This window comes from Eumetopias jubatus, unplaced genomic scaffold (genome assembly GCF_037043125.1).
Source record: "Eumetopias jubatus isolate StellerSeaLion01/CBP00866 unplaced genomic scaffold, mEumJub1_p1.0 scaffold_8, whole genome shotgun sequence".
NCBI lineage: Eukaryota > Metazoa > Chordata > Mammalia > Carnivora > Otariidae > Eumetopias > Eumetopias jubatus.
The window spans coordinates 82927157-82997840 of NW_028274814.1; the positions used below are offsets into that span (position 1 = coordinate 82927157).

Sequence of the window (70684 nt, forward strand, 5' to 3'; positions counted from 1 at the left end):
GACAAATTACGCGAAGCAGTCAAGTTTGGGGGCTGGATGTAGCCTGAAGCAACTGGTTAAACTCTTAAAAGAGCTGGGGTCTCAGTAAAACAATCGTCTTTCTTCCTTTAAACAAAACAATCAGAGTAGATTTAAGCAATGGGACTAAACAGGAGAAGGTGGGGAAGGTGGTTAACTTAAAACAATGTAGACAAAGGAGGTAGGGAGGCCCTCGAGAGGACACACGGTGGCCGGACTACGCGTAGCCAAAACAGCAGCCCTGAGAACCCACAAGGCCCAAGGCTACGGGCAGGCGGAAAACGGAAGATATTAGATGGTGAAGGTATCCCAGGACACTAAAGGTGAGTTGTTTGTGGAGGCCCCAAGCCAGACGAGGACGCCTTTCCTACCTCGGTCGAGGCACGTTCTCCGCACAGTCGCTTTCTCCCCACATCCGCGCCCCAGCAACGCTCACTTCCGCCCTTGACGTTAGGGGGTGGGGGGGTGGGTGGGGCCCCCGGGTGGGTGGGGCCCCCACTTCCTGTGATGGGCCGCAGGAGCGTCTTCCGTGCGCTCTCCTTCCCTAGACCTCCCAGGTCTTCCAGGCCTCCCAGGCCGCGCCTTGGCCACTTCTCACTTTTCACACTCCCCCTCCTCGGGCCATTCTCGTCTCTCAGCCCAATCTCGTCGGGTTTCCAGAACGATAGTGGCCTTGCGTGGGTGAAACTGTGGGTGGAACTCGCACTGCCTTCCCTGCGGTTTGTGGCGGCCATCTTAGGAAAGAGAATGAGTGTTTAGATTTGGGCACTGGACGGGGGAATGGGTGGCTCGGGTGGGCTGCAGGCCAGAAGGAATCCTTCTTTGTGGAAGTTGTCTAGCTAGAAGTGTAGTTTGGATTTTGAGGGAACGGAAGAGGAAAATAGTAAAGGAGATAAGTCTGTAGAAGAGCCAAAAAAAAAAACACCGAGGGAAATCTAGTTTTCGTTTAGCAAGCATTGTAGAATCTTAAAATTCAAACGTCAATTATAGTATCTAAGGATGCTTGGTAGGAAGGATGCGCTAGTTGGATTAAATGGAGTCTTAAGAGTTGAGGTGAGAGCTCAATGCTCAATAAAAAGAGTTGGAGAGGTAAATAGGGCCAGAGAGTTGTAACTTGATAAATGGAAACCCAAATATAGATTGTGATTCTTGTTCTGGAAACTCACACACACACACACGTGTAAGCAGTTCTTGTCCCTGAGGTGCTTAGAAAATAGGCCTGAAGTGGATAAAGGTAAAATGGCAGTATAACACGCCAAAAATATGGTCATGACTGGAAATTTACGCTAGGAAGAAATCAGTGGAGCCCAATGTGACCTGGGAAGGAATTACGGAAAAAAGGGACTGTGGCCTTTGAAGGTTAGACAGAAAAAAAGGAAGGTGTTGGTACTACAGGTGGATCTGGTGATACTACTTTCAAAACGAAGGAGTAAAAATACGCTATGACAAAAATTTTTGTACTGTCCAGCTGTAGGGGGCAGTATGGGAGATTAGTCTGAGTGCTCAATTATTGGGACTTTTGGAGCATTTCAGTGGTTTATAGATCCTAAATGTGACTTAGGAGAACTTATCCTGATAGCAAGAATTGAATGTGACTTTAGTGAAAAGGATCATGGAGATGGGACATTTTATTTTTATGAGACTACTTAGTAAACATAGATTGTTACCTGATTTTTTTTTTAAGATTTTATTTATTTATTTGAGAGCGTGCACATGCAAGAGCGGGGGCAGGGTAAGGGGCAGAGGAAGAGGGAGAAGCAGACTCCCCGCTGAGCAGGGAGCCCGCCTTGCTGTGGGGCTCTGCGGGTTCCCGGATCGTGGGATCATGACCTGAGCCAAAGACAGACCCTTAACATGCTGAGGCACCCTTACCCAGTTTTTGTTTTGGCTTGTTTTTTTAAAGATTATCAGCCCTTGGGGTGAGGAGAGTGTGATTCATAGTCTTTGGTTCATATTAAGACCCTAAAAAGAAATGTGTTGTTAGATGCCCCACCCAAGCCATTCTTGTAGGCTAGCGGTTTTTAATCTTGTCTGTACATTAGAATCATCTGGGGAGCTTTTAAGACATACTATGCCAAGTTCCCTTTCCAGACCAATTAATCAGAAAGGGCTGGGCATAGTTATTTTTAAAAAGCTACCCAGATGATTCTAATATGCAGTCAGGGCTGAGAACCACTGACCTAGGCACTGTTTTGAATTTAGGAAATCTATTCTTTCACCTGAGTGGCCTGGATAATTCCTGTGAAGGAGGAGCAAGCTGTTAAAGTGCTTCTTGAAAGATAATAGCTAAGAATGAAAGCTTCATTGCAAGCTTAGCACAAAGCATTTTAGAGAAAGCTGCTGTTTTGGTAAATCGGTTTCAGATTGTTAGGAATATCTTAAAGTAACCTTTCTGAAATTCTAAACCTCTGAATTTATCACATCATTCATGCAGATCGGTGCGGCCAATGTGATTTGAAGTGAAATGTGATTTTTCAGGCTTTAAATTGCAGTAAGCTGGTGAAATTGTTGACACTGTTACTGTGACCCATAAGTACTTTTCAGATACCTGCAGACTGAGATTTCTGAGGAAGAGCTAGGGCTTGAGAGGATGGAGGGGGTGGGTACAAAACCAGAACCCAAGTCAGGCTTCACTGCATTCAGTAATGCCTTGTCAGGGTGACAGGATCCTCAGCTGAGAAAGCTGTTCCATTTAGCACGAGTGAATAAGCCCACTAACTTTTATTTTATTTTTTAAAGATTTTACTTATTTGAGAGAGAGAGCATGAGCAGAGGGATGAGCTGAGGGATGGGCAGAGGGAGAAGGACCAGCAGACTCCCCGCTGGGCAGGGAGTCTGACACAGGGCCCCATCCCAGGGTCCTGGGATCATGACATGAGCCAAAGGCAGATGCTTAACTGACTGAGCCACCCAGGCGCCCCACACCCACCAACTCTTAAATAAATAAACAAAAACCCCAAACTGTCTTTCAGTGGAGATTTTAAAATAAAAGTGCGCCACACATCTTTTCTTTCTATTCTTAGATGCTTTGTTCATTCATCTCCAACCCAGAAAGTTCCTGGTTTATCTAAGATCCCTGCTGAGCTTTCTTTCAGTCTGGCTTTTCACCCAGGTTGAATATATTTGAAAAGGGAAAAAACAATGAGAGACCAAGGCATTTATAAAGAGTCAATCTAGGAGCTAGCCAGGATTAATACCCTAAACTGAATCTGATCCTTGCTGGTTCTATCTGAAGATATGCTAGCATTTATTCCTAAATTATATATTATATTTTTGAATTAATAATTGTAAGTTAAAAACAGACTCTGGACTAATGAGTAAAAAGACCAGTGCCCGAGGGATTAAAAAAAGTCTTAAAAAAATGATTTCTTTGAGAGCGTGGGGAGGGGCAGAGGGAGAGAATCTTCAAGCAGAGTCCCTGCTGACCCATGAAATCATGACCTGAGCCAAAACCAAGAGTCTGGTACTTAATCAACTGAGCCCCCCGGTGTCCCCTGGGCCCCCGCCCCAGATCGTTGTTAGAAAATGAGTTTTCCCAGCTTTTAGGATCGAAGGAATTCCAGTAGTCCTTGAGATTCCTTAGGGATTTTCAGTGTTTTAGATAGCCAATAAAACTTAAGCTTAGCTCACCAGAAGACTAAAATATTAAATTTCTTTATTTCTGGCTTGAATGTTATCAACAAAGTTCTGATTCTCTCATCTAATTATAAATTCTGATCAGTAGTTAAGTGCGTAATTAAAAATAGGAACATTGGGGGCACCTGGGTGTCTCAGTTGTTAAGCGTCTGCCTTTGGCTCAGGTCATGATCCCAGGTTCCTGGGTTTGAGCCCCACATCGGGCTCCCTGCTCAGTGGGAAGCCTGCTTCTTCCTCTCCCACTCCCCCTGCTTGTGTTCCCTCTCTCGCTGTGACTCTCTCTGTCAAATAAATAAAATCGAAAAAAAAATTATTCAATAAGCACAGTTGTAAAATATTTCAAAATGAAAGATCTAGGGGATCATAATGGATGGCGTTACTGATGAGGATAGATTGGGAAGTATTGCTTTAGAGCTGGGGAACCAATGAGTTATATTTTGGTATGTTATCTATGATATGAGTAATGGGCCCTAGCAATTTTTTCCCCCATAGTTCATACTGTGAATGTAAAAGTGGAAATCTTAAACTTGATCATAGTGAAGAAACTTTATAGCTAGAATGTCTTATTACTATTACAGAAAAATATAATTAAATTGCCTTGATAGGACTTTTTGGTGAAGATGAGTGAATTTGTTACCAAGGTTTTTGAAAGGTTGATTTATTCAGTATAAATATTTAGGCCAGGGTACTGATTTTCTTTTTACCCCATGTCTGTATAGATTCTTCACATTCAGCAACTTTGATTTGTGTGTGTGTAGTGGGGCACAGGACTATTACATAGTCAAGATCATGCCTCTCCTAAAGCATCTTATAGTTTATTAATAGTAAATCAGAATGAAGGGATGTTAAATGGAGACATAAACCACCTGTTATGGGAGTATGGAAGGAATAGTTAAGACTTCAGGGAATCTAGGCAGGCTTTGAGGCAATAACTTTGAAACTTTGCTTTTTTTAAAAAACTAAGTATTTTCTGTAAGTTTTTTTTGAAGCTTTGACCAAATGTTATGTCAAAGGCCAAAAAAAAAGTGATATTTTAGTTACTGTTGTGCCTTCTTTTAAGGGGCTCAGAACTTTTTTTTTTTTAATATTATTCGAGAGCGAGAGAGAGGAGGGGGGGAGAGTCTTAAGCACTGAGCGTGGAGCCCAACTCTGGGCTTGATCTCACCACCCTGAGACCACGACCTGAGTCGAAACCAGGAGTTGGACGTTTAAGTGGCTGCACCACCCAGGTACCCCTCAAAACTTCTTAAAGTGAGCTATGAGTAGATCTGGCATCCATATTTTGAATGACTACTGCCTAATTATTGATGTTTTATCCCTTAAGACTAGGATGGCCCACTTGTCTTTTTGTTTATCTCAGGAAAATTAACATTCCCCCTTTCATGCTCAAGAGTATCCTGGTTTGAAGGAAAAGTTATGTAGTCACCCCAATTTTTTTAAAGATTTTATTTATTTATTTAATAGAGAGAGAGAGAGACAGCGAGAGAGGGAACACAAGCAGGGGGAGAGGGAGAAACAGGCTTCCTGCTGAGCAGGGAGCCCCATGCGGGGCTCGATCCCATGACCTGAGCTGAAGGCAGTCGCCTAACCAACTAAGCCACCCAGGTGCCCCTGTAGTCACCCCAATTAAGATTACATGGCTTTTTAGGGGAAGATTCCATATACTGAATATATGAGAGAGGAAGACATCTTTATCTTTTTGGGCCGTTTTTCCTAACCTTTTAATTTTCATATACTTTGGTATATTAATATACCAAAGTGTAATTAAAAAAATTCAAGGGTGCCTGGGTGGCTCAGTTGGTTAAGCGACTGTCTTCGGCTCGGGTCATGATCCTGGAGTCCCGGGATCAAGTCCCACTTGGGCCCCCCACTCAGCGGTGTGTCTCCTTCTCCCTCTGACCCTCTTCCTCTCGTGCTCTCATTCTCTCTCTCTCAAATAAGTAAATAAAATCTTTAAAAAAATATAAAAAATTCAAAATATGTGTAAGACCTTAGTCAAGAGATAAAAATCTTGTTTATATTACGTAAATCTAAGGAAGCAAGTCAGTAGCCCTCCTTTGTACAAAGTATACTAGAATGTGTTAGATACTAAAAGTATCTAGTTTTTCTCCCTTCTGTTTTCTGCTTTAATTGAAGGGGGAAAAAACAGGTCATTTGAAAAGGATCTAGAAAATACTTAGGTAGGGATAAGACTTCTTTTTTTTTTTAAGATTTTATTTATTTATTTGACAGAGAGATCGCGGGAGCAGGAACACAAGCAGGGGGAGTGGGAGAGGGAGAAGCAGGCTTCCTGCTGAGCAGGGAGCCCGATGCGGGGCTGAATCCCAGGATGCTGGGATCATGACCTGAGCCGAAGGCAGACGCTTAACGACTGAGCCACCCAGGCGCCCCGGGATAAGACTTCTAAGGGCAAAAAATATCCATTTGGTTATAACTTCTACTTTTAATTATAAGTCTAAATATACCTGAACCAATTGGTAAACTAGCAACAAACCAAGGTCATTATTTTAAAATTAGCTAGCTGAAAAATAAAATTACAGCTTAAGAGGAACAAATTTTGGCCTGTTATAAATTGGGTCTCGGTTCAGTTTAAGTACCAAGTATGTGAATATCTACTACATGCATAGCACCAGGCTAGTGGTATATGGTATAGCAAATATAAAGAAGCATGTGATTCTGACTAATCTTGGGAAGGTTTGTGGTATGATTGAGGCTGGATGCCTGGAAGATTTAAATGTGGTGAGGATTAAGAATTAAAAAAAAAACTTAAAACCCCCACAAAACTAGAAAGGGCTTTCAATGATTGAAGGGCTAAGGGATGACATTTTAAAATGAACAGAGTAAAAAGAATAAGGTGTATTTAAGATGGGAGTAAACGGACTTCTAAGAGTTAAGAAGGGAGATTTGGAGACATGCTCCAAACTCAGCTTGTCATAAAAGCTGTAGCTTTTGTTCTGTTCTGTTTTTTAAAGTAAGCTCCACACCCAACATGGGGTTTGAACTCACGACCCCGAGGTCAAGAGTCACATGGTCTACTGACTGTGCCAGCCAGGTGCCCCCCAAAACTGTATCTTTTAAGCATGGAAGATTTGTACAAAACTGATTGAAGAAGGTTGATCTGATGGTCATATAGTACAAGACTTGGAGTAGGAGAAAAATAATTGGAGGATAAAGAACCTCCAACAGAATAGCATAGCACACATGATAGCTGTATTTCTTCTACTAATAAGGGAAATAGGCAAATAAGCATTCTAGCCTTTTGGTTGACAAATGAGGATGTGAAAACAAGGAAGAATAAAAATATCCAATGAAGCTTGTCATAGGAAAAATATTCTTTATTTAAATAAATAAAAACATGTTAAGATGCCAACAATGATGGAGTTGTTACCTAACACAGTTAAGATTTCCCCAAAGTTTAAGAAAAGACAATAAATTTTCTTTCTGCTGGCTCTTTAATCCATAGCTTCTCCATCAGTTTTTCTGACCTATGGGTAGAAAAAGAACATTAAGGTAATGTCATTTTGAAAGTGTTTTTATGGAAGACCTAACCTTGATGTGCATTAGTTGCATTTCAAATAGAGTTCTAGATAGCTTTTTCTCCACAGTCTGACTTAAAGCCACTGGGACTTTCCCTGCTTTCTATTATGGGGGAAGAAGGACTTAGAATAGAAAATAGGTTTAATTTTTTATTTATTTATATTTTTTAAAGATTATTTATTTGACAGAGAGAGACACAGCAAGAGAAGGGACACAAGTAGAGAGAGTGGGAGAGAGAGAAGCAGTTTCTCCGCTGAGCGGGGAGCCTGATGCGGGGCTTGATCCCAGGACCCTAGGATCATGACCTGAGCCGAAGGCAGACGCTTAACTGACTGAGCCACCCAGGCACCCCAATAGGTTTATTTTTTTAAAGAATAAAAGTTTGTCTAAGAATCTTTGAAGATTTAGAATACATTAGTGGTATTAGTTAAAACTATGTTAAAAAACTATGTTTAAAAAAGTTACTCTACCTTTTCTCCAGGACTTATAGTTGTTAGGATGTTTGTCATCCATAGTCTCTTTTTTTATGTCTCTTGAGTCACTGTAGATGACGATCAAAAAGGGAAAGTTAGTTGAAGACCAGAACTAGAGATTTAGTCTAGATAACCAGTTCTAGGAGATTTAAATTACTTTATCAAAAATGGTTGATATTATTAAAGGTCAGAGTAGGAATTATTGATTTTGTGCAAGCTTCTGTATTATATAGTTCCTTTGTACTTCCTGTCTCCCTGGGTAACTCCATTGATAGCTTCTCTAACTCTTAGATGTTCCCTTCAAGTTTGTTAGGTTGAGGATCCTTGTTAGTTTATTTCACGTATAGTGTACTAATTATTTATTTTTTATTTTATTTTATTTTTTTTTAAAGATTTTATTTATTTGAGAGAGAGAGAGAATGAGAGACAGAGAGCACGAGAGGGAAGAGGGTCAGAGGGAGAAGCAGACCCCCAGCTGAGCAGGGAGCCCGACGCGGGACTCGATCCTGGGACTCCAGGATCATGACCTGAGCCGAAGGCAGTTGCTTAACCAACTGAGCCACCCAGGCGCCCTATTTTTTATTTTTTTTAAAAGGGAAGTTTTTTTTTTTTTTAAAGATTTTATTTATTTATTTGAGAGAGAGAGTGAGAGAGAGAGCACATGAGAGGGGGGAGGGTCAGAGGGAGAAGCAGACTCCCCGCTGGGCAGGGAGCGTGATGCGGGACTCGATCCAGGGACTCCAGGATCATGACCTGAGCTGAAGGCAGTCGCTCAACCAACTGAGCCACCCAGGTGCCCTAGTGTACTAATTATTTTCCCTTCCAAATTTTAGGAATTGGTTTTTTATTCCTTGAAAATCTTACATAGAATTGAGAACCTTGTGTAGTCAAGTCCTTAATGGATTAAAGTCCTAAGTGAGACTTAGGGAGGGAATGGAAGTACTCAGAGCCCATGAGTACAGATCTTTCAAAATTCATAATTGAAGTTTAGGCATTTGCCATGCCTCTGACCTAGTGGCCAGCTCACTTTAAAAGTCAAATTTAAAGGTATTTTGCTCTCTATTCCAATAACTTCTATAAGATGATTTACCTTACCTTTCACAGATCAGCATTTTTGGAGCAAATGTCTTAAGAACAAATGAAGGAGAATGATGAGTGTTATCTAGAAAGAAAGAGAGGATGGAGACATGATACAAGGACTAAGCATTTTTATATTGTTGCAGAGAAAGCCACTGGCGGCAGAGATTTGAATCTCCCTTCCATTGCTGTTGCTGGGAATTGGCTGCTTTGCCAGGGACTGCATTCTTACCAACTTGACTTAGGTATTGTCATATGACTAGTTTTTGCCATTGGAATGTGACTGGAAGTATTTTCTTCGGGGCCAAGATGCTTAAGGGGCACCTGTACCTCCATTCTCTTTTTGTGGCAGTGTGGAAGGTGACAGTCACAAGATGAAAAGAGCCTGTGTTCTCAAGCCATGATCCCCATTGAATACTTGCATTGGGCTTTTATACAAGGAAACATCTGTTGTATTAAACCATGATATCAATACAATTTGAACTTTTTCTGTTAAAGGAACTTGCATTACTCTATTATATTCTCTTTTATACTGTGCTACATTTTATTTTTTATTTTATTTTATTTTTTAAAGATTTATTTATTTGAGAGAGCGAGAATGAGAGAGAGAGGGGGAAGAGAGAGAAAGAGTACATGAGAGGGGGTTGGGTCAGAGGGAGAAGCAGGCTCCTCGCTGAGCAGGGAGCCCCATGCGGGACTCCATCCTGGGACTCAAGGACCATGACCCGAGCCGAAGGCAGTCGCTTAACCAACTGAGCCACCCACGTGCCCCTTATTTTATTTTTTAAAAACAAACATTTTTTTAAGATTTTTATTTTATTTATTTATTTATTTATTTATTTATTTATTTATTTATTTTTAAAGATTTTATTTGTTTATTCATGAGAGACAGAGAGAGAGGCAGAGGGAGAAGCAGGCTCCCAAGGAGCAGGGAGCCCGATGCGGGACCCGATCCCAGGACTCTGGGATCATGACCTGAGCTGAAGGCAGATGCTTAACCATCTGAGCCACCCAGGCACCCTTAAGATTTTTATTTATTTGACACAGAGAGAGAGAGAACACAAGCAGGGGGAGAAGGCAGAGGGAGAGGGAAGAGAAGCAGGCTCCCTACTGAGCAGGCAGCCTGATGTGGGGCTCGATCCCAGGATCCCAGGATCATGACCTGAGCCAAAGGCAGTCACTTAACCAACTGAGCCACCCAGGTGCCCTAACGTGCTACATTTTAGAGAAAGGATATCACTTGAGATAGGATAAACCCAAACCTTTCAGAATACAAGTTTCAATTTATACCAAATACTTTTGTTCTGTGGAAAGTGACCAGATATTGGTAAGATAAGATTCTTTAAACTGTTATAAGTGATTTTAGGTTTTAATTAGACTCCTTTTTGCTGGTTGCCTCTTCAGAGACAGATGAAATTCTCAGATTTGTTGGATTGTTTTGAAGGATTTTGTGGGAGGAGTATTAAGACTTAATTTATCCAGGACTACAGTACTTAATTAGCTACGAAGGACTTGGGGTCCCAGCCTTCATTTATGACTGTTCACTGATTCACCCTTGCTCACCTATGTTCCAGACATCAGGGTCAAGGATCTGATTGGCAGTATTAGAAAGTTTTTCATTTGGTTCCAAACTTGGAGAAATAACCTTTGGAAGATTAAATGGCTCTGAAATAAAGGAGACCAGAAGTTATAGAAGCAGAGTAGAAACTTCCTTTTGTTTTTCATTCCTCTCATTTGGCTAAGACTTCCATAGTTATGAAATATGGAGGGTAGGGGGCAATAGCCCTTGATGTCACTTATCTGCCCCCTCAAATTAAAAAAAAAATGTACCATCATCTATAGCAGTTCTATTGACACAGTTAGCCTCATGATTGAGGCTTGAGCCTTTTGATTGGGACCACATGGCAAGCATTATATTTGCAGTTAGCCATCTTTTTAGCTATCTTTGGATTTTTCTAAAAGAGAAAAAACTCTCGTTAAGTGGCCATTATACAATGCTTGTATTCCACCCTCCATTCCTTTCTGGAAATGCTTAAGACAAACCATTTCCAACATTAAGAACTGCTAAGTGCTATGTATGGTCAGAAGCTTGTTCTTAAAACAAAACAAAACAAAAACAACAACAAAAAAACCTTTAACTTTTTATGTTTTGAGTTTATTTTTCTTGCTCCAGTGACTTAACTTTTTTTTTTAAGATTTTATTTATTTATTTGAGAGAGAGAATGAGAGAGAGAGAACATGAGAGGGGGGAGGGTCAGAGGGAGAAGCAGACACCCTGATGAGCAGGGAGCCTGATGTGGGACTCGATCCTGGGACTCCAGAATCATGACCTGAGCCAAAGGCAGTTGCTTAACCAACTGAACCACCCAGGTGCCCCCCCTTTTTTTATTAATCAGGAAAACTTACCTTTCTACATGATGCCACATGGTATTGTAACCTGCTGGCTGGCATCCTGTGGTTTGGGTCATAAGGACATATTTCTAAGGCTTCTGGCTCCATGAGGCCTAAATCGTAGGAACCATGGGTTGGCAAAGAAAGTATTGACATTTAAGATCAGGTAGTTTTGACATAGGCCTACATTCTGTTCTCAAAAGAATAGTGAGAGATGTGGGTATCTTGCTATGAAAGTTTGTGATGACTAAAGCAATAGCCTAGTCAGGTAATAGGAGAACTTCACTGCTTATATGCCTTGGAAAACCAAAAATTATCATTGTACATATATTAGCCTGTACATATAGGTGGTTTTGAATAGAATTCTTTGCCCTCAAATAGAGTATTAAACAGGCAGGACTCCTTGGAAAGCTCACAGTACTGGGGTATGATGAAGTTTAACACCATCAGCTTGAGTGTTGAGAAAGCAAGGCTGGGGCAGCTGGTTCCTTTACTGTTCAGCATTGCTCCCTCCCATCTCTTTGCCAAATCTATCTAAATTAAGCTCTTTGTTAGAGAAGGATGCTACTTGTCAGATCAGCACAGCCACTTTTGGGGAGAGGGGATCAGAAGAATGAACAGTACCATGTTCAAGTTCAGGCCACTTTATAATTATCTGAGAATGCCAGTCTGAAATCTCTAAAGTTGTAGGTATTAACATATGAAGACTCCTAGAAGTGAACTAAGAATATACCATCTCAAATCTGCCACATTTTACTGCCAATAGGAGGCCTACTTTCCCTTATGGCTAGCTGTCTTTAGCTATCCTAGCAGATATTCACTTCAAGGATTCCCAAGTTTCCAGGCAACAGCTACAACTGAGATTTCTGCAAAGCAGGGACGCATAGTCTGATGGGGGGAAAAGATCAAGGCAGACTGGCATGAGCAGGAAGGATAGAAAAGTGCCTAGAATAGCCCGTTTCAATTCTGCTTTGCATCATGCCTAGGGCATAGACAAAGGGCACAGAGCGAGACTGTTAAATGTCAGATTTTCCTGAGGGCATTTAGATGATTAAGTCCAGGGATTTAGACTCAGGTACCTTTCAGGAATATAAGTCAGGGTGGCTCTTTAAAGCTTACACTGCATATTAATGATAATACTAGAGCCACAAACACTTATTATAAAGTGAATTGGCTTTCTGGAAAATAAAGGTTGCAGTATAACCCAATGTTGTGTGGTTATCTTTAGATTCTTAAAGATAATAGAAGAAGAGCTTTGATACTATGCCTAATTATTGATAGCTGAATATCCCATGTTGGGAGGCCAAGATAATAATGGAGCCCATTTGGTTTAATACATGTTAGACTTGGCAAGAGGATTCCAGCTTTGATGCTACCTTGACGGTTAAACCGAGTCTAAAGGCTCTTGAGACCTATCTTATTCTTGAAGCAGTGTCTCTCAAGAATCTGAAGGGAAGTGTCTGAATCTGAAGAGGCAAACAATCCTTCTGTAGGTCAAAACAAGGCAAATAGCTGAAGTTTGGGGAGAGGGAAAGCAAAGTACCTTTGTCAAGTGATGTGAATCAACTTTCTGTTCAAGCTACTCAATTCCTCTTCTCCCAGCATATGGTCTATGGTTTCTCAGAGGTTTGGAAGTTTTTGATGTCATAATTAAGTCTCAAAGAGGTGGATTTCAATCTTGATTGTGCAGGAGAATCACTGAGTAGTTTTAAAGTGACAGATCTTCCAGAACTATTGAATCAGAATCTTCTCAAATGGGGTCTGGCTAACTGTGGCTTTAAAGGCGTTCCCCAGGGGATTCTAATTTGTAGCCAGGGTTACAAGACCCTGCTCTGAGGTAATTAAGCCATCCTCAGGAGGGTTCTTCCGGTTTCCAGGAGGAACTACTGCATGATCTTTCCAGTGAAGTTTCTCTAAAGACTACTAGTTGGAATGATCAGTCCCATCTTTAAACCTGGCCTTTTTCTTTATGGGGTGCCAAGTAGAATTTCACAAAAGTGACATAAGCTCACTACATGCTAAAAAACCCAAAATTTTACTTTCTTTTTGGCATTCTCAATCCAGCATACCAGGCCTTGAGCCGAATGTTTACAAACACCATATCATCTAACCACTTCTATAGGTATATGAGAGATTACCACTGTTTTATAGATTTGGAAACCAACTCAGTGGTGATAGATACCCTAAAGTTACAAAGCTAGTACATGTTTGGGTGACATGATTAATATTATTTGAGGTAATACATGTAAAGCCCTTAAAGTACGTGGTACATAGTAAATAGGTCATCATGTCACATGTCGTAACTTATTTAATACACGCAATATCTGCATGCGATAGGAACGATTCTCAATATCCTCTGCACTTTGCAGGCAGGGAAACTGGATCAGAGCTGCTAAATGATAGAGTTGGGATGTGGCCTCAAGCTTTCTGGCTCCAGACCTGCGCTCTTTGCCTCTAAGTCATAAGGTTTAGTCCACTGGACTCAACAATATTCAAGACCCAAATTCTGTCTGATGCCAAAATGTAGGCTTTTCTCATATACCAAGTACAAGGAAACAAGTGTTTCCAGGCTCCAGCAATCTCACAGTTTAGCTGAGGTGGCAGGATAATATGAAATAGGCGTATCAAGGTGGGACCTAATTTAGATGTGAGATACATGGTAGAGACCAAGTACTGTTGGAGTGCAGCAAGGGCTCGACTTAGGACTCTTTGAGCCAGATCCAGAAGATTGACTAGGATTTGGGTCAGCTAGAGGGAAAGCATACATACTTAAGTGAGAAAGGCAGAAATGAACATGGCACATGCGCAGTAGACTACTAGGTTGGGGAGTATATATATTAGGGAACACTGATCTAGTTTGTTCCTGTTCCCTAATATATATTCCCCAACCTAGCAGGGAATATTAGGGAACAGGAACAAACTAGATCAGCTTTGTAGGGAGAGTCTTCAACAAAATTTTCAGGAGGATAAGAAATGTGAGTGAAAAAGATCCAGTAGAACTATACTAACCTGTTAAGAAGGCTGCGGCTGTACTAGGGCTCAGCTTCCTAGGAGCTGGTGCCTAACTGCCTGCTCTTAATCTCCCCCATCAATGTGAAAGACCAATAGAAATCCCGCAAATGCCTGTAGTAGAACCTGGGTTTCTTTGATAACAGCAGGTGGTTCAAATCTTTGGGGCCAATAGTACCTTATGCCAGACCTCTAACCTTCTAGGGACTCTATCCAGTAAATAAATTGAAAGGCAGATTCTATTTTCCGAAAGTGTAAAGTTTCCATTAGAGATGTTTGAAATTTCATGTGTTAAGCACTGCCATCTTTAAAAAATATATTCTCTTGGGAACAAACATATTAAGTTTATGTATTTAAGCTTATTTAAGTTTCTGTATATAATAATGCTAATCAGCTCCCCCCCATCCCTCCACCCCAGGGTTTACTGGGATAATGTAAGAGCCCTGGATATGGAAAATGAGAATGGTTGAAAAGCGGAGAAAAGGTATTGGAAAGGAAGTACATATAAAGACAAATCAATGTAGAATTTTTCTGAGGACCTTCTGCTTCTTGCCTTGAAAGAAACTTGAAAGTGAGTCTGTTTTCTTGAATTAGGGAGCTAAGGCCAGGTTGGAATGGCAATAATAGTGTAGTGCTAAAATTCATTCAGTCCCCTAAGATTTAAAGTCTATTAGGGTGCTTGGGTGGCTCAGTCATTAAGTGTCTGCCTTAGGCTCAAGTCGTGGTCCCGGGGTCCTGGGGTTGAGCCCCACATCGGGCTCCCTGCTCAGCGGAAAGCCTGCTTCTCCCTCTCCCACTCCGCCTGCTTGTGTTCCCTCTTTCGCGCTCTGTCAAATAAATAAATAAAATCTTTAAAAAAAATAAAGTCTACTAATAATTTCCTCTTGTTAATCTCAGTTAATTTGATTCTTCATGGGGCCTATTTCCCAAGTTAGTCTTTTTTTTTAAGATTTTATTTACTTATTTGACTGAGAGAGATATAGCAAGAGAGGGAACACAAGCAGGGGGAATGGGAGAGGGAGAAGCAGGCTTCCCGCCGAGCAGGGAGCCCGATGCAGGGCTCGATCCCAGGACCCTGGGATCATGACCTGAGCCTAAGGCAGACACTTAATGGCTGAGCCACCCAGGTGCCCCTTCGCAAGTTAGTCTTGATAATTCAACAAATAAATCAGCATATTTACTGAGTGGTTACTGGGTCCAAGAGATTAGTGTTTCTCAACATGTATCCGACAGAACATTTGTCTCAAAACCTTCCAGGGTACTTACAAATGCAGATTTCTAGGCCCAACTGCAGACTTCCTAATCCTGAATCTCAGGGGATAGGGATTGATCTCAATTTCCTAAGCATCTTTAAGAAGGTGGACTAGAGGGGTGCCTGGTGGTTCAGTCAGTTAAGTGTCTGCCTTCCGCTCAGGCTCAGGTCATGATCTCAGGGTCCTGGGATTGAGCCCCACATCTGGCTCCCTGCTCAGCGGGGAGTCTGCTTCTCCCTCTCCCTCTGCCCCCCTCCCTCCTGTTCGTGCTCTCTCTCTCAAATTAAAAAAAAAAAATCTTAAAAAAAGAACTATTGTACTAGAGCTGTGGTTCTCAAACTTGAGAAGGCATTGGCATTACCTGGAAGGCTTTTGGAAACAGAGTGCTGGACCCTACCCCAGAGTTTTGGAGTTAGTCGGTCTGGGGTGGGTCCTGAGAATTTGCATGTCTAACAAGTTTCAAGGTGATGCTGATATGACTACACTTTAAGAATCACTGTACTAGGGCACCTGCGTGGCTCAGGTGGTTAAGCGTCTGCCTTCAGCTCAGGTCATGATCCCAGGGTCCTGGGATTGAGTCCCGCATCGGGCTTCCTGCTAGGTGGGGAGCCTGCTTCTCCCTCTGCCTCTGCCTCTCTCTCTCTCTCTCTCTCTAGCTCTCATGAATAAATAAATTAAAAAAAAAAGAATCACTGTACTAGAGTATTATGAAAGATATAAAAAATATTAGATACAATTCCTATCATTAGGGGCTTATGATGTAGTAGGGGGAAATAAGATATATACCTAAAAATATAGTGAAGAATATGGTGTTCTGTATAATATTTGACACTAGATGGGGTAATGAGGAAGAGTTGGGATTTAATCTGGACCCTAAAAGATGGCTAGACCTAAGGTTCAGCTGAGAATAACAGACATTCTTGATGGGGATATATAAAAGAGGAAGTAGTATAAAGGTGTATGGGAGTGGGGAGGGTCGATCCTTTTTTGTCTGGTGTTGAGCTTTTTATAGGACACCGGTGAAGGGTTAAGGCCAAAAAGGTTGGTACCAGACTGTGGAAGAGCCTTGAGAGCCTGTCCCTCTCCCCTGCCTCCACCCGCTTTTCAGTCTTACCAAAAGTGCAGCACTGCTAGAAAGAGGAAATGTCTCCTGCTGAGTGTGCAAGAGGAAGCACAAGAAGATTCTGAAGGTCTGTGAGCCGTAATGACTACTTTCACATGAGCCAATTGTAGAGGCAACAGGAAGACCAGCGCACCAACCAGGCTGGGTCCCTCCGCCCAGGGGGTGTCACCACCCAAGCTGAAAGTGTTTGGGGAGATTAGACATTGCTGTCCGGATACTCCTCTCTCTTGGTGGCCATCATGTCTTTGACCTCTGCCTACCAGCATAAATTAGCCGAGAAGCTCACTATCCTGAATGATCGAGGTCAGGGGGTTCTCATCCGCATGTATAACATCAAGAAGGTAAGCATGAGCAACTGGACTTGTACCACTTATTCCAGCAAGAGTAGAACAGGGGACCCTGAGGCCGGCAGTTCCAGGGGTTAGACTCCCTCTTCTTTCCTCGCTGGTTTTAACTGGCCTTCAGTCACTCAGATTACATAGGCCAGCCAGTGCTGGAAGGCAGAAGGGGAGGCTTTTTCTAGGTATGAATCTTACCCCAGTGAGAGTGTCTGGTATACGGGGTATACGGGGGTAGGAAATAATTTTGTTCTGAGTCACTTGAATAAAGGTCTGGGGTCTAGAATTCTGGGTCTCATTGTTTATTGCTGATCCCCCATACTCTGAATATATCCAAAGTGGAGTCTATGGCAAAAACTTTCCCATGGAAGTACTTCCCTCCAAGGAAAAAGTAGATATGATATTTCAATAAAATATGGGTAGATGCCTTCTGAGGTACTCAGTGTCTGAGAGTTCATGCTGCAATTGTGTGTGTGTGCTTAGGATAGGAACTGTGGAATTGAGAGATGCTGGGGACAAGATCAGGCTAGGGGGTGAGGGGCTGGGCCTACGGAAGTGAAGAGATAAAGATGGGCAAGAGTGGGGAGTTTTTGAAAGAGAAAACAGGGAGAGGGAACTTTTGCGTATTTTATAATAAAACAAATCACCAGGAACATGGTTTCTCTGACCCCACGTCCCCCACAGACACTCTTTGGGATGAGATACTTACATATGGACACTGTGACACACTCACCCGTGAAGTCTAACCCCCAAGCAGCTGCTTTTCTTCTTCCGGCTTCAGCTGAGGGGTGGGGAAAGAGCTTCCTCTTTGTACTGGGGCTGAGCAGACACTGAACTCCTCTTGGTAAGACAAGATACCCAGGTTGTTCAGCTCTACTGATAGTTGGCTTCATGCCCTGAAGCTTGTTTCTCATCTACTGTTATGCTTTTGTAATGAATTCCCAGATTCCCTTTCCATAAGAGAGACTGTGTGTAGATGAATGCAGCAAGAAGAAGTATGTTTGGAGTGGTGGGAGAAAGGGTTAAAATATAGTGTGTTTTACTGGTGCAGACTTGTTCAGACCCCAAATCCAAACCACCTTTCTTACTGGAAAAGTCCATGGAATCTTCTCTCAAGTACATCAACAAGAAATTTCCCAACATAGATGTCCGAAACAGCACGGTGAGAACATGGTCCCCCCTGCCCCTTTCTCTGAAATAACTTTACACTTGGGTGGCTTAAGCTCTCCTCTTTTGACTGCCTTTCTTTGAAGTTGGCAAGGGATAGAGTAGCCTTCTTTTAGTTTTCCTGGGCTCAGTCACAGAGCTTCAGGTTCTTGTAGTCTTGAGAATTCTGAGATAAGATGGGATTCTCACAGGGTAGGTTAGAATAAAGCATTGCCCCTTTCTCCATTGCAAGATTCACGAGAACACCTTGTCCTTGTAGAGGAAGACAGTTTGATCAGCCCAGCAGGGTGAATATATTTTCTGCTGTTCCTGTTTCCAACTTAGTGTTTCCTTGCTAATTATCTTAGTTATGCATCTCATGAACCATCCCTTACTTCTCCCCTATTAAATGTTATCCCTAGATTTCTTACCATTGTACCTGTGGCATCTTCTCACTCTGCCTCTTTTGACTTTAGTATAAATGGTAAGCTTCCTTGATTGAAAGGGATCTTGAAATTTCCTCTCATTTAGCATTCTGTATCTAGTCAGGATCACATGCATCATTCTTTCTAGAGAATCTCCTCTGTTTAAGACCTTCAGAGTATTGGATATTTTCCAACTTTGCCAGTGTATTTCAAGCCTCTTCAAGACGTTTTAGGTAGGAGTGCTTGGATGGCTCAGTCGGTTGAGTGTCTGCTTTTCGCTGGGGTCTTGATCCCAGGTCCTGGGATTGAGCCCCACATCAGTCTCCCTGCTCAGGAGGGAGCCTCCTTCTCCCTCTCCCTCTGCCATTTCCCCTGCTTGTGCTCTCTCTCTTTCAAATAAATAAATGAAATCTTAAAAAAAAAAAGAATGTTTTAGGTATAACTCCTATTCTTCTTGGGTTACTTTGATCAATTGTCTTCTTATTTTGTGTTTTAAAATTTTTGTTTTGTGTTTCTCTCAGCAACATTTAGGACCAGTACATCGGGAAAAATCTGAGATAATTAGATTTCTCACCAACTACTACCAGTCATTTGTGGATGTCATGGAATTTCGGGTGAGCTCTCCCAGCCCAGGTCCCCAATGTAGGCATTATCTGTCAGAGGTTATTCCTTCTTTAGTAGATGTTCATTTTTTAAAAAAGATTCTATTTACATATTTAGCCCATGAGTGGGGGGAGGGGCAGAGGAAGAGGGAGAGAGAGAATCTCAAGCAGGAGCCCAGTGTGGGACTCCATCTCACGACCCTGAGATTATGACTTGAGCTGAAATCAAGAGTCGGATGCTTAACCAACTGAGCCACTCAGATGCCCCTAGTTGATGTTCATTTATGTTGCAAGTTACACAATAGTGTCTGATATAATTATATTTCATTTAAAAGGATACGTAGGCTTATACACATAGTATGTACATAGGAAAGACTTGGAACATTTTACATGAAACTGTTAGAAATAACTACCTTTGGGGTGAATTATGATCAGCTTTAATTTATTAAACTATACTTTTTTTAAAGATTTTTATTTATTTATTTGACAGAGAGAAAGACAACGAGAGAGGGAACACAAGCAGGGGGAGTGGGAGAGGGAGAAGCAGGCTTCCCATGGAGCAGGGAGCCTGATGCGGGGCTTGATCCCAGGACCTTGGGATCACGACCTGAGCCAAAGGCAGACGCTCAATGACTGAGCCACCCAGGTGCCCGTAAACTATACATTTTTAAGTATTATTAAGTATTCATGTATTTTAAGTATGATTCCCTAATATTTTATTACAAATCTACTGAAAAATTTCAGGAGTATTACAATGAATATTCTTCTACTCTTCTCCTGGAGTTCCTAATCATTAGTATTTTGTCATGTTTGCTTATCTTTATTTTTTTTCTGAACCATTTGAGTTAGTTGCAGATATTATGACATTTCCCTTCCTAAATACTTTAGCATATATCTAAGAACAAGAATATTTTCTTACATAACCCTAAAGCAATTATCTCACTCAGGAAATGTAACATTGTTACAATATTATTAGTTTTAATGTATAGCCCATGTTCACATTCTCATGGATAATACATTGAATACATTGTCATGTCTCTGTAGTCTTTAGAATAGTTCCCAGCCTTTTTTTTTTGGCTTTTATGACACTGACCTTTTTGAAGAGTCCAAACTAGTTATTTTTCAGAATATTCCTCAATTTGGATTTGTATGATTTGTTAATTGTCTGGTTGTAATATTTGGTAGCAATACTATATAGTGATATTTTTATTTGAGTTTTAAATAAGGAGCAGGAACTATTTTTGTAAATGTAAACCAACTGTAAGAATTATTTGGCATAATGTTTTTGAAGGGCAAATTGATAATGTGTTTCAAAAGTCTTAAAAACACATGCTTTTTAATGTATCAATTTTACTTCTAGAAATTATTTTTTTTTAAAGATTTTATTTATTTATTTGACAGAGAGAGACACAGCGAGAGAGGGAACACAAGCAGAGGGAGTGGGAGAGGGAGAAGCAGGCTTCCCGCGGAGCAGGGAGCCCGATGTGGGGCTCGATCCCAGGACCCCGGGATCATGACCTGAGCCGAAGGCAGATGCTTAACGACCGAGCCACCCAGGCGCCCCCGTAGAAATTATTCTTAAGGAAACAATCAGAAGTGCAAAGTTATGTAAAAGAATGTACTCTTGGGGTGCCTGGGTGACTCAGTCGGTTAAGCGTCTGCCTTTGGCTCAGTTCATGATCCTGGGGTCCTGGGATCAAGCCCCTTGTCGGGCTCCCTGCTCAGCGGGGAGCCTGCTTCTTCTCCCTCTGCCTGCCTCTCTGCATACTTGTGCTCTCTCTATCTCTCTGTCAAATAAATGAATAAAACCTTAAAAAAAAAAAAAAGAATGTACTCCTAAAAGAAAATAATGTATTCTGTTGCATTAAGATAGTGACAAGTTGAGGGGTACCTGAGTGGCGTTGTTGGTTGGGCGTCCGACTCTTGATTTTGGCTCAGGTCATGATTTCATGGGTCCTGGGATTGAGCCAGGCTTTGGTTCCACACTCAGCAGGGAGTTGGCTTGGAGATTCGCTCCCTCTGCCCCTCCCACCACCCGTGCACGTGCATGCACGTGTGCCCACACACATTCTCTCTCTTGAATAAATAAATAAATCTTAAAAAAAATAGTGACAAGTTGATAATTGATGTATCCAATATATAGAGATTTGGTTAAAAGTTCAGAGTATATGCCTATAAATGAATATACAGCTGTGAAAGATGTTAATATATATTCATGTTAATTGGCATAGAAAAATGTTCTTCAGGGGGCCTGGGTGGCTCAGTCGTTAAGCATCTGCCTTCGGCTCAGGTTATGATCCCAGGGTCCTGGGATCGAGCCCCACATTGGGCTCCCTGCTCGGCCGGCAGCCTGCTTCTCCCTCTCCCACTCCCCCTGCTCGTGTTCCCTCTCTAGCTGTCTCTCTCTCTGTCAAATAAATAAATAAAATCTTCAGAAAAAAAAAAAAGAAAAATGTTCTTCATATGTTCTTTAATGTAAAAGCAAATTATAATACAGTAAGACATAAGATGTCCCTAATACATGTATTTACTTGGATAAACATGCATATAAATAAAATTTGAACTTCTGATGGGTGGGATTTTGAGAGGTTTTAAAAATTAATTAAAATTATGCCTGTTTGTATTTTCTAATTTTTCTGCAATTAGCATGTATTATTTATGAATTTAAGAAATAACACAAATGTTAGCCATTTGAGCAATCCAAGTTTGTGATGGTATCGTATTTCTTCAATGATGCAAGAATATGAAACCCTGTTTTGGGCGCCCTGTGTCTACCCAAGGGGGCTAATCCAAGCCACTCAACACACAATGAAGAGAGAAGTGGGGCCAAGGAAAACTGTAAAATCTGAAGGAGGGTCAAGTCAGAAGTTATTAATCTTGGAATTGAGAGTAGTGGTTAGGAAGAAGGTAGGCACTGGTGGGGGTGGTTAAAAGAATGCTGGATGCCTGTAAAGAAGCCTCTCACTAGAAAAGGTTGGAGTCCAAAGGGGATTTTAGGACACTGCTGGTTGCTGCACTGGTAAAGTTCGGAGCCCAGGGTGTATGGTATGGCTCATTTAGGGCAAGAGGGATAATAGAGACACTGAGGTGTTGTGCATTGTAAGGTAGATAGGCTCTGAATCAGACAGACCTGGTTTCAAATCTCAGCTTAAACACTTACCAGATGTAAGACTTTAGACAAGAATACCAGTTTCTTTATCTATAAAATGGGGAAATAAGATTTACTATGTGAGGTATTTGTGAGAATTAAATGAGATAATGCATGGGAAACATCTAGCTTAGTGTTGAGCATATAGTAAGCTTAGAAGGCCAACAAATGTTAATTCCATTCTCTTCTGATTCTTACCTTTAAGAGGATAAGACTTAGGTAGTGACATTGTGTGAGTGGCTGAAAGCAAACCTCAGCTAAAACCTGTGGGAATTGGGTTGCAAGAAGGGGTTGTAGAAAGGCCCTCCCAGTAACTGAAGTCACATAGAGCTAGACAGGTTCAGAAGTCATGTAGTATAGAGGGGAAAATCATGGGCGCCATGTTCTAATTCTGGTACAATCCCTTACTAGTTTTTGATCATGCGTAAGTATCTTAACTGCTCCTAGCTTTAGTTTCTCCATGAGTTAATTTAGATAAGGCCTTTTGGGGAAGATAATATGGAAACATTTTTTCCCCATTTTAAAAAATTTGACAAATATATACACCTATGTAACAACCACCACAGTGACAGTATAGAAAATTACCACTGGGTGCCTGGGTGGCTCAGGCAGTTAAGCATCTGACTTCGGCTCAGGTCATGATCCTGGGGTCCTGGGATGGAGCCCCACATCGGGCTCCCTGCTGAGCAGAGAGCCTGCTTCTCCCTCTGCCTCTCTCTGTCTCTCATGAATAAATAAATAAAATCTTAAAAAAAATTTCCATCACCCCCAAATGTTCTCTGAGCCTTTTTTCCCCCAGTCAATCCCTGCTTCCCCAAACCCTGGTCCTAGGCAACCATTTTTTTTTTTTTAAAGATTTTATTTATTTGACAGAGAGAGACACAGTGAGAGAGGGAACACAAGCAGGGGGAGTGGGAGAGGGAGAAGCAGGCTTCCCGCTTCCCGTAGGCAACCATTAATGTGCTTTCTAGATTAGAATTTTCTTCTCTTTTCTAGAGGTTCATATAATTAGAATTTATACAGTATGCATTCCTTTATGTCTGGCTTCTTTCGCTCAGTATAATGTTTTTGAGATTTTATCTATGCTGTTTCATGTAACTACAATTCAATTCCTATGTTTTTAAAAAGATTTTATTTATTTCTTAGAGAGAGAGAGACCACAAAAGGGGTAGGGTCAGAGGGAGAAGCAGACTCCCCGCTGAGCAGGGAGCCTGATGGGGGACTCGATCCTGGGACTCAGGGATCATGACCTGAGCCAAAGGAAGTCACTTAACCAACTGAGCCACCCAGGCACCCTCATTTCCTATTTTTGTTGAGTACTATTCCATTGTATGGGTACAATTTACCCATTTACCTGTTGATGGACATTTGGGTTGTGTCCATTATGCATATTTTTGGCCATTACGCACAAGATGCTATACACATTTGAGTATAAATCATTGTGGGAATGTATTTTTCATTTCACTTGGGTAAATAATTTAGAAGTTGAATTGCTAAATCAAATGGTATGTATGTGTTTAATTTTATAGGAAACTGCCAAACTTTTCCCCAAAGTCATTGTTCCATTTTCTCTTCTTGACAGCAATATGTTAGTATTCCAGTTGTTCCCCATTTTCATCAGCACTTCCTATTATCAGACTTAACTTTTAGCCATTCTCATGGGTATATGATGGTATCTTGTTTTAATTTGTATTTCCCTGACAACTAATCTTGTTGAACATCTTTTCATTTACTTATTGGCCATTTGTATAAAGATCTGCTCAAGTCTTTGGCAACGTATTTTTTTCTTTAAATTTTTTATTGTTATGTTAATCACCATACATTACATCATTAGTTTTTTTCCTGTCATTATTTATTTATTTATTTAATTTTTAGAAATATTTTTTATTGTTATGTTAATCACCATACATTACATCATTAGTTTTTGATGTAGTGTTCCATGATTCATTGTTTGTGTATAACACCCAGTGCTCCATGCAGAACATGGCAACGTATTTTTAAAATAAAAATATATATACTTTTTGATCTAGCAGTTCTGCTTTTGTAAAAATGAAAGTACCAATATGGCAGGAATAGGGAACAAAGGATAGGCCAGGAATTGGGAAAAAAGCAAACATCCATTAGTGAGAAAAAGGCTGAATGAATTGGCCATATCATGGGCTATTATGTGGCCATTAAAAAGAAGGGCTTTAGTGTTCTACCAGATGACTTGGAGGACTTTCAGCAGGTAAGGTTGAATGAGAAAAGCAATATGGCAAGAAGAGTACAATATTATCTCAATTTTGTAACACAAATGATGATCAAAAAACCTGTCTCTCTAGCTCTTTCTTTTTTCCCCCTCTCTATCTGAATAGGATTGTATAAATAGGGATAAAATTAAGAAAGGCCATACTGGGTTGTTAAACTGGTTTACCTGGGGGCTGGTACAGGATGGAGGGTGGGTGCTAATGTCGGGGGCGGGAGGTATCCACAATAAAACCGCATATTTATTTAGGTAAAATTATGTATGAAAAGAAAAAAATCCCTATCACGCTGGAATGAGGGTTAAAGGAAGTATATACAAATGACTTAGTAAGTATTTAGCACATAGTAGGTGGTCAGTAAATAGAAACACATAGAAAGTTGGGTAGTATTCCCACTTGTTAATGATTAATTTCTGAGAGCAGGAGATGGAATCCAAGAACAAACTTTGGGATTCATCAATAAAAATGGGCCTGATTTCTGGTATCTTAGAAAGAGCCTATAAGGATGCAGAGAAAGGGGAACCCTCTTACACTGCTGATGGAAATGCAAGCCGGTACAGCCACTCTGGAAAACAGTATGGAGGTTCTGCAAAAAGTTAAAAATAGAGCTACCCTATGACCCAGCAATTGTACTATTGGGTATTTACCCCAAAGATACAAATGTAGTGACCTGAAGGGGCACCTACACTCCAATGTTTATAGCAACAATGTCCACAATAGCCAAACTATGGAAAGAGCCCAGATGTCCATCGACAGATGAATGGAGAAAGAAGATGTGGGATATATACACAGTGGACTATTACTCAGCAATCAAAAAAAAAAAAAAGAAAACGAAATCTTGCCATTTGCAATGATGTAGATAGAACTAGAAGGTATTATGCTAAGCAAAATAAGTCAATTAGAGAAAGACAATTATCATAGGATTTCACTCATATGTGGAATTTAAGAAACAAAACAGAGGAGCATAGAGGAAGGGAGGGAAAAGTAAAACAAGATGAAACCAGAGAGGGAGACAAACCATAAGAGACTCTTAACCATAGGAAACAAACTGAGGGTTGCTGGAGGGGAGGGGGGTAAGGGGATGGGGTAACTGGGTGATGAGCTTTAAGGAAGGCATGTGATGTAATGAGCATGGGATGTTATATACAACTGATGAATCACTGAACTCTACTTCTGAAACTAATAATGCACTATATGTTAATTATTGAATTTAAATAAGAAGAGCCTATCAGATGATCTTCATTTTATAATCTTTTTTTGTGGAGGAAGGGGACACTGGGATGATAAAATCAGAGAGAGTGTGCATAATATAGCAGTGACTTGTGCCTTTGGAAACATGAGCATATTGTAGAGTAAGCTTGATAGAGGTCCACTGCTGGCTTTCTGAGAAGGAACTCCCTCTATTCAGCAATGTTTCCCTTGTGTTATTTGGTGGCTGTCTAGGACCTATAAGGGAGAGAAACTTTCCCTTAAAATTCTGGTAGTACATGTCATCTTCTCTTTATCCTTTATTCATTCTCATTTCCAATTCTACCCCCAGGATCATGTATATGAACTTCTCAACACCATTGATGCCTGCCAGTGCCATTTTGATATTGTAAGATTCTTTGTAATTCTCTTCTATCCTCAGAGCCATTGAAAAGTTCTTGGTTGGGACAGTGTGGGTTGGGAAGGGACTGGAGGAATGGCTCTTCCTTCAGGATTATGATATAATATAATATATAACAATATACTGTATTATTCATTCTAGGACTGTAATTCTTTTATATCAAGTGCTAAAGTTAAAGTATATATGTGTTAAGTAAATCAGAAGTATGATTTAACATAAAAATTACACAAAAATGTTCTTATTGCACCTCTTCTAACCTCCAGATGCTACCATATCTCCTGGCCTTTTTTTTTTTTTTTTAAGATTTATTTATTTTGAGAGAGTGAGAATGAGAGAGAGAGAGTACGTGAGAGGGGGGAGGGTCAGAGGGAGAAGCAGGCTCCTCGCTGAGCAGGGAGCCCGATGCGGGACTCGATCCCGGGACTCCAGGATCATGACCTGAGCCGAAGGCAGTCGCTTAACCAACTGAGCCACCCAGGCGCCCCTCTCCTGGCCTTTTTGTACCTTGAGCTCACTTTTAAACCCTGACTGTTGTTCCAATGGTCTCCTTCTGAATTTTCCATCCTGCCAGTCTTCCTTCTAAAGCGACCCTTTCAAAGTCTGTTTGGCACTATCTATAATGGTTGTTGAAATGGCGATTAATTGACCTTGCTATTCTTGGGTTCTTATGTATTTTCCTTGTAGAATCTCAACTTTGACTTCACTCGGAGTTACCTGGACTTGATTGTGACTTACACCTCAGTTATTTTACTTCTGTCACGGATTGAGGACCGCCGAGTCCTCATCGGCATGTACAACTGTGCCCATGAGATGCTGCATGGGCACGGGTGAGTGAAGGGGATATAGGAAATGAAGAATCTCATACATGGTGGTATGAAGTACAAGGTGGATGCAAAGGAAATAGAAGCCATGTTTTCTCATTTGAGAACCTGTAATCTGCATGATGATCCAGGCAAAATAAAAACACTTTAAATACTTATAATGGCATACACATCAACAAGTATACTGCACTTTTACATATAGTTAACTCTTGAATATCTGCTAGTGGATTATCCAATTTGCATTGTGTCTGATCAGTTTTTAATCCTGGGCTGGCTTCCATGGTGCTTTTCAGGTTATTGTAAAAGGAAACGAAAGTTTTTTTTTAAGTATTGGTAAGAATAATATTAGCAAGGTAAAGCCATTAGAGGTAAGTAATGTACAATAATACATTTGAAGCCAAATATAAATGGATTTTGGATTATCTGAAATTCTGTGCCCCTCCATTAGTGCAAATAATAAAAGTATTTAAGGGCTGAAAAAATAAAGACCAGAGGGATCAGAGGAGGCTGTGACACATTGTTCTATGTATGATGTGTATTCCCATGTGTCTACATGAATACCTAGGCACATGCCTTACCCATTAGCTTTGAATGTATATATATCTTTTTGGGTTGTATACAAATTTGGGTCTAAGGCATATCACTAGAATTATGACTAATCAACATGAATTCATAGAGTACCTAACATGTGTTCAACACCATTTTGGGTGCTTACAAGGAAGAAACTTTCATGGACCTGCCTCAAATTATGTAGTTCTGTCTAATAGCTTAACGCACCAGGGCCTGGAATGGGTTATCTATATATGTAATTCACAGTTCAGTATAGATATCTTTGGAGGTGGAGGGGAATGCCAGCCTATGCACATGTCTTTATCCTACATGCAAACACGAGAGTTTACATCATGGTTAAGGGAGACCTGTAACTCTTCTTGCCTATGCTTTCTTCCAGTGACCCCAGTTTTGCCCGTCTGGGGCAGATGGTCTTAGAGTATGACCACCCTCTGAAGAAGCTGACAGAGGAGTTTGGGCCTCACACGAAGGCAAGTTCCCTGAGCGAGTGGGGAATTCCTGCAGCGGAAGTATATCATCCTCATCATTGACACTAAGGATTCATTTGTTTCTCCCCCCAGGCTGTGAGTGAAGCCCTCCTCTCTTTGCATTTCCTTTTCGTCCGGAGGAACCAGGGGGCTGAGCAGTGGCGCAGTGCCCAGCTGCTGAGTCTCATCAGCACCCCCCCAGCCATGATCAACCCTGCTAATTCAGACACAGTACGTTCCCTTCTCCTCTTGTCAGTGATGGCATTCTCTTTGCCAAGGCCATCTCTGTAGAGAGTGCTTCTTTCAGGAAATAGCATCTCTAAGAGTGCTTTAAGCCTCTTCTAGGATGTGCATCTAAGTTGATCACCTCTTGTAGCTAAAACTCATGGTTGGGTTGGAGCTTTTGTTTGGACGAGGATTAGTGTGTGCTTGCCCATAGAAAGAATTTAATAACTAATCATAGAATGAATGGGTAGATGAAACTGAGTCATTAGACACTATTCAGCCTAGCAGGAACTTGAACATAGGTGTCAATTAACACATATTTTTGTTCAATTACTATGGGCCCAACATCCATGCTTAAAGAACTTAGAGTCTTGTAAGGGAATATATGCCATATAGTCATAAAAATATAAGGGATGGTACAAGATGAATGAGAAATGCCAAATGAGTGATTTCCACTTTAAGTGGTAAAAGAATCCAAAGGAGGGAGAAATCATGAGAATGTTTTGAGTATTTGAAAATGCAAATTTTCTGAACTATTGAAGAGAAGTTATATTAAACCTTTTATTTGTCCTGACTTCCAGCCCAACCTCCTCTTCCTTTTCTCAACTGCATTTGTTTTTCCTCAGCCCACTTCTGGTTGCCTCACCTCTATTATTGGCAGGTTCCCCAACTACTGGCTTATCACAGTGCCCTGATCCAGTCTGGTAAAATAAAAGTTGGTTTTGGCACTTAAATTCTAGCTTGACTGCCCTTGTCTTGATGGCCTTAGTCTTTAGGGGGAGACCAAGTTCAGTAACGGCTTGACCATCTCTGCCTCCCTTCTCACAGATGGCCTGTGAGTACCTGTCTGTGGAAGTGATGGAGCGCTGGATTATCAGTAAGTTTTGTGGGATGAGGTGGGAATCGATGAAGCAGCAATTTACATGGATAGAAAATTCTAAAAGTCTTCCTCTGCACTGTTTCACCCACCTGCAGTTGGGTTTCTTCTTTGTAATGGCTGCCTCAACTCCAATAGCCAGTGCCAGAAGCTGTGGAAGCTGTGTCTGCAGGGCTCCCTGTACATCACCCTCATCCGGGAGGACGTGCTGCAGGTGCACAAGGTCACCGAGGACTTATTTAGCAGTTGGAAAGGGTGAGACACGAGAGCCAGCTGATCTTATTGTGAGCGTTTTTTAGGGGTCTTCAGAAGAGGGAAGACAGAAATCAAGGGAAGAAAGCATTCTTAGGAGAAATGATCGGTTATCTACATTAGATGACATTGACAGGTCAAAGAAAGTAAGGATTGAAAAATGTTCATTGGATTTGGCTATAAAGATGGTCTCAGGGTCTTTCCTGTGGACAACTTCAGTTGAATGCTGAGGTTGAAAGCTGGGTTGTGGTAGGTTTAGAAGCAAATGGGAGATAACAAATTTAATAAGTAAGTCTTTTAAGAAGTTTTTGAAGGGAAGAATAGAGAACTATAAAGAGAAGGAGGTGTTGGATTGAGGAAGGGGTCAAATACCTTCATTATTTTTTATAGTTGTAAACTAAAATCCAAACATGTACAAAATACAAAGTGGAAGTTGACTACTGTCTCATCTCCCAGAATAGTTTGGTGTATATCATCCAGATGCTTGTGTGTATATATAAACATGTAAAGATGTGCATGTATTTTCAACCTTATATAAGCAATTTTTAAAGAGCAGTGGATCCACACTCTACATTATGTTCTGCAGTTTGCTTTTTTTCACTTACTCTATTTTGGATATCTGTGCATATCAGTCTATAGAGACTTAATCTTTTTAACAGTTGAAAAGTATTCTGTTATGTGGTTGAAACATAATTTATTTACCTAATCCCCTATGATGGACATTTGAACTGTTTCTACTTTAATTTCTTTGTTTTTTATTTGAGGCATAGTTGAGACTGTTTCCTTTTTAAAAAATATCATTACAAACAATGCTATAATGAACATTCTTAGACATATATCTTTGTGAATATTTCTATAAGGTAGATTCTCAGAAGTAGAATTGCTGGGGTAAAGGGTATGCATATTTCAAATTTTATTTTATTTCACTTTAATTTTTAAAAGATTCCATTTATTTATTTGAGAGAGAGAGAGAGAGAGAGAGCAAGGGCACAAGTGGGGGGAGGGACAGAGGGACAAGCAGATTTCCCGCTGAGCAGGGAGCCCAACACAGGCTCCATCCCAGGACCCTGAGATCATGACCTGAGCTGAAGGCAGACGCTTAACCGACTGAGCCATCCAGGTGCCCCCGCATATTTCAAATTCTAATAGCTCCTACCAAACTGCCTTCCAAACAGATGTATTACTATCTACAGTCTATGAAAATACTTATTCCTCATACTCTCAACAACTGTGTATTATCATAAAAAAATCATTGTCAGAGTTAAGAGAGAGTAAATCTAAGATTAATAATTACAAGTTACGGGGTAGATTTGAGTCTATATCTATATTCATTTCTACATACCTATAAAACTTTCTAATGATTATTGCTTTTAAGGAATGGAAGGCATGTTTGAAGAGGTTCAGTTCCCTATCACTAAGAGCAACAGCTAACATGTAAGATTTATAGTGTAGGGAGTTGTTTGGCATAAATGATCTAATTTGATCTTTATGTTACTTATCCTCAGGTATAAGTATTAATATATTTTGTTATAGATGAGAAAATGGAGCTCAATCTCAATGTCACTCAGTTAATATGGAATTAGGAAATAATTCCAGATTTTTTGACTCTTAATCCTGTCACTTTCCATCATAGGATATAGAGGTTGAAATAATTATCTCCCAGGAATGCCGTGAAGTTGAATCCTGATTTAATTAAGATACTTTCCAACCCTAAATTTCTTTGATTCTGTGCCAAGTTCAATAAGGGAGTGGTTTGGAGAAGGGAAAAGACAGGTTATGAAGTTTGACTAATGCAGTGGCAACAGTAATGCTGGACAAGAGGAGACAGATATACAGAACACAGGGAGCACACAGAGCCTAAGGTAATGTGGGAGTTTTGAGGGTGGATCACTAGTAGAAAAAAAAGAGATATGGTCAGGAGAGTCAAATATTACAGACAAACAGAGCAATGAAAAGGCCATCTGGTGATTCGGCCATTCGCATTGACTTTAGAGAGAGTAGTATTTTAGTGTCAAAGGCCTTGTGGGATTCAGGGGTCATTGAAAGGTGAGGAAGTAAAAAGCGTTTAGGTGTCTCTTTGGAGGAGTTTGGTAGTGTGGGAGAATAGGAAAGTTTAGTAGAATGTCAGGGTCAACTGAAGGTCTTTTGGGGATAAGGGAGGGAGGCTTTGAACTCCTGTGTTGGAAGAAGAGGATAAACCAGCCGAGAGGAAAGATTAAAGCGACAAAGAGGTAACTGATAAAGGCAAATTCTAAGAGGAGATGGGTGGGATCCAAGGTAGAGTTGGAGTAACTACTCTTAACTTAAGATCAGGCCCTTTGTCATGTTTATGCTCTGCCTCTTTTATTTCCCTCAAACCTGGAAGAGTACTTCTGTCTGACCGTGTCAAGGCAAGAGCCTTGGGACAGGAGGAGAACTCCAGTCCCAGCTTTGCCACTAAAACCCTATGTAACCCCTGGCTAGTCATTTCTCTTCCCTAGAGATTATTTTCTTCATTTTCAAAACAGTGAAGAGAACTGGGTAATCTCTAAGTTCTGTGAGCCTCTGATTAATAGGCCAGGGGGGAAGTTGGGTTTGCAAAGATCCTGCTAGTGAGGGCTGCCCATGCTTACCGTACATAGGCTGTAGTTTGGAATCTCTCAGGACTGGGAAGGTGGGACAAGGCCTCTAATCGGCGGTGTGGCCAACGCTGCTGTGCTCGTGTCAATCCCCAGGTATGGCAAGAGAGTGGCAGACATAAAGGAAAGCAAGGAACATGTAATTGCGAACAGGTAAAGGTGGGGAATGGGCTCTCCAAAGGGGGGTTGGAATAGGAATCCCTCCTTTGTTCTCACCTAAGCCACTCCGGGTCTCTGTACAGCTTTATTGCTTCAACCCAAGAACTTGCTGCTGCCCCACAGTTTCCGTATGTTTTCTTACCGAGTCTAACTGTAGCATTGAATGTCCTTCCTACCTGACATCCCTTCCTAAATGCCTTAGGAGGATTTTTAAGGACAGGAGAGGCATTATTCTCTAGTTTCCACTTTCTTTCCTTAGTGGCCAGTTTCATTGTCAGCGGCGCCAATTTCTGCGGATGGCAGTGAAGGAGCTGGAGAGCGTATTAACTGACGAGCCAGGACTACTGGGTCCCAAGGCAAGAGGAAAGAAGAAATGTTGGCAGGGGCATGATGACCAATGATAAAAGGCTCTATGTGGGGGGGAGTGACTTGGCATTCATGGGTTTTTGCATTTCTGAGTCTTTCGTGATCTGTTTGTATATGTATATGCTGATTCCCTTGAATCTTCTCGGAGTACCCTGAAACTTTTTGGATCTCTTTTTTGGGCACCATCAGGGGGTAGTATATCATAGCTATTTGTGTACTTGTCTTATCCTCTATTTGCGTGTGAACTAATTGAAGACAGAGCTTGCTTTTTTTTTTTCCAAACCACATAAATGCCTAGTAAATATTTCTAAGATTTAATAGGGCTGAAAAAGTATCGGCTATGAGCTAATGTCAACATATGTACATGTCTGATTCTGTTTCATATGTTTTTTTGTGGGTCTCTGGGTTTATTTTTGGACACTATTGCTGATGGGGCTACACAATTGTATCTGTATGCGTATTATCATGATAGTTCTCTGTGCTTTGAAATCTGTTTTTCAGGTTGAAAATTCTCATAGACCCTGTCCTCTCCTTAGGCCCTTTATGTTTTCATGGCCCTGTCCTTCATTCGTGATGAGGTCACCTGGCTGGTTCGCCACACAGAAAACGTCACCAAGACAAAGACCCCTGAGGACTATGCTGACTCGTTAGTACTCGACATGGTTAAGAATCTTGACCTTTGATGGATGGGGGAAAGGGACAGAGAGACATCCAATGACCTCAGGAGGTCTCAGTGTCTGCACTGCCTTTGTCTCAGGTGATATTTCTGGTCTCACAATCTCCCTGTTCTCATCCTTGACTTTGCAGGAGCATTGCAGAACTGCTTTTCTTGTTGGAGGAGATTAGGGCTCTGGTCCGAAGACACATCAAAGTGATACAGCAATATCACCTTCAGTACCTGGCTAGATTTGATGCTCTTGTACTCAGTGACATCATTCAAGTAAGTTCAGTTGCCTCTACTTTGGAAATGTCAGGGCAATCCCCAGTCATTTCCCCTTGGGGGCCACCCTGGCTGAATTTCATGCCCTGTAGATTGTGTGTCAAAAAGCCCGATTTTCCTCTCTACATTTGTTAAAAGATGGAAAAAAAAAGACTAATAATCTCCGTGGTCTTTTTTTTTTTCCTCCTACATGAAGCTACATAAAAATAGAAGAGAAAAATAAAGAGAAATGGGGTGTTAACATGGCAGGGAAGCCAGGGAGTTCCCTCCATCTCTTGCTTAGCTCTTTCTGTTTGTGGCGCTTAGCAGTTCTTATACCTTCATGTACTGAGTGAGCCTTGTGGTCCTTGTTTATATCCTGGTGGAACCTCTACCCACTTGATGGCAACTCCAACTTCTCTTTTAGAACCTGTCTGTGTGTCCTGAGGAGGAGTCCATTATAATGTCCTCATTCGTCAGTACTCTCTCCTCCCTGAATCTCAAACAAGGTAATTGGAGGGACGTGGAGGAAGAAAAGTCTATATAAGGGTGAACATCTTTTGTTCTAGAAATACTGATCTCAAGCCAGGGAATAGAACAAGATGACTTTGAAAAGGACCTACCCTTCTGTGGAGTAGGATATAGGGTGCTGTTTTCTTATTTTCTTTTAAACTTCTATTTTTCTTACAGTGGAGAGTGGAGAGAAATTTGAATTCTCTGGTTTGAGGCTGGACTGGTTCCGTCTACAGGTAGGTCTGTTCCTGTTCATGGTTTCCCATTCTGAGGGTTCTTCCTCTGCAACAATCCCTTCTCCTTTTATTTCCTAATCTCTCCTGTATAGAGTGATTCAACGTTGAAAACTGCTGATTGAGGGGCACCTGGGTGGCTCAGTGGGTTAAGCATCTGCCTGCGGCTCAGGTCAGGCTCTCTGCTCAGTGGGGAGCCTGCTTCTTCCTCTCCCTCTGCCTGCCGCTCCCACGCTTATGCTCTCACTCCCTCTCTCTCCCTCTCTCTATCTCAAATAAATAAATAAAATCTTAAAAAAAAATAAAAGAAAATTGCTGATTAGCAGGACAAACCCTAGCCGAACCGTAGCTCCAAGGCAGGCAGCCCTCGTTTATCTTGTTCTTCTCCCCCGTTTTTCTGACTCCAACCATAGGCATATACCAGTGTGGCTAAGGCTCCCTTGCACCTGCACGAGAACCCTGACTTAGCCAAGGTGATGAATCTCATTGTCTTTCATTCCCGAATGCTGGACTCAGTAGAGAATATACTGGTGGAAACTTCTGACTTGTCTACTTTCTGGTATGTCCTCATTCAGAGCTCTCTATCATTTGACCTGATCTCTTCCCTGGCCTCTGTGGAGAACAGCAGTTCCTTCCTACAGATGGGAAAACCTTTTTTCTTTGATACCTCCTTAGACGCAGATGCTCCAACCCACTCATTCCAGCTTCTACCAACTGATAGGAATTTGAGGGTGGTTTCCTTTTGTTTTGGCTTTCTTTAGGATAATTATCTGGGATAATTCACCACTTTGGCTTTTCCCACACTGTTATCTTTGGAACCTTCTTTAGCTTGTTTTTATTCTTGGGACATTGTGATTTAAAAGAGACATAGGAAATGTGGAATTTTAGTAGAGAGAGCTGAAAATAATTGAGAGAGCTGGAGACTAGGGCCTTTGGAGAATGAAACTTAGTTTGTCTTCCTTAGGTATCATTCAGCATTTATCAAGTGACCACTGTTGTACATAACTCTATCATTTGGTAGGTCAAACAAACAACACAAGATGTTGACTCTGCTCTCTACATTCAGTATTGGTGGGGAGATACAACACTCACATGTGAAAAGGACATCAACGTATTAATTGCAAACATAAGAAAGCATATAAAGAGTGCATGATGTTGAGAGGCTATAGGGTTGAGGAAAGATTAGCATCATGGAATTAACCTGAGAAAGTTTTCTGGAGCCTGAGTGGGCAAATTTTGGGAGGGATGTGGATTAATATTACTCAAGGACTTCTAAATTAGGAAGAATGGCCCAGATCACATAGAGGTTCTGAGGGAAGAATAGCAGATTTTGTACAAGGGAAGGGAAGAAGATTAGCACTAAACTGCCATGGGGTCCAGTATAAAAGTCTAAAAGGGTTAAGTTTCTTGGTTTCCTGTTTACCTTAAGAGTAGGGAAATGTGGGGCACTTGGCTGGCTCAGTCGGTAGAGCATATGACTCTTGATCTCAGGTTTATGAGTTCAAGTCCCATGTGGGGCGTAGAGCTTACTTAAAAAAAAACAAACCAAACAAGTGTGTGGAAATGGAGGGAGGGGTGAAGATCAATAAATATTTGTTGAAAGAATAGATATTCTTTCCACCTCAAAGGGACCAGCACCTCAACCTTAGAACCTTGGTTCTAAGTCTCCTTCCCCCTTTTCTTCAGCTTCCATCTCCGCACCTTCGAGAAGATGTTTGCTATGACCCTGGAGGAACCTTCCATGTTGCGCTATGCCATCGCTTTCCCCCTGATCTGTGCTCATTTTGTCCACTGCACTCATGAGATGTGCCCAGAGGAGGTGCGTACCCTGGACGCCAAGCCCTGCCATCCTTCTAATCACATCTTATCCTTATTCCCCAAAACACAATTCCAAGTGCTGGTTTTGGTCATAAGAAGGGTACATAGGTATGTGGCACATGTCCCTAAATGTCTCAGCTTGATGTAGAATGTGTCCTCTCTCTGGGTCTGAGTTTCTTCTTCTGTAGAAGGAGTGGTGGCTCAGGCCAGGGATCAGAGCAGATTATGAGGAAGAAGAGGCTGTCTTGGTGATGACAATTTCTTCCTTGCTTCCTCTTTCCCAAAGTACCCCCACCTGAAGAACCATGGCCTTCATCACTGCAACTCCTTCCTGGAAGAGTTGGCCAAGCAGACCAGCAACTGCGTCCTGGAGATCTGTGCTGAACAACGAAACCTGAGCGAGCAGGTAGGCTCAGACTTCTGTCTCTGATTCAGTTTCCTCTGTTTACCTCGTCTTTCTCTCAAACGCCAAGTTCTCTAACCTTTTCTTCCAAGTAGGGCTAGGGCTTTTGTGTACTTGAGTTTATGGCAGGTTTCTTTTCTTTGTGTAATCCTTCAGTCTTTGCTCCCTCAGGACTAGATAGATGTATCTAAAAATACTCTTATTTGAACAGCTGCACACCAGCAAAATCAGTGCTCTCATTTGAAGAGTTCCGAGAGATGAGTTAACTATCTGATTTCTTTCCCCTCCTCTCTCTGCCCTGTGTACACATAGTTAGGACAGTGCCCGCCCCCACGACATCACCCATCTTGTCTCACCTTTCTGTCCATCTGCACCCTGATCTGGGGCTCTGTAACCATTTCCAGGCCTCTCCTCTGTGTTTATCCTCAGGGCTGCTTTCTTGTCCTTATCTGGTTGTTTTCCCCTCTCTCCCTTCCCTTGACTGACTCACAGCACCTGGTCACAATGAGCTCAATCTAAATCTCAGAAAATTTGAAAATGAGGAGCTGCTTCTGCTGTTGCCCTGGGGTCTTTTAGGTTTCCTAGACTACCTACCCTTCCTGGGTTTGAGTCAGGCTTTGTAGCAACTTTGGGAGAAGGATGAGCCAGGATGTGCGTGTGTGTTGTGTATACATATGGACAGTTAATATTATTACTTACATAACCTTTCCATCTTCTCATATGTAAAATGTGGATAAAAATTGTTCCTTTGTAGAGGTATCATAGAGATGAAATGAAGTTGAGTATGTTAAATATTTAGTACACGACTCTCAATAGATGTTAGCTGCTATATTATTTGGTACTTACTGGCCACTAAGCTCTGTGCTGGGTTTTGGGATGGGCCCCAGAAGGAAGTTATACAATCCCTGCCCTTGGGGAATGTCCTGATTTAAGGGAAAAAGGAATACAAATACATGTTAGAAAGAAATTTAAAAAATGAATGCAAAGAATATAGGCAAACAAGTATGATTATGAGTATACTCATCACTCCATTTGAATACCTACTACATGCAAGGGACACAGTTAAAGAGATTTGCTCAATGCTCTATCAAGGATGATGAAAACATGATATGAGTAATTGTTTTCACACACACCAGAACTTTTGCAACCAAGTGAGTATCGCCCCCTCCAAAGTTATCATTTCCAAAAAATAATTGGTGATGTTGCCATTACTAATGGAGTTACGTCTTTTACTACTTTCAGAATCAACCACAGACATTTTGGCACCATTTCAGGGTTGACATATCTTTAGTGTCACATCTTTTAGTGTGACTGTGAAGTAACAAAACCAGTTTTCTCACGGCTCTTATGCTGTTCTGAGAGTAATTCTGAATGGAGAGTTTCCAGACATGCTCTGCACATGCTCAGCAGCATTGGGTTAAATGGAGAGAATTCTAAGATGATTACCTTGAAGGAGATACAGGAATATATAATTCTATCTTACATTTTCTGTGCAGCTGACTGGGTATCTTGGTGAAGAGAAGGAATGCAGAATTGGTGTTTAAACTAACTAGCAAGAAATATGCTATCTTGTAAAAAAAAAAGGTGGAAAGACAGTGCTGGTCATGTTGTGAGCTCTGAGTCTCTGGCGGGCTGTGCTAGTATGGGTAGCTGACTCCATGGGACAGAACATGAGGAATTGTAGATGGTTTTTCCATATAAGCAAAAAACAACTGTCTCCTCAGGTTGGAAGATCCAAGAAAGCGCAGTTGAGTGGAGCTCTTAGAACCTATCCTTTTACTTGAATTTTTCCATCAGGACAGACTCTCTCTCAGGATGTGGGTGGGGACTTGATGATCTGATCCATAAAAGACACTGCCATTTTGAGACTTTGAGCCCTAACCTTGAGGGGTATTTAGTGAAAACTGAAAGAAGTGGGTGCAGTTCAAATGGGCCCCCATTAGAGAAAGAGATGCTGGAAGGAAAGAGAGACAGGTAGAAAAATGAAAGAAGAGACATTAGTGGAGGGCCTGTTAGATGGGATTCTTGTCAGTTCTAGGAAGGAATCTCATGTCTCTACTCACTTGTGTTTGTTCCTATAGCTTCTACCTAAGCACTGTGCCACTACCATCAGCAAGGCCAAGAATAAGAAAATCATGAAGCAGAAGCAGACCCCCAGAAAAGGAGAGCCTGAGAGGGACAAGCCAGGAGCTGAGAGTCACCGGAAGAACCGCAGCATTGTCACCAAGTGAGGACCTGGGCCCTTGAGGGCTAGGTGGGCACTCCTCAAAGAAGGGACAGCAGGGAAGAGGGAAGGTGATACAGCAAGAGAACGTGGAGGTGGTGGTGGGGAATGACAGAGAGGGAAAAGCACTTACATGTGAATTTTCTCCTTTGCCTTTGAAGGCAGCATCAGTATGTACTGGTCTAGGTGTCCTAGAAGATGAAAGGGTCTAAGGGTCATGGGCCTGACAAATCCTTCCCAGATATTAGCAGGTAGTGTCAGACCCGTAATCAAGGCTCATTTTACTTTCTCAATTTCCCAGCATGGACAAGCTACACTTAAACTTGACAGAATTGGCATTGACAATGAATCATGTACACAGCTTCTCTGTGTTTGAACACACCATCTTCCCTTCTGAGTATCTCAGCAGCCATCTGGAGGCCAGACTCAACAGGTACCACTCTTTCATTGTCTTCTATGTTAGCCTATGATCGTTCTGAAAGTTGGGTTCTGTTAGATTTATCTGATTCATCTTGGTGGTCATTCTGATACAGTCGATCTGGCGTAGGTCTCAAGTATCTTTATTAAAATCCACTAACAAGAAGGGTCCAACACTTCTACAGGTGGTTTTGGGAAACAACCAGAACTGATCACCACTGGCTTAGTAGAGTGAGCGGGACTTTTGCAGTCAGCAGACCTGTGTTGACATCCTGGCCCTCGGCTAAGACCCTGGAACAGGGGTTCTGACTTGTTTAAGCCTTAGTTTCCAACCCTGTAAATAAGGATAATGATATTTACCTTATAATGAGAATTACCTGTAATTGAGAATTGGTACAGAATGAAAGGTAATAAACAGTGAGTTCAAAGTTCCTGCCATAAATAGGTTTTGATAAAATAGATTCCCTTCCTTCTACTGTGCCTCTCTTTCCATTGCCCCCTGAAGTAGGAGGAACATTCCTGATATTGGAATTGAGCATTACAGTCAGCAATTAGGGGAAATGAGGGGAAGAATTATTTTGAATAATCCCCTAGTCTTCTATGTTTTGTTTTGGAATATGTAGTATATTCACTCAAGTTGCCAGGGAAGGCCTGCTTGAAAAAGTGACATTTGAGTAAACTCCTGAAGGAATTGAGGAAGCCAAGTGTGTGACTACCTAGGGAAAGCATTCTAGGTAGAGGAACTAGCCAGTGCAAAGGCTCTGAGGTGGGAGCCTGCCTGGAATGTTCAGAGGATACAGGGGAGGCCAGTAGGGCTGGAGCAGAAGGAGCCAGGGGCAGATGGGTCATATGTGAGGTTAGAGAGGTTGGGGGAGTGGCAGATTGTGTAGGTGTTTCTCTGTCATCGGAAGCACTTTGACTTATTCTGAGTGAGATGGGGGGCCTTGGCAGGGTTTGAGCAGGGCAGGGCAGGAATGATAAATGTACCTACCTTATTGGGTTGCTATGAGATTTATTTTATTTATTTTATTTTTTATTTTTTAAAGATTTTATTTATTTATTTATTTGAGAGAGCGAGAGAAAGCACATGGCGGGGGGGGGGGGCGGTCAGAGGGAGAAGTAGACTCCCCGCTGAGCAGGGAGCGCGATGCAGGACTCGATCCCGGGACTCCAGGATCATGACCTGAGCCGAAGGCAGTCGCTCAACCAACTGAGCCACCCAGGCGCCCGGGGTTGCTATGAGATTTAAAGGAGATATTGCATGTAGTTAAATCATAGCACAGTGCCTGGAACATAGTATAAGTGTGCTGTTACCGTGTTTAATATTATGACTATGATTATGATTTTTGTCACCCAGAGCCATTGTGTGGCTGGCTGGCTACAACGCCACGACCCAAGAGATTGCAAGGCCTTCTGAGCTGTTGGCAGGAGTCAAAGCGTATATCAGTTTCATACAGTCACTGGCCCAGTTTGTGGGTGCAGATGTTTCTAGAGTCATCCGCAATGCCCTCCTCCAGCAGACACAGCCCCTGGACTCGTGTGGAGAACAGACGATCACCACTTTCTACACAAATTGGTCAGTGTTGCTTATCCTCTTCCACCGCCTTACTTCTTTGTTAGCCTTTTTTCCTTTGCCAGGTCAGAACTTGGGTCCAGGCATTTTAGTTCCCAGGGTCATAGACCCCCAGAGGCTTGTTTCTGCTTGAGGCCTAGAGCAGTAAGTGGGGGCAAACCCAGATCTGCTTCTGTTCATGGGGGACCTTCCTTGTAACATCCATTCATCTACTCTGTAGCAACTTGACATTTTCCTCCTTTTTTTTTTTTTAAGATTTATTTATTTATTTCAGAGAGAGAGAGAGTGTGCGGGCGTGCTTTCATGCAAGTGGGGGGAGGGGCAGAGGGAGAGGGGAAGTCCCAAGCAGACTCCCCACTGAGCGCAGAGCCCAATACAGTGTTTGATCCCATGACCTGAGATCATGACCCTGAGATCATGACCTGAGCCGAAATCAAGAGTTAAACGCTTAACCAACTGAGCCACCCAGGTGCCCCTGACCTTTTTCCTCTTTTTTTTTTTTTTTTTTTAAGATTTTATTTATTTATTTGAGAGAGAGAATGAGAGACAGAGAGCGCATGAGAGGCGGAGGGTCAGAGGGAGAAGCAGACTCCCCGCCGAGCAGGGAGCCCGATGCGGGACTCAATCCAGGGACTCCAGGATCATGACCCGAGCTGAAGGCAGTCACTTAACTGACTGAGCCACCCAGGCGCCTGACCTTTTTCCTCTTAATCTCCAGTTTCTACTCTTCCTTTTCTGGATTCTCACTGTTTTAATTTCAAATGCTCTCTCTTCCTGTTTCTGAAGCTCTTTTGTCTCTTTTTGTCCAGCTTCTCTCCCTGAAGACTATTCTGTCTAACACCATATCTCCAGAATACTATCACCTCACCTCTGACATGACCATGTCAAGTCTAGCAGATTGTTTTTAACAGGAAGGAGGACTCCTCTCCAAAACCAGAGGAAGTAGGAATTAGCAATGTTTCCTTAGAGATTTTGAGGATGGAAAGGAGCTGGATTCCTACTTTCCCAAGCCACTGGGTGGCGCTCTTATTCCAATATCAGCTCAGCAGGTGCCAGGCTGCAAAGAACCCCGAGTTGGGGAAAGACTGAGACAAAGTTTGCAAGTAAAAATGCCAACAGGGCCTGTCAGAAGAGGTAAATGGATGTTGTGGGTTAGGTGGAGACTGAGCCGTTAAAGAGGGCATGCTCCTCTGATGGGGGCAGCCACCTCTTACCTCCACCTGATCACTGCCCACTAAAACCTTATTTTTAATGTAAAATCTCCCAGTTTCAAAATTTTGACAGCAAATTCAAATTAAAAGAAAAAAAAACGTACCTTTGATGCTGGGTTTGGCCCACCCGTGGTTAGCTCGTGACTTCTGTAGGACCTAGGCCCAGAGCTAGTGGCTGGGTGAGTGGCACGGGTTGGCCAAGCCCTCCTTTGCTGACAGTGGCTAGAGGCCAAAGCTTCCCCAGACGTCAGGGGGGAATATCTGGAGACCAAATGACCAGTGTTCACAAGGCTTCTGTCTGTCCAGGAGGTCTGACTTAGGATCTGCTTCCAGAATCCTAGGTTCTCAGTCCAACATTCTCATTGGGGAGGTTGAGGCTAAGTATGTTTCAAAGGACCCCAGTTAGTAGGAATTTCTTGTCTCGTCAGTTTGGGCTTGTCTTAACTGACAGAGAAAGGCCAAGGGTGAGGGGGGGAAGAGAATAGTTGGAAAAAGAGCAGGGGCTGAGCGAGGGGAGTGCACACTGTTACATTTGACAGCCCAGTGAAATAACCTGCAGATTGGAGGAGAAGCTGAATTACATTACTGCCAGTTGTTTTTGAGCCAATAGCTTGGGGTGTTAATTAGAGTGTTTTACTGTCTTCTTTGAGTCTCTTCTCTGCACCCCAGCCTTTGGCAGAGTTTCTCTTCCTGAGCCCAGTGGTAGTGGTAGGGAGTGATGGAGAAAGGATTGAATGCTAATCTTGTGTGTTTTCTTGGCCAATCCTGTAGGTACCTAGAAAGTCTGCTTAGACAGGCGAGTAGTGGGACCATCATCCTCTCCCCAGCCATGCAGGCCTTCATCAGCCTTCCTAGAGAGGGGGAGCAGAACTTCAGTGCAGAGGAGTTCTCTGACATCTCTGGTGAGTCCAGGGCCTGGTCTCCTTGTCAAGGAGCTGAGCCTTTCCCCTCGGTACTACAGAACTCATCTAAATTCTCCTACCTTCCCAGAGGCTCATTCTGTATGCTCCTCAGCATCTCTGTGAGATTACATGTTAGGAACAATAAAGGGATCCTAAGCGAGGCACAGAATTGAGGAGTGGCCTGGGAGTGGCAGGTGGAGAAGGAGAATGAAGGGAGGTAGGAGCTAGGCAAGGGCACTCAAGTCACTGAAAGGGTTTATTCTTAGAAGGGTGGTGAATATTTTCCATTTCCACACAGAATAAAGAGTGGGACATATAATGAAGGGTGAAGGATAAATGTAAGGAGGACATTCTGATATTTGGAATTATTAAATAGTGGTCTGATGTCATGGCATCTTCTTTCTTAGGGATAAATTTTAGGGCCTTACTTAGCTAGAGCTTGGATTGCTAATGTATAACAATGACGATAAAATAATAGATGACATTCATTGTGGGCTAAGTTCTGAATGGTTCACGTGTATTAATTCCTTTAATCCTCACAATGGCTTTGAGATAGGTACTCTTTTTTTTTTAAATTTTTTTTTTAAAGATTTTATTTATTTATTCATGAGAGACAGAGGAGGAGAGAGAGGGAGGGAGAGAGAGAGAGAGAGAGAGAGAAGCAGAGGGAGAAGCACGCTCCCAAGGAGCAGGGAGCCCGATGCGGGACTCGATCCCAGGACCCCGGGATCATGACCTGAGCCGAAGGCAGACGCTTAACCATCTGAGCCACCCAGGCACCCGAGATAGGTACTCTTATTACCCCCATTTTACAGATGAGGACGCAGAGACACAGAGAGGTTAAGGAGCTTGCCTAAGGTTACCCATTCATAAATGCTAGAACTGGGATTTTAACTCAAGGCAGTCAAATTCTAGAACCTGGGTGCTTAATCATATGTAGTGCTGCTTCCCATTGTGTAGAAGTGCTTTGATGTCTCAAGGCCAGCAGGTAAGGATTGTGGAGTGAATGAGCTGGGAGTCATTCTCCTTTTTAAAGAGGGCTGGCAGCCATACAGATCCTTTTTAATGGATTTGTGTTACTGACTGATTGATGAACTATCATACTGCTTCCTCCTTCCTCTCACCTCCATATAAATCGTGGATCCTGCATGATGTCTGGGGCGGGTGGGGGATGTTTCCATGACCCTGCCTTCTCCATTCTTCCCCTTCCTTGGTGTGGGGGGAGGTGTTTTGAAAGAGTACACAGTTCTGTTGTTCAGCTCCATCTCCTTCTTACCCTCATTCGGACTCCATCAGTAAGCTGACCCTACTCTTTGCCTGTTGGAGGTTTCAGATGTCCCCTCTCATCAACTCCACCCACAAACTGTAGGCAGCATCTAAAATCAGCTTTAGGTCTTGCTGACAACTGATGAGCAGCAGGAGGTAAGGCTGGTTCCCCCTTATACCACCCCCACCCCAATTTCCCTGAGTTACTATGGTGATGGGGCAATGCTACTGTAAAAATAGATAGATGGAAAGAGAAGGATGCCCCAGGGTTACTAGCCTGGAGTTGAGAAGACTAGAGTAAGGAGGATTGGCAGATCCAAACTGGTGGATCAGTGTGTCTTCTCTCTAGAGCAGGCAGTTCCGCTCTTCTTCCTGTCAGCGATTTTAGCATTAGTAAGTCGACCAGGTGGGAAGTCTTTTTTTCTAGTTCTCAGCTCAGTTCTTCCTACTGTAAATAGGAGAGACCAAAAATGTGTCGTATTTCATCCAGACAGGACTCTGACCAGTTCCACTTCCTCTGTCCTTGGTGGAGCCCCAAATCAACCGGTTCTGCCTTCAAGGACTAGAGGGTGGTTCTCGATTTCTTTCCCCTCTGACCTCTTATTGACTATGTTAAACTCACTTTTCTGCTACTGGTCTCTTGTGGTTACTTTTGGTCATTTATGGTTTTCTCTGCTGGGATGGCCCATGGCCAAAAATCATCGCTGGAGCTCCTTCCTATTTGGATTTGTCTCTAGTGTTTCTAACAGGGGATTTCTCCAGGCAGGTTTCATTTACTTCACAAAGGGCCAGAAGCAGGATGGGTAGGGACCCATAAGGCATCTGGGCAGACCAGAGGAAGAAGGATTCAGAGGAAAAAAACAACTGGGATTCTGGGGTTGTGTGTTGATTATGAAAAAGAAAACGTAGCTCAAGGAGAGGAAAATTTGGACAGTGAGGGAAGCGGAAGGGGGAACATAGAAAACCCCAAACCTTAGGTAAGGAATCAGTTCTGGTACCTACAGTAAGGGGCAGTAGGACATCGTGCTAGGTTTCAGGTACCATCCCTTGACTTGGTTAAATGACCTTGGACAAGCCCTTAATTCTCCCATGTCTGTTAAACCAGAATGATGTGCCGCATACTTCAGAGGACTGTCAATAATTATCATAACAATAATCCTTTAATCATAAATATCTTTATAAGTTTCTAAGGTTTTTATGATGGTATCTTATTTATTCTCATATCAACTCTGTGAAGTATTCAGTGCAGATACTAATTTCTTCATTTTACAGAGAAGTAAATCGAGGCTCAGAAAGAATCAGTGACTTGTTTAAGGTCTTATATCTAATAATGTTAGTACAGCTAGCCCAGCAAGAGCAACCCAGGTACCACATGAAGGGACTTGGAAAAGTATAGATTCCTAGAAGAATATAAGGTAAATATCATTTGTGGGAAATCTTTGAGTGCGTACCAGAGAGGAGACGGTGATTGGTCTCATAGGCAGGCCAGACCTGTCACCTGAATGTAGGACTTCAGGCCACTTTTGCTCCCCAACTTCCCACTTCCTTTCCTGGATGAAAGACATTGTAAATGTTCAAAGTACTCTCCACCTGTGGTGTTAATGCCCCAGTGGCCCCTAAGCCCCCTGGGACCTCTGTAACTCTCTTGCAGAGATGCGGGCCTTGGCTGAACTCTTGGGCCCTTATGGCATGAAGTTCCTGAGTGAGAACCTGATGTGGCACGTGACCTCTCAGATTGTGGAGCTGAAGGTACTGTGGAAGCCAGGCCTGGGGTGGAAGCCACGCCTGGGGAAGGGGTAGAAGTAGGAGACCCCCCCAGGGGGAAGAGCTACCACAGTTTTATCTTCTCCTGCTTAACGTCTCTGTGTCCTGGCTGCAGAAGCTGGTGGTGGAGAACATGGATGTACTTGTTCAGATCAGATCCAACTTTAGCAAGGCAGATTTGATGGCTTCTCTGCTGCCCCAGCTGATAGGTGAGCACCTCCCTAATGGGAGAAGGAACTGTGGGAATGGCCTTGTGGATGACGGGGGTTTGGGGGGAGACCTGGGGGATAGGCTGGGTCTACGGAAGGAAAACCATCAGTATTCTCCTAAGTTCTATTTCCCTAATGGTCTCCATTCCCCTCAGGGGCTGATAATGTGCTGAAGCGCATGACCATCATTGGAGTTATCCTCACTTTTAGGGCCATGGCCCAAGAGGGACTTCGGGAGGTGAGTTGGGGGGAAGGGGCTGCCCCAGAATCACAGACTCCTCCGAAGGTGGGGTTTGTATGAGAAGTTGTGGAAACATGTGGTGAGCATTGAGGAGAAAGGAGGAACTTAATTTGGGAGAGGTCCTGGAAGATCTCTGGGGATAGACGAGTGGAGGACACCTAGGGGCACGATGAGAGGGGTAGTGTGGGAGGCTGGCTGGGTCCTTATCTAAGTTGAGGCCCTTTTTTTGTGTGTTTCCATCTATCTCTGAAGGTACTGGGGCTGTCCTGGGGACTCACTTATCTTCTCTCTCTTCCAGGTGTTCTCCTCTCACTGCCCATTTCTTATGGGTCCCATTGAGTGCCTGAAGGAGTTTGTCACTCCAGACACAGACATCAAGGTATAGAACAGTGCGAAGTAGGATCCACTTGGGAGATCTTTCTTGTTGAAAAGGATGTAGCCAGGATCTTATAAGGGAGGGGGTGCTCTGAGGAATACTGTAGGGAGACGAGCCAGCATTTGAATAGGAAAGCACTGGGGGAGATTTTGTGGAGAGAGGAGCACTGGTCAGATAGTATTCTTGGAGAGAGAGGGCAGAGCTGCGGAGACACAAGGGGAGGGAGAGACATGGAAGCCTGGCCGACCTATGAGAGTTGGGGAAACGTTACTGGAAAAAGCTAAGGTTGGGGCGCCTGGGTGGCTCAGCCATTGGGCGTCTGCCTTCCGCTCAGGTCATGATCCCAGGGCCCTGGGATTGAGCCCCTGCTCGGTGGGAAGCCTGCTTCTGCCTCTCCCACTCCCCCTGCTTGTGTTCCCTCTCTTGCTGTCTCTCTCTCTGTCAAATAAATAAATAAAATCTTAAAAAAAAAAAAAGCTAAGATCTAGGAAAGTATCCACCTAAAGTGTGCAAATTAGATACTGACCCATGTGCAAACAAGTCCCCTCTTCAGTCAGGAGCTTAGGTACTTCTTTGTAAAAAGATTCATGGCTTCCATCCCCACCCACCCTGCCTGCCCTCAGAGTTGCCTTTTTCTGGCCTTTCCTTTCTCCTAGTTCTGAAAACTTTTGGTTCCTCTATGTCTGTGTCACCTGGCTCAGGTCCCCATTTACTACGGAGATGTAAGGTACTGCAGGTACCCCGAGTAAAACAACCATTTCTCTGTGCCTCCCACACCTCTGCAGCATCTTTTGTCTTTTGAATCAGCTGAAACAAGTCTGTTACATAGGATATATAGCCAAAGGCTGGGAACAAGGGCGTTCAAATGCATAGAGCAGGCTGCTTCTCTTACAACTGATTCCTTTCACGGAGAGAGGTCTGTGATTAAGAGGGAACTGGTTAGCAGGAAGAATTGAAATTAGATATTGAGAAAAACTTCCTTACCTTGAGATCAGAAGAGTTGTGAAATCTCCCCCTCTCTCTGCCCAAACTTAAGGGTGAAGCAGTCATGGGAGCTGTGTGGGTTTGATGTTGTGCGGGCATGGCTGCCGGCTTCTGACCGTTCTTTTATGGTGAACCTGGGTTTCTGGCAGTTGCTGATGTTGGGGATGAATGCTCTAGATTGTCAAGAGCTTGTCTACCTGTATCTCCTGGGCAGCACTGAGTTTTAGGCTCTGCCTGCTTGTGAAAATAAGCAGGTTGGAGCAGAGAAGGGGGGATGGTGGCCTGTCCATCAGAGATTATGTTATGCCTCAGTCATCCCTTTCTTTCTCCAGAACACTACAGGTTGTGGACAAGGTCCCTGATCTCCCCAGCCATGGTTGCCATGAGCACCGTCACTTAGCTATAGGGAATTTAAATAAAGGGCAGAGCAGGACGTGGGAAAAGTTTGCCTTCTGTAAGTAGATTGGTATGTCTATAGGGTTCTTTGCATAAGATACTCCACTCAGTTGTCTACTCTTGAAACAACTGTTCTTGTTCTCTCAGAACACTTTTTATAAAAAATGATTGATTTATTTATTTTAGAGAGGCGGGGGGAGGGACAGAGGGAGAGAAAATGCCAAGCAGACTCTGTGCTGAGCTCTTAGCCCAACGCAGGCTTCAATCTCATGACCCTGAGATAACGACCTGAGGCAAAATGAAGTCAGACACTCAACTGACTGCACCACCCAGGTGCCCCGTCTTTCAGAACATTTTAGAGTAATTTTATTTTATTTATTTTTGTTTCTTTTTTTTTCTTTTTAGAGTAATTTAAAAAACCTCAAAAAAGGTCTAAATACTTGGCATGGGAGTGGGGGTGTGGGGCTATTTCCTGGGAACCCAATTTTAAGTACAACAAGGGATTCAAGTATCAATCAATAAATAGTAATTGAATACCTTCTATCTGCTTTGCATTGTGTTAAACTAAAGAGGAGTGGGGCGCCTGGGTGGCTCAGTTGGTTACGTGTCTGCCTTCAGCTTAGGTCATGATCCCAGGGTCCTGGGTTCAGCAGGGAGTCTGCTTCTCCCTCTCCCTCTGCCCCTCCGACTCATGCTCTCTCCTGCTATCTCTCTCTCAAATAAATAAATAAAATCTTAAAAAACAAAACAAAACAAAAACTAAAGAGGAGAAAAAGAAGTGTAAATTTCCTGGCTTTGAGATAAAGGAAGAGGAGGAAAGGAATAAGGTTTATTGGTCTATTAGTGACTCTGAGTATGTAGGGTAGATGTTTTATACATGTGGTCTAATTTAATCTCCACAACAACTCTGTGAGGTATTATTATCCCAGTTTTACAGATGAGAAAACTGAGGCTCAAAGAGGTAAAGTAACTTTTAGCCGAGGTCACACATTTAGAAAGTGGTGGTCCTGGGATTTGAACCCAGATCTTCTCACTCCAAGGCCTTTTTCTCCCCTCAGAGGCCATGAGGTTTTAAAGGATTGCTTTCTAGGTGGTGAGACAAGCCATAGGTCTCACCTCCTGTCTGAAAAGATAACTGCTTATACCAGGCCGGTGTGTGATCCATGCTAAGTCAGTGGTGCTACTTTAAGGAGGGAGAGATGGGGTTGGGCTGAAGTATTCAAGGAGGGCTTCACAGACACTAAGAGATTTGAGCTAAGCCTCAAGGGGTGGGTGTCATATAGCTATAAGTAGAGAGCAGGAAAGGACACTGTAGAAGAGGGAAGCACATGAACTAAAGTGTGGAAGTCAGGAAGCGAGGTATAGTTTGGAGATAGTGCATCGATGACCCTGGCTGCACTGACTGTAGGAAGCACCTTGGGAAGAAGATTGAGAAAGTCAATGTGTACAATGGAGTATCCGTATGCTGAACAAAAGCATTTGTGCTTTTCCCCTGTAGGTTAGGGAGAGCCGTGAAAGGAATGCCTAGACAAGATGATAGTACACCGAAAATCTAAGATCTGTGATCCAGGAATCCCAACTCCCTGTAGCTTCTGTCCAAGACTTCTCTCCTGAGAATCCTGTCCAGGATGTTGTTTTCTTCTTTACTAGGTGACCCTGAGTGTCTTTGAGCTGGCCTCTGCTGCAGGAGTGGGCTGTGACATTGACCCAGCCCTGGTGGCTGCCATTGCCAATCTGAAAGCTGGTAAAATTGGGGAAAGTGGGCAAGGGAGGGCTCGGGCCCTATTTTCAGGTGGGCAAATGTCAATGTCAAAGAAGCCTTTATTTGGAATTGTGAATTCTGAGGATATAAGCTGGAAGCTAAAGAAAGAATTAAAGTGTTGGGGTGCCTGGGTGGCTCAGTCATTAAGCATCTGCCTTTGGCTCAGGTCATGGTCCCAGGGTCCTGGGATCGAGTCCCCCATCAGGCTCCCTGCTTGGCGGGAAACGTGCTTCTCCCTCTCCCACTCTCCTTGCTTGTGTTCCCTCTCTCACTGTGTCTCTCTCTGTCAAATAAATAAATAAAAAAAAATTTTTTTTTTAAAGACTTAAAGTATAGTCCCTAGCCCCCAGAAAATAGAGAGGCAATTTAGACTCCTAGCCGGGTTCCAATAGTTGACCTGTCCGTCTGCTAAAAAATATAAAATGAGGGTCTCTTTGATGCTCAGCAAGGACTCAAAGGAACTTACAATCTAGTAGGGGAAATCAGGTTAATGCAAATGAAACAATGAGAGAGCGATCCGCCGTCACATAAGATTTCATGCTGAGTTATATGGTATGGCATCTAAGTTCCCCAGAGTGATCTGGTGCTCTCCCCTCCCATAGAATCACCTTGACACTATTTACTTCTTCCCCTGGTCTCCCATTGTCTCTGACATTTCCTGTTTCTTACGCACGCTCAGAATGGGATGAAAAAAAGGAGCTGGTATTAAGCCCTTTCAAAACTGCCAGACCGGCCCTTCTTTTCTCTTGGTTTGGTGAGACTCTTTGCTCTCCTTCCTGCCTGTTCACCCCATCAGGCAGCTGACAGACAGTGTCCTCGGACCGCATGTCGGCAGAACCCTTCGCTGAGAGCTTTGCTTCAGTCACCAGAGGAGGCCTCTGGGATCGGGCCCCTCATGATAAGTGGGGCTAGTCCTGTCCCCTTCAGCAATAATGACTTGCCTATAGTGCTTTAGAAAAGTGTTTTCATATGTGATCCTGACAGTAATTCTGTGAAGTAGGGCTTCCGTAGAAGACAACTCCTGTTTGCTGACCTTACTTCTCGTCTTTTCTTTTTTCTGTCTTACCAGATACTTCATCCCCTGAGGAAGAATATAAGGTGGCCTGCCTGCTCTTGATCTTTCTTGCGGTTTCCCTCCCACTCCTTGCCACTGACCCCTCTTCCTGCTATAGTATTGAGAAGGATGGTAAGTAAGGACTACTTTGAGTAGTTTGAGGGACCAGCACTATTTGGGTCAGTCTCCGGGGGTAGGGAGATGAGACGGAGACATTTACCTGGAGAAGCCAGACTTCTGACTCAGCTGTAAAGTTCTGTTTCAAAAAACACTTGTGAATGAACTATCCGTAAAATGCAATTCCAGTGGGAATTTTTAAGAATAGCCTTCTCTCTTTTTTTTTAAATGTTTTATTTATTTATTCATGAGAGTCAGAGAGAGAGAGAGAGAGAGAGAGGCAGAGGGAGAAGCAGGCTCCCCGCAGAGCAGGGAGCCCGACGCGGGACTCGATCCCAGGACTCCGGGATCATGACCTGAGCCGAAGGCAGTCGCTTAACCCTCTGAGACACCCAGGCGCCCAAGAATAGCCTTCTCTTAATATCCTAAATATCTCCTCATATTTTTTAGGAATATCATTCCCCACATGTCTCCTAGTGCTTTTGGTGTCAAACAGGGGTGGCCTCGCCTGAAAAACTGAGAGACCGCCAGCTGGGGTCAGCCTGGGGTGGCTCACTGTATTCCCTTTTGTTTCTCTCCCCTTCTGTCAATCATAACCTAGGTTACAACAACAATATTCATTGCTTGACCAAAGCCATCATCCAGGTGTCTGCTGCCCTCTTCACACTCTACAACAAGAACATTGAAACTCACCTTAAGGAGTTTCTGGTGGTGAGTGGCCCTAGGCTATAAGGAATGGAAGATTCCAAAGTCTTTTGGGATGGAATGGAAGATTGCAAAGTCTGGTGGGAATTGGTGTGGCTTAAATCCATAGACAGCTGTTATTGAGCGGGTCTTGGAGTCCAGCCTCCCACCTAATTCTTCAGTGAGTGAGTGGCACTCTGTGAAAGGCAGTAGTTTCTTCTAAATTCCCTAAGAGCTGGTGTTTCAGCCTCTGCCGGATTATTTGCAAAGAGCACTGGACTGAGTCAGAGAATCTGAGTTCTAGTTCTGGATCTGCCACTAAGAAGTTGTGTGACCTCTGAAGAGCCAAACTTTTGGGGCCTCATTTTGCCCATTTGTTAAATAGGGAGGTTAAACTGAATCTATGATTCACTACCTTGACTGGGATGCCTTAGAATATCCGAGGGAGCTTGTTGAAATACAGATTCCTGATCCTTATGCCAGACATACTGAATTAGAATAGCCCAGGGTGAGTCCAGGCCTCTGTTTTTTAAAAAATTAATTAATTAATTTTTAAATAAATTAGTGTTTATTTTTATTAATAAACTCATGACCCAAACTCATGACCCCGAAGTCGAGACCTGAGCTGATCAAGAGTCAGACGCTTAATCGACTGAGCCACCCACGTGCCCCAGGCCTCTGTTTTTAACAAGGTCTCCAGGAGATCTGCTGAGCAATCGAGTTGGAGACGCCAAGTTTTAGAACCTATAAGGCCCTTTTGCAACTCTCATCTTGACAAAAAAAATCAAACTTTTTTCACATTCTCAAACTTTAGCATAAACCAGAATCACCTGGAGAATTTCTGATTCAGTAGATTTGAGGTAGGGCTGGAAAATTTGCATTTCCAAGTTCCCAGGTGATGTTGATGCTGTTCATCCTGGGATCTCACTTTGAGAACCACTGTCTCCATTTCTAGGACTGGGGCTTTTTTTTTTTTAATTTTATTTATTTTTGAGAACGAGAATGACACAGAGAGAGAATGAGAGGGGTGAGGGTCAGAGGGAGAAGCAGACTCCCCGCTGAGCAGGGAGCCCAATGCGGAACTCCATCCCGGGACTCCAGGATCATGACCTGAGCTGAAGGCAGTCACCCAACCAACTGAGCTACCCAGGCGCCCCTCTAGGACTGGAACTTTTAACCAGGCAGCCTATTCTACAGTAGGTTACATCCAATTTATTTGAGAAAAAATTATTTAAAAAAAAAACATTTTTAGCCAAAGTTTGACTCCCTGTAGCTATCACCATTGGTCTTAGTTTTGCCTCTGGAAAAACGCAGAATAAGTAATCTCTTTCCATTGTTGAAAGAGGCCCTGGAGTTTTCCATTCTAGTCCTCCATGGAGGAATTCCGTCCATACGCTTTTGATACATGGTCCATTACCCACTGCCGGCTTGAGCATTCTTAGCAATGGGAAGCTTATTCCTTTGCAATGCATGGGACTGACTTAAGAACTAGGGCCTCATTTGTCTCCTTTTAGGAGCAAACACAGTTGATCATATTCTCTTGGGAATCATACCATTGTCCTGGAAGCTTATTTAGAGGGTCTCCATTTAAACGGGGCCAGCCAGCCAATCTGAATGGGTTCTGAGCATCTTAGATATAAAGAATATTCACAGCAGATCTCTAAGATGGGGTGAAAAGGGATGCCCTCCCCCTTTTCCCATTTGCCCTGTTCGTTTGCAAAATGAGAGTAACCTGGGCCTGCAATACAGTTAATCATGTCTCTTCCTCCCTCTTTGATCTGTTGGGGGCCTGGAGGTGAATAGAGAGGACAGCCACTTGGGAGTTGACAGGAGGAGAATACGAAGAGCCCTGCATCTGAATCAGAGGCTCAGCCCTGTCTCTATTCCGGTAGAGAGTCAGCTGTAAACAGCCTGGTGACAGTGCTGTCTGAAGGCTGCCTAGGAAAAGAGATTAATCTCCTGCCTTTGTTCTAGGTTCTGTCCTCAGCCCTTGCAATCTTTCCCCCAGCACCCCTGGCAACCTACCATTGCCTGCACTGCCTGGTTCACAGGCAAGGTGCGGCTCTGAAGCCTAGGGGATTTGCTACTTTTCCACCCGGAGTCTCCAGGAACATCCCAGCACTTCTTAACTCTCCTCCTTGATCTTTTCTTAACTTCCTGTAGCCTGAGGCTGTCCTACTCTGACCTCCAGAAAAATCTGCTTTCTTACAAATTCTTCCCCTACAGGTGGCCTCTGTCAGCCTCTTGCAGCTGGGCCAGGAGACGGACAAGCTTAAAACCAGAAATCGGGAATCCATTTCTCTGCTCATGCGCTTGGTATGTATCTGGTTTAAGTTGGTCTGGGAACAGAGAGCAAAGACCAGAGGGACCCTTTTTGAGGGCTTCTGGGTCCCTGCCGTTGTCATCACTCAAAAGGATGAACTCAAAACTGAATTCTGCCTGACCCTCTGGGTCTAGGCCTCACATTCTAGTTAACATTCCAGACTTGTCCTGTAATCCCAAGGTAGAGTCTTCAATGCCTTCTCTGCAGTGCAGGGCCTTTCTGGCCCCTGGCTAACAGGGCCCTTTTACCTGCAATATTCTCAGGTCTGATCTGGTGGGGCAGCTGTGTCCCTCATCCATGACTGCCTGTCCAGTTCATGTTTGATTTTACTTGACCACTTCCTACTGCTGCATGTCTTGTCCTTAAGAAGTACTGTGGAGAGGGTGCTGAATAACACAGAGCTGAACTGTGGGAGGGGAGATGGGGGCTCAGAGGAGGGAAGGAATTTTCGATGAAGAGCTGTAAGACAGAGAGCCAGGTGGGCCATGAATCAGGCAACTCCTGCTATCTCTTTCTTCCCAAGCTGTGGGCTTTTCACTACTTTGGCAGAAAGTTCTGGGAACTCTGACTCAGTTAACTTAAAAAAATCTTTTCCTCATGACCCTGTTTTCCTCTTCAACACGCTTACTCACTCTTTTGCTCTAAAAGTCTGATTCTCCAGGTTAATGCCGCACTGAGATATGGTCTCATAGAGGCCTTCCTCTGGCCTGCGGGGAGAGGATATGCCCATCTGGAGCCAGTGCTCCACCCGGGAGTCCACACTAAAGATTTCTGGGACCTCAGAATTCTCCGCTGTAGGGCTTATGCAGAGCTTGTGCTGAGCTTCTTCCCCAAGTCCGTCCTGCTGAGGCAAACTGTGCTGCTGGTGCATATACCTCTAGTGCCAAGGGATCTCTGGCTGGAGTCTAGATGTGCAGATGGGAATTCCATGGGTGTCTGCAAAATCCCGCAAACTGGGCTGGCCCGCTCCACCCTGTTCTGATGCAGAACTCTGAGGAGTCTAAGAATTCTGAATTCAAACCTGGCCTTTCATGAAATTATAAAGGGAGATTGTGAAGGTCAAAAAGACAGAACAAACCAGTTTGTTTGATTTATTTAGTCACATGCTATGTAGGCTTCCATTTGCACTCTCAGCCAGGCCCACAGATGTTAGGCGCAGGCATTCCTGGGACTCCCTCTGGGTCTCCCGTAAATACACAGGCCTGGAGTGGGATCTGTGTCTCAGCTAGATACAGCTGGAGAAAGGCCTCGATTGGGCTGACTAAGGATTATGATGGCGACAAGAGGAGAATGGACATGAGGGTGTGCGTGGGTGGGGGTGTGTGGTATGGGATGACAGGGCAGGGGAGGCAGATGAGGGCAAACGCCAGGAGTATGCTAGATGTGGCACAATCTTTGGAGCAGCATGACCTTGGGCAAGTTAATTAACCTTCTTTTTTTTTTTTTTTTTAAAGATTTTATTTATTTCTTAGAGAGAGAAAGACAGAAAGCACGAGAGGGAAGAGGGTCAGAGGGAGAAGCAGACTCCCTGCTGAGCAGGGAGCCCGATGTGGGACTCGATCCCGGGACTCCAGGATCATGACCTGAGCCGAAGGCAGTCGCTTAACCAACTGAGCCACCCAGGCGCCCTGTTAATTAACCTTCTGAGACTCCGACTCTTTAGCCATAAAAGTGGGCAATAATCCTTCTGACAGAGTGGTTAGGATTCATAAGAAAATATATGTGAAAGTTCCTAGTACCTAATAGATGCTCAACGAATGTTAGTCCTCTCTGCTGCTCATTTTAGCAGCAGATTTAGTGATTTAGTCGTGCTCCTTCATTTCCTTGGGCAGTTGTCGCCTCTGTAAGGTTGGTAGAGGTGATTCTGTGTTGCCCCTCAGGCCTGCCTCCTTCTGCTTTGCCGCTCTCCTCCCCCCTCAAGTGTGGGAGGCTGTCTGCCCCTGGTGACATCACAGTGAGGCTGCAGAGTAGCTGGGACACAGCTAGGACCAGCAGGCGCTTTTTGTTAGAGGGAGAGACCCAGGGACTAGTGGCTGCAAAGCAATTTAAATGCAAATGTTTCCACACAGAAATACAGGGGAAGGAACTGTGTTCTGAGTTAAGAGGCTACTCATGTAGCCCCAGGTCCTGGCCAGGCACTTCTCTCCCTGGGCTCTTTCTGTCTTGGCTGTCAAGCCTGGGCAGTGCCCACGCCCGGGACTGCCAGCTGCATCCTGGCATGGGTTTTGGGGTGGGGGGCGGGGGGGAGATGACTCTCAGAGAATCATGGAATCCTAGATGTCAGGATCAGACCAGATCCTGGCTGTTAGTCAGGTCCTTACAATTGATAGGTGAAGGAACTGAGGAGAGGGAAGGAAAGACGACATTCACGGTCTCCCCCAAAATATATGGGCAGATGTGGGATGAGAACCCAAGCTTCTCGGCCTTCGCTGTAGGGCTGTTTCCACGGCCATGAATTTCCTCCAGTTAGGAGCCTTGTGGTCTTCCTTGCTTCATGGAGCAAACAACAGGAAGTCTTGGGCCAGTGGATCCTTCTTGAGGCCATCACTCATTTCCCTGTACCTGAGGGTCATAGCCTAGAAAAGAGACCTTATCTCTCTCCTGGCTTAAGGTTTGAACGTCTTGCCTGGCAAGAAATTCCTTCTGTTATCCACCGTAAGATCCGAGCTACTGTAACTGGCAGACTTCTTTACCTTCAGCCTGCAGGGTCTGTTCCTCTGAGGCTGCTGTGTGTGTTGTGTGTGCCCGTATTTGAGAATGGTAGGATCTTCCACATTTTAAAACTTGAAAGGACTTCAGAGAGAGAACCATGTTAGAGTTGATATGGTAAATTCTCTTTCCTAAGTGAATTTTCAGGATTTGAAACACCAGACATATTGGGGAGGGCCCATCTGTGTGAATTGCCAGAGGATATGGGACACTTCTTTCCAAGGGTGTGTTTTTTAGTCCCACAACCTCTTGGATGAGGAGGGCACTGAAGGAAGCACACCCTATTCCTTCCTCAGGGATGGGGACCCTCCAGTCCAACGCTAGGTTATGGGGCTCTTCGCTAATATGCACCCCCCCCACTCCGTCTCTTGCCCTCCACTGCTACCCTCAGTCTTATCCAGGCATCTTGAACTATTGTTCTGCTTGGCTTGTGGGGGCTGCTGGGATTACCACAGCACACAGGCTTCTAATTAAACTAATTAGTCATGCCTGCTCCTTTATGCAGCATCCTTACTGCTCCCCAAGCACTGTACTGAGGGAGGGAGGATACTGAGACCCAGCACAAGAAGACCCATGTGGATTCCAGGCCTTTCTTTCTTGGCCTGCTGTGGTGATTGTTTCCTTCTCCATAAAGCTTTGTCATTAGCACTTTTATCCAACCTTACCTGCTTCTGTGCTGCCCACCCACATTTGGTTTGGCATCCAGAATGGGAGAGAATGGGAGTATTTCTTCCACCAGAGAAGTGATTCTTTCCTGCCTTCTGCTTCTGAGTCCTTCATGTAACCCTGATAAGGGGCCCAGGGGCCATTATAATGAAGCCGAAGAGGTCACTTTGCTTTCCTAAAGCTAAACCAAGTGTGGGAAGAAGCGGGGTTATGATTTGGAACGTTGTTCACTCATAACTCTAAGGGCCTCAGAGGGTCCAGGGAACTGAATGAAGGAACAGGGTATCACAGACGTATACCTTGCCTGAGGTTCTCATCTCTTGACCTATTCTCTTCCAGGTGGTGGAGGAGTCCTCCTTCCTGACCCTGGACATGTTGGAGTCCTGTTTCCCTTATGTCCTGCTTCGAAATGCCTACCGGGAGGTATCCCGGGCCTTCCACCTGAACCGAGTGGCAGCCAGTACCCACTGATGGGCCCTTTGGGCCTACCTAAACCCATGAAGCTATAGCCGTTTTCTCAAGGGAAGTGCTCAGGAGCCAGAGCTGATGAACAGACACACGGAGGAACAGTCCGGGGCTGAGAAATCATAGAGAAATGGGGCAGGCTGGCTGGGGGTGGGGGTGGGGGACAGTTTTTGGGAAAAGTGAGGGAATTGGGACCACATGTGTGAATTTTTGCAATGAAAAACACGAGTGACATACAAGTATATTTTCTCTCTTGTGGTGACTAGTGCTTGAGCTCTGACTGGCATGGGTCTCTCGACCTTCATCACTATTCTAGGATAATGCTGGCGGGCAGAGATGATCAATCATCATATTAAACCATAATGAGCTTATAATCCTCCCACTGGAGCTGCTATTGTCTCTTGCACATTCATTAGGACGATTATCTCCTTTCTTCCTTTTCCAAATGTGTTCAGCAAACATTCGGCTTGCTCCTACTGCAAAGTAGTAGCAAAGGAACTCCCTTTTTCCTTTGTGGGGGCTCTCTCAAGAGTCATGGGTCTCTTCCTCTACCCCCAGCTCTACTGCCTACATGGGCAGTGAGAGAGTGCTCTTGAGAGATTTTCACTGGCCCCAGCCCCCCCTCACCTGCTCTACCACACCTTGTGGGGAACCAATAAGTTCTTCCAGCTGTTTAGCTGTAACCCCTCCTGCTTTTTCTTTGACATCACTACAACCCAGAGCAGAGGGTCAGTCTAGCTAATTCTAGGTCATGTGACAACTAATTGGATCAGAGTCATGTGGGTCTCCCTCCCAGATCATTTGGGGGTACTCTCCCTCCTATCTGGAGCCACTAATTTAACCCAAATCCCCTTGTCATCCTGGGTACAGCCGTTGCTCCAGGCAGGGATTTCTCTTCTAAATCTTAAATTTCATAGACCTCATTAGATTATAGGGCCCTGAGAGTGGGTATACTTGAGGGAGTACAAGCTGTTTCAACTTAGCCCTTTTCTGTACTAATTAGAATTTCAAGTGTCACAATGCCTGGGCCGTTCAAGATAGCACTAAACTAGATCTAGTTAACTCCATGGCAGGAAACAGTGGCCCCATCCATCATTTCTGTGCACTGCACCCATGGCCAGGGAGGACTGGAGCAACAGATCCTGTGTCACAGGTCGAGAGGGGTGGAAGTGGGCAAATATAATTAACTAGTTGATTAATTAGGGTCGTGTCCATATTTCCATGATAAGAAGGAAGCAATTGTTGGTTTTCAACAAAACCACCCAGGGTTCATTAAAGCTATTTGATAGCTGTTTTGGGACTTTGTATGCATGTTTGATCTTTATTTCTCAAGACCCAGGCTCAGTCGATACTTTTTAAACTTGGTACTCATAATCATTACACAAGTTTTTCTTAGCAACAACTGTCTGCTCTTTAGGATAGAAGCAACAGAGCATCCAGCTTCATGCATCAGCTGGTTGTCCTTCCTCACTATGGAAAAAACATTATGTTCTAAAGGAGTGATTCAGGGGCAGGCCTTTTGAGACTGAGGGCAAAGTTGATGAGGAAGGGAAGGCTCAGAAGCTTCTGAACAACTACTCCTAGATCCTCATCTCTCTGCTAGGATCTTGTTCTTGTGGAGAGGGAGACCTCTGTTCCATGCACATGTAGACCTACTTGAAAGGAGCCTCCCAGAGGATGGCAAAATAAGTTGCTGCAGGGGAATAGGGGGTAGACATGATACTTTTTTTTTTTATTAAAATTTTTATCGAGAGAGGGGCGGGAGCCTGCCTTGCTCAGTCAGTAGAGCATGTGACTCGATCTCAAGGTTATGAGTTCAAGCCCCACATTGGGTATAAAGCTTACTTAAATTTTTTTTTTTTATTGAGATGGTTAACCCACATGCATTTGTAAGAAATAACACAGAGACATTGTGTGTCAACCATACTTCAACTAAAAGCAAAACAAAACAAAAAAACAACACACACAGAGAGATCTTAAGTACCTTTACCGGTTTCTCCATAGGTAACATCTTGCATAACTGTAGTATACTATCATAACCAGGATATTGACTTTGATACAATTCATGATCTAATCCAGATTTTCCCAGTTTTACTTATACTCATTCCTCTGTGTGTATGTATTTAGTTCTATACAGCTTTTAATTTTTTCTTTTTTTTTAAGATTTTATTTATTTGAGAGAAAATGAGTGAGAGAGAGAGCACGAGTGGGCAGAGGGGGAGAGGGAGAGGGAGAAGAGGTGCCCTGCTGAGCTCGGGGCTTGATCATGGGACTCCATCCCAGGACCCTGAGATCATAACCTGAGCCGAAGGCAGACGCTTAACCGACTGAGCCACGCTGGCGCCCCTGTACAGCTTTTTCACGTGTAGGTTTGTACATCTGCCACCACCATGGTCAAGATCCACAAGGATCCCTCATGCTGCTTTTTTACAACCACATCCCCTTCCCCTTCCCTCGCCCTTGGCAATAGAAATCTGTTCTCTTCTAAAATGTTGTCATTGGACATAATATCTTTTTACAAACATGTAATCACACATTTCTCTATTATGTATACTTTTCCAAAGTGCTCTCGCTTTCCTTATGACAATTCGGCAAGGTAGCCAGGGAAGGCTTCCATATTTTAGGCCAGTAAACAGATTCAGAGATGCTCAATGATTTAACGAAAGTCACATGTTTAGCAGTACTCCAGAACTGGGACCCAAGTCTGATATCAATCGTAGACATTGTCTACCTGACCAGACTGCCTCTTCATCTGGGAAGACTTGTTCATTAGAATCCAGAGACTCTAGAATGAGTAAATAGGAGAAGGTGAGGATATGGTGGCCTTACTGAGTGAGGGACAGGTGGGGCTAGGTAGGGAGAGATAGGTAGGGGCCTATGGGATCAGGCTTACAAAAATCCCCAAAATGTGGAGGTGTAAGGAAACCAGAGATAAAGAAACAAAACCAGACCACCCCGTCCTAGGTGTTAGAGGTGGGGGTCTTGTTATAACAGCTATTTGTGACCAAAAAAGAATTACCAGACCCTAAAAAGGAAGCAAGCCATTGAAGGTGTTATCACTAGTCCTTACTCAATGGTGCTATCAGTAGAAATGTTAAAAGGATTTAAGTTCCCTGGTTAGCCTTCAAGGAAAGACCAACCCTAAAAGCCCTCAGTGGCAACCCTGTTGGGACCCCTTTTGCTCCCGAGAGCTCTTTCTGTATCCTCACTCAATAAAACTCTATCACTTTACTCACTGTCCTTGGTCAGGGCAAGATTCATTCTTCAACTCTGTGAGACAAGAACCTCGTTCTCCCACTTCATTGCCACCTGAAAAAAAAGGAGAATGTCTAGAGGTGAAGGGACAGATGCGGTGACAGGACCCATCAACATTTTCAGCAATATGCTTCCTTGACCAGGAGGGTCTCTGACCCCTGACAGCTGGGGACACAACCACTGATCCCCAGCTTGTTTTATTCAGGCCTTAAAAGGAAGTGAGGAATGACTGTCAGGAAGAAGTTCTGACTCCAGTTGTTTTGTCTCGCAGGCAGAGAGTAGGTTCCAGCCTCAGCTTTTTCATTAGTGCAGTGTTTTCATTAAAATCTCAATTAACTTGTTTGTGGCAATGAGATGGAATGATCCCTCCCGCCAGGCCTGGGGTGAGATGCTTGCAGAGGAGCTCGCTTTCCTTCCGGCAGTGCTTCCCCTACAGTGGTGTTCAGTTCGGGGGGGCAGGTGGGGCCGGGGCCTGGCCGAGGGGGATCTTACCCGGTGGCCCTTTGCCTGGGAGGACTAGACCGGCTTCGATCTGAGCCCGGGGCCCAGGAGGGAAGGAGGTACCAGCTAGGGCTAAGACTTCCCTCCTGTAGGTCCTTGTGCCTCTCTCAGTTCTTTTCCAACAAAGTTTGACTCTGAGAAGAAGCTGGCACGTGGCTGAAATGCACTCACGAGGTTGGGGGAAGAGTGTTCTTCCAGCTCTCCCCCCCACAGGACCTCCTGCTCCTCCTAAGTACCTGTCATCAAAAGAGACAAAGATGAATCCCCCCTCAGCCCCCACACCTCAGTGAGTTGTCAAGTGCTCTCCCTCCCACCTGAATAGGAGCGCAGGCCAGGTTGCAGGTTGGGGAAGTCAGAAGTTAACTTGAGCTGGGTTTGCAGCTCTGGAGAGATTGAGGAGCAGGCTTTTTCTCTTGTCACTTTGGAAGGCGAGGATTGTGAGGCCGCCCCTTTAAATAGCATTCCCGTAGGAGGCACATCACATCCATCCGTCACTGCTGCCAAAGCATCATTTTTGGTCTCTATCAAACTCAAAGCTTGTTGGGAGGAATTGTGGGCTTAGGGGAGTGAGGAGGCAGGGTCTCCAAGGGGCAGGGGCAGTTTGGAAGGCAAAAAGGAGAGGAATGAGGCTGGCAGAAGCAGCCTGGAAAAGAGGGGGGTTAGGGCAAGGGGACAGGGAGAGAAAAATCGTGGTCTTTTGAGCCTATGGATGGAGCAGGCATATCTGGTTTTTATCCGTGTAGAGGTAGGGTAAGGCAGACATGGGATTAAATTGCCGCAGGAAGGATGCGGTTGAGGTTAAACACCAGGACTGGTAACTAAAGAAGGAGAAAGAGAGCCACAGGATGGAAAAGCACAAGAAAAAGGTTAGGAGGCTTGGCTCTGGCTTTGTTGCTTACTCTCTTTGGGGACCACATGATTTTTCTGGGCTTAGTTTTCCCACTCGTTAAATGGAGGGGGTCAGACTAGATGGACTAGAAAGTATCTTTCGTGAATAACTTTTTGTTTTGTTTTGTTTTGGTGAATTTTCCTTTCTAAAAATGGGTTAGGAGTCGGGGGCCTGGGAGATCAGGGTGGGCTATGCCACTGTGTTGATGAGACCTGTCGAGATCCCTCTGGAAGTACATCATCTCCCGCCTCTTTTCCACCTCTTTTTTGTTTAAATACCTGCCTAATTTGGGCAGCTCCTTAGCTCTGATCCTAATTTGCAATTCTTTTGTCGTTTCCAGCCCATTCTTTTTCAGTTGTTAAGGAAGGTGATTGCTCTCAAGTTTAAGAAGTGGATTGTGTAGGAGTCTGACTGGGGTCTCAGCTGCAGCTTGGTCTTGGCTGGGGCTCTTCCTCAGGCACGGAGGGGAAAGGGGGATGGACGCAGAAGCTAGATGGACAGAGACAGGGAAGTCCCACACTCATTCCGCTTTTTCTCCATCTCTGACTCTGCCATCTCCTTCTGCCCGGGTACTTGCTGGGAGCTGGTTCTGCTGATACCTCTCTGTCCTGCCAGGTCTGAAGGCCTGACCTAACCTAATTACCTAAAGGGCGATTCTTTTATGCTGGAAGTCTTTGGCCTGCCACTTCACTTCTGCTCTTTTCTCCTCCATTGCCTGGGAAGGGGAGTAGCCTCACCCCGATATTTAGAATGGAGTAAAATACCTTCTCCTGACCATCCCTCCTTCCAACCTCCAGAGTTCTTGAAATGAAAACTCACATTCTGGGATTCTGGATTAGTGGCCTCTTTGGGATCCAGCAGTTAGTGAATACATCTCCACTTTCTGTTTACATGGGATTTCCCCACAAGTCTAAGGTAGGTGGTTATTAAGGAGGAGAACAATTCTAAGGGATCCTAAGGTGGTTCCTGCCAGAATCCTAGATAGGATTCAGCCGGATGGGAACGGCTTGCCTGTTACAAAATCTTGAATTCAAATTTCAGTTCATTAATTATACAAAAAAAATTTTTTTAAAGATTTTATTTATTTGAGAGAGAGAAAACACAAGCAAGGAGAGGGGGAGAGGGAGAAGCAGACTCCCTGCCCAGCAGGGAGCCTGACAAGGCTGTGCTGGATCCCAGGACTGCGGGCTCCATCCCAGGACGGTGGGACCATGACCTGAGCCGAAGGCAGGTGCCCAACCGACTGAGCCACCCAGGTGCCCCTCATTCTACAAATGTTTTAAGCAGCTAGGCTATGTTGTGCTGGGCCCTTAGCCATTAGATTTCTTTTACTGAAGACAGAATAAGAGGAAATAAAAAGGACCCGCTACGGGAGGGGCTGAGGTGAGACACCAGGAATGGTTTCCTGGTTCTTACGGAGTTCTGTACAGAGATGATGCGGTCCTGCCTGCTCTAGTGGATTCCGTCTGGAAAGCTTTAAGCTTGGAAGAAACTCCCACTGGCCAGGGGGATGGATAGAGGCACCAGGGGGAAGGCCACAGCGATGGAGACATATCAAGACCATCAAGTTAAGGGAACTGAGGAGAGGAATGGGATCCCACGGCAACTCAGAGCAGACCTTGAACTTTTTCCCCCAAAGGCAGGAGCGCAAGGTGGGAGGGTCCGGTCTGGGGCGGGGTTCCGACGGCCGATGGCTTCCCTCAGCCAGTGCCCAGGTCTCCCAGGAGGAGAGGGGGACTCATCCCCTACCCCTCCCTCACAACATGGGGCGCACAGGCGGCCAGGAACACGGGGATACACGACGCCACATGCACATACACAGAAACTCAAAACACAGACCAGGGAGCGCACCCGGCCGCCTGCGCGTCAGGCAGTCTGTAAACGCGCCCTCGCAGCCCCGGCGCGGGGCACACGCCGCCGCTCCGCCCGGGCGCCGGGGTGCGTGCGCTCGCCCTCGGCGCCGCTGTCTGCGTGTGCGCCCGGCTCCCCGGCGCTCGGCGGGGAGGGGCAGGAGGGGCCGCGAGGAGTGAGAGACGCGCCGGCAGGCCGAGAAAGGAGGGAGCGCAGGGAGGGGGGCCGGCCGGGGGAGGAGAGAGCAGAGGAGGCGGCCCCGGCAGCGCGGCGGCGGCGGCGGCGGCGGCGGCGGCGGCGGCGGCGCGGAGGGCTCGGACTGGGAGCCAGAGCTCGGCTGGACAGCGCGAGAGCAGGAGCCGCAGGAACTGCAGCTCTGCCAGCTTGGGCCGAGCCCGGAGACACCGGCCTGGCTGGTCCGCGCCAGCCGCAGGTGGGAAGGGGCTGGGGTGGGCGGGGAGGGGCTCCCGGCTCCGGGCTGAGGCTGAGCCGCGGTGCCGTCTCCTCCCTCCGTTCCACAGACAGAGGCTGAGCATGGAGCTGTCCCCCCGCAGCCATCCCGAGATGCTGGAGTCGGATTGCCCGTCACCGCTGGAGCTGAAGTCAGCCCCCAGCAAGAAGATGTGGATTAAGCTTCGGTCTCTGTGAGTCCCCGGCCGGGAGTGGGGGGAAGGGATCTCCGGGAGTCTGGGGCGGGGGGGGGGGGGGGGCGGGTAGTCGGAGCCGGGCTCGTGGATTCTCTCCCGCACTCATGTTGGCTGGTGCGAGGAAATAAGCTGCCCTGACACGCAGGGCCAGGCCACATGTGCAAGGCATGTGCGGAGCAAGCCGGCTGGTTGGAGCGGGTTTAGGAGTTGCAAAGCTAACGATGTGCCTGTGCCTGTGGACCCCCGGGTGACACACGCAGCGCGGAGAGGCGGCACACTATGTGCGGTGTGGCAGGGCTGCAGACGGGCAGCATTCAGGAGGTGCCAGGCTGACTCACACGTATCCGTGTGCAGGGTTGTGCAGATGTGAGACACACATCACATGTGTGTGCATGAGTGTCCGTGGGACACACAGATGTATGTAGAGTGATTGCACACAGCTGCAGATCTAGTGCATGGGGATACTTGTGCCAACCTGTGGGTCATATGTATCTCTGTTGGGATTGGTGGTTTCTGCCTCCTGCATCTTTCAGGGGGTGGGGATGGGGGGCGCCCCATACCTGAGCTGCTCATCACTCTTGGGGCCGGGAAACCCACTGTGCACAGTAATGTTGGGGGTCCTGGCTGGGATCTGGAAGAGTTGGGGTGGAGCCCCTCCCTGGGAGCTGGGGTGGTGGTGGTGGTGGTGAAGAAAGATTGATTGACAGGGGCAAGGCAACTGTCAAAACCTTTTTGTTGCTGTAGGGTCTCCCAAGGATCTCCAAGTACATTGAGGCATCTTTTCTTGTTGTAGGAGGAGGGCATGGGTGGGGGGGCAGTGCTGCTGGATAAATAGGGAAACGAGGGACTCAGGTGTCCCATACTCCAGTCCCAGGGGAGAGAAGCAACTTTTCTTTCTGTTCCTCAGAGAAGGAGAGGAGTGGGTCAAAGACAAACCATGCAGCACATTTTTCGCCCAGTCAGCCGCCATCTGGTAACCTCTGCAGTCTGTTGACTCTTAATCAGAGAATGAGGGAAGGTGCCCCTCTCCCTGATATGACTCCCAATGGTCCCAGGAAAAGAGGCTGTAGATGTTCAGTGAGGCAATGCAGGAACCATAGCCCCAAAACCCAGTTCCTCCGCCATTATCTTCAATAATGAGCGCTGAAGCTTTCCATTTCTGGGTTCTGGTGGAGGGAGAGATGGTGGTAGGAGATGGATAGATGCTAATGATTGTTTTGTTTTTAAAATACTTCACCTGTGGTAGTAAGATGACGCCTTGATATTGGGTGGGTGGGTCTGATTTATACTCTAGCTGCTTCGTGAGGCCTTAGGGAGAACTGAGGCCCAGTGGGCAACCAGGCTTGGCATCCAAATGTGCTTCTCACTTCCTGTCCTTTGCTGCCTCTAGCCATTGCAATTTGCCGGGCTCTCTGAAGCGCAGCCTTGGAATGAGTTCTGGGATGAAGAAATGGAAAACCGGATTGAATTGATTTTTATTGGGAGGAGCACTGAGTGATTCTTGATAGAAAACGATGCTCTGTTAATGGTAACTAAGCTGAGGGGGGGCGGTGGCAGGTAAGGAAGTGGTGGAAAGACAAAGAAGGGGGCTCAGGGCTTATAAATGAGAGAATTCAAGGTGTCCCAGGATGGCTTCTCCCCATGATATACCTTCCTTGCCTCCATTCCAGGTACCTGTTTCACTGTCTCCCATACCTTTCTAACCAAAAGTCTTTCCTGGAAGCAAATTGCTATTTCTTCCTTTAGTATGAGAAGTGCTCAGTGGTGAGAGACGAGGATCCCCAGAGGAGGCATTGAAACCCAGGGAAAGAAGGGAGTAGAGGCAGCTGACCCTACCTAGTGCATTAGCTGAGATGTCCTTACAGGAGATCAGGGTGGACAAGGATCACTAATCTTATTGATTAAATTATTCCGGTCTTCACTTACTTCAGCAGTCTGGTCCTTAAGAGTGCTAGCTGCATGTAATAACTTACCCAGAAAAGGCCCATTTCCATATTATTAATCACCAGGAATAGATTCTCAACCTCACTTTTCAAAGCAGAGCAAGATGTTGATATAAAGGTAGATCCCCAGTGGATGACTTACTGGATTTGGCTCTGTTTGAATACTGGGGAGGCTCTAGTATGGGAATAGGGGGATGCGCACGATTATCTCATGGCTGTGTACTGAATAAAAATGAAGACATATATATAAAGGCCTTGATTCCCCCACACAACACATTCTATCCCCCCCGCCCCCCAACTATCCTTTTAATTTCTAATCTAGGACATCTAGATTGTCTTCAGGGAGCCCGGGTCTGGTGTTTTTGCCTCTGGTTAAAAAGCCCATACTAATATAATTTTGCAGGGCAATTTCTTCCTGGGAAGGGCCTCCAGGAATCCTGTTTCCCACAGTAGGACTCTGCCAAAGATTAATTCAGAATCTGGAGCATATAAGCTGAAGAGTCTCTGGCTATGGGATTTCACCTCTACCTAGCAGGAAAAATTTTCTAACTAAGCAGACTCAGAAGTGGAGGCATGAGAGAGGCTGGAATAGGGAGTCTGGAGATGATGGTTTGAGCAGGATGAGCATTTCTGACCCTAAGATGAAAGATTTGACTGGCTTGTCTACCCTTCTCTGAGACGAGAGGGCCTTGAGGAGTGTAGGGGAGGCTCAGGAGCAAGGAGTTTTCTGTGTCTTTTGTGAGTCATTAAAATCTGTGAACAGAGATTGGTTTGCCATCCTTAGCTCATTCATTCATTCAACAACTATTAACTGAGTGCCTCCTGAGGGTCAGGTGATGTGCTGGAGGCTGGGGTATGGTGGTGGACAAAGTAGACAGAGTCCCTGCTCCTCTGAATTTGCATAATCTGGTTCAAATCCATCAAGTGGAGTAGAGAGTGGGTGAGGCACCCTGTTCCTCATTTTGCTACACCCATCCAAGTAGTAAAACTGTACCACTTCGGTTTCTGCCTAATCTTTTCCTTTGGTGGGGGGGCCTACACACCCAAGAAAAGCATATATATGAATTCTTTCTCTTTCTCCCAGGATAGTACAAACATCACTTTCTTCCCTCTGCCCCAGTTTGTCCTGGGATTTTATAGACAGAACCTCCCTTTTCCTTTGGGATAGTATAAACACAATCCCTTTCTCTTCTCCTTTCTTCACATGGGACTCAGGACTCCCAGGATCTAGGCTCTATGTCCTAAGCTGCGGTTCAAGGTCATTTCAGCTGAGCTGGAGCAAGGACCCCGCTGGGGGTTCTTTTTGCTCATCTTTGTTTCATCAGAGTCTAGTGTGGTACCTGAAACATAATAGGCACTCAAGAAATGCTGTTAAATAAAGGAATGAACAAATGAATTAATGAGTATCCACGTATATGTCACGGAGCCCAGTTCTGTCTCTGATTCTGTGGTATGTGTGCTCCTGTACGTGGGCAGGGGCGGGGGGGTAGCAGGAAATGGAGGTGGAAGAAAAGGAGGTGGTGGTGTTTTTTGAGAGGGAGATGTTTAAAAAGTGCGGGATTTGAGGACCTCAGGACAGAGCCCAGAACTGAAGGAGTTACAGAGAGGATATGGAGACATTATTTGGACGTGTGAATGAGACGTATCAGGATGAAATCGTGAATGCCTGACATGTATACATATGTGTCTGGGTGAAGGTTGGCGTGCGGGTGGGGGACAGCGCGTGGAGTCAGGGCTCTGTGATGATGTCTCTTTGTTTTCAGGTTTATAAATGGCATGTGTGATAATAAATATGTTGGGAAGGTTTGCACTTACCCGAATACCTGAGATTGCTCTGTGTATGAATGAGATGATGTATGTGAGTGCGTGTGTGTGTGTGTGTGTGTGTGTCTAGGTAATGGGATAATATGTGATTTTGTCTATGTGTTTGTGACACACCAACGTTTTTTTATAATCCCGGGGAGATCAAATGGGCAGGAGGAAGAAGCTGAGGGACTGGACTGGGTGCCTCACTGACTGATTCATCCCACCTTTGTCCTCATTTTGTATATGCCCCACGGAGTGATCTTCTGTGGCTCTCACTGGTTTTGAAAGCTGTGCAGCGGTTCCCCCTTTTCCTGCATATGTTTGTGGAGCTGCTGTGAAGACGGCAAGATAAACTGTGGTTCCCTGGATCTCTGGAGAAAAAGGAGCACCATTTCTCCCAGGCCTTGCTTGGCAAGATGACTTTTTGTGCCTCTCTCCACGGAGCAGCCCTTCCTCTTTCATTTCCAACCGTGGCAAAGGGAATGTCTCCTCCCTGGGTTTTATATCCCCCCTCCCCCATCATTCCCTTCCGTCTTTACATTTCTTTCATCAGCTGTGCCTTGAATGGGGCATCTCTGGACAATAGAGGGTAAAAAAGGGAGCTGCAGAGAGAGGGGACATCAATTTAGACCAAAGGAAGAATGTCACAGGCCTCTGGTCAGAAGAGGTGGCTGGAGGGGACGAGAGTGGCAGTGTGGTGAGAGGGGAAGAGCAGAGGGGATGGTGGGAGATTCGAGTTTGAGGTCCCATGCTGCCAATTACCAGCTGCGTGATCTTTTTTTAAAAAATATTTTATTTATTTATTTATATATTTGAGAGAGAGAATGAGATAGAGAGAGCATGTGAGGGGCAAGGGTCAGAGGGAGAAGCAGACTCCCCGCTGAGCAGGGAGCCCGAGGCGGGACTCGATCCCGGGACCCCAGGATCATGACCTGAGCCGAAGGCAGTCTCCCAACCAACTGAGCCACCCAGGCGCCCCCAGCTGCGTGATCTTGACGGTCATGTAGTCTCCCTGAATCTCAGTTCCTCATTGGAGATCATGCCTCTGAAAGCGGTTTTGAAATGATACAGTCTGGAGTTCTCTCAGCATTGGAGAGCTTTCTGTGTGAAGAGGCGGGGGAATGGGAATGAATGGGGGACCATTGGCTTGGTTGGGGAGAACAATAAAAATTCAAGAGGGAGGAATATGAATTACTTAATAGGTGTAAGTCCTGTAGTCTGGGACGTGATTTGGAATAGTCTTGTTGATGAATGGTTGTCTGGAGGGGGTGAGACAGGTGTCTGAGCTTAGAGACTAGCAGGCTGAGTGGGGCTGTTTTACAAAGGATGTGGGCCACTGAGGTCAAAAGAAAAGAGAAGGACTTACTCCTATCATCTCTTTTCCCAGTGGATAGAGCAATTGTAGTTCTAAGATGCTGGTGGGTGTGGCCAGCCCCAGGGACTGCCGTTGGTGAGTTCTGTGAGCACTGGAGAAACTCTCCTCTGGCATTTATCCTGCATTTCTAGGCCTTGGGGGTGATGTGATCAGGTATGCCACACCTTATTTTAGAGAATCTCTAAAGTCCCTTAGAACCCAAATATCACTTTGCTTGCTCAGAAGCCCCAGGAGGCCAGTTAGAAAGACTGAGAGGGGAAATTCTACAGTGGAAGGTTGTGTTTGTCACTTTTGCCAGGAAGAGGGTGAGGTAGGTTGGGGACGCACTGGTCCTGGAAGGCCAGGTGAGAGAGCCAGGAGGGGAGGGGACGGGTCTGGACTTGTCTGGACCCCCTTCCACCTGCCCGCTGTCTAGGGAGCTCTTGAAGGCAAAGAAATGAGTGGCTGTTCCCTACCTTGCCCTCTTTTTTTGGCCACCCTCATCTGACTGGGGTGGAGGAGCAGGGAACCTTGAAACACATCTTTCCCTCTGTTTGGAGTCTTTAAAGAAATCATTGAGGGTTTGTTTCCAACTTCTCTGCTCCCTCTGCTTTCCTCTTCTTTGATTGCTCTCACATCCTTTCCCTCTGTCCCTTTCCTCCTTTGTTCCCATCTCTCTCTGCTGGGCTGCATTTTGCTCTTCTCTCTTGTCCCACTTCCTCTCTCCCTATTCCTTTCCACTGGGCTTCTCTGGCCTTCAATGCCCCTACCCCTTTCTCCCCTTGGCCGGGAGCCAGGAAATCCCTGGGGCCTCCCTCCCCCCCCC

The 70684-nt window shown here is 44.5% G+C and overlaps 2 protein-coding genes and 1 pseudogene across 5 annotated transcripts in view; 2 read left to right on the forward strand and 1 right to left on the reverse strand.

Annotated features, from left to right (window-relative positions):
- Window positions 1-7062: 7062 nt before the first annotated feature.
- On the reverse strand, window positions 7063-11240 carry LOC114225690 (gametocyte-specific factor 1-like; annotated as a pseudogene).
- A 5458-nt stretch (window positions 11241-16698) lies between these two features.
- NCKAP1L (NCK associated protein 1 like) lies at window positions 16699-57856 on the forward strand. Of its 4 annotated transcripts, XM_028125397.2 has the most exons (31): window positions 16699-16858; window positions 17907-18017; window positions 18948-19040; window positions 25960-26016; window positions 26713-26855; window positions 27799-27889; window positions 27980-28117; window positions 28940-28988; window positions 29087-29243; window positions 31955-32011; window positions 32277-32373; window positions 32920-33029; window positions 33191-33323; window positions 33730-33811; window positions 33993-34051; window positions 34462-34607; window positions 35735-35867; window positions 36153-36272; window positions 38351-38496; window positions 38795-38926; window positions 40268-40486; window positions 42466-42596; window positions 45514-45611; window positions 45742-45835; window positions 45991-46073; window positions 46375-46455; window positions 49483-49576; window positions 50664-50780; window positions 51367-51476; window positions 53676-53765; window positions 57487-57856. In XM_028125397.2, the coding sequence occupies exons 1-31, from the start codon at window positions 16757-16759 to the stop codon at window positions 57616-57618; spliced, it is 3405 nt and encodes a 1134-aa protein (XP_027981198.1). In that variant the 5' UTR covers window positions 16699-16756; the 3' UTR covers window positions 57619-57856. The 4 variants fall into 4 exon arrangements, with proteins under 4 accessions (XP_027981198.1, XP_027981201.1, XP_027981199.1 ...); XM_028125400.2 differs by lacking the exon at window positions 50664-50780; XM_028125398.2 differs by lacking the exon at window positions 25960-26016.
- Window positions 57857-64642: 6786 nt separating this feature from the next.
- The window catches only part of PDE1B (phosphodiesterase 1B), a 26627-nt gene continuing 20585 nt past the window's right edge, over window positions 64643-70684 (forward strand). The window contains exon 1 of the mRNA XM_028125602.2: window positions 64643-64752. Coding sequence (XP_027981403.1) covers window positions 64643-64752 — 110 coding nt within the window. The remainder of the gene's footprint in view (window positions 64753-70684) is intronic.

Bases quoted from the DNA above. Each gene is read 5' to 3' on its own strand.
- NCKAP1L (XM_028125397.2), top strand. From the start codon at position 16,757: ATGTCTTTGACCTCTGCCTACCAGCATAAATTAGCCGAGAAGCTCACT. The intron at 33,324-33,729 runs GTAAGTTCAGTT...CTTCTCTTTTAG, and splicing joins TACTCAGTGACATCATTCAA to AACCTGTCTGTGTGTCCTGA. The intron at 45,612-45,741 runs GTACTGTGGAAG...TCCTGGCTGCAG, and splicing joins CTCAGATTGTGGAGCTGAAG to AAGCTGGTGGTGGAGAACAT.